This window comes from Harmonia axyridis, chromosome 6 (assembly GCF_914767665.1).
Source record: "Harmonia axyridis chromosome 6, icHarAxyr1.1, whole genome shotgun sequence".
In the NCBI taxonomy this organism is placed as follows: Eukaryota; Metazoa; Arthropoda; class Insecta; order Coleoptera; family Coccinellidae; genus Harmonia; species Harmonia axyridis.
In genome coordinates, this window is record NC_059506.1 from 13,918,560 (window position 1) to 13,990,648 (window position 72,089).

A 72,089-nucleotide genomic window follows, 5' to 3' on the forward strand; every position below is an offset into this window, starting at 1 on the left:
GTCATCCGAGTCCAAGAAAATCAACAATGTGGAATGGCTTACTTGGATAATTGTTAATTAAACAAAAAGAAGGGAATAAGAACAGTTCCTTTTACCAATGTGATTTCCTTAGACACGTGAGTCAAGCTTTCGTCCCTGTGCAATACGATGAGAAGTGTTAGAATGAGAAACATTGAAGGAAATAACAAACAAATGAAATCAACAACAGAAGTCAGTCGTGCATTTGTGGTTACAGCAGCAATTGACCTTACCCCAGGGAAATTATAGCTACCTGCGTGACAGCCGAGTCTAAGAAAATCAACAATGTGGAATGGCTTACTTGGATAATTGTTCATTAAACAAAAAGAAGGGAATGAGAACAGTCCCTCATACCAAAGTGGTTTCCTTAGACACGTGTGTCAAGCTTTCGTCCCTGTGCAATACGATGAAAAGTGTTAGAATGAGAAACATAGAAGGAAATACAAACAAATGAAATCAACAACAGAAGTCAGTCGTGCATTTGTGGTTACAGCAGCAATTGACCTTACCACGTGGTAGATTATAGCTACCTGCGTGACATCCGATTCCAAGAAAATCAACAATGTGGAATGGCTTACTTGGATAATTGTTCATAAAACAAAAAGAAGGGAATAAGATCAGTCCCTTATACCAAAGTGGTTTCCTTAGACACGTGTGTCAAGCTTTCGTCCTTGTGCAATACGATGAAAAGTGTTAAAATGAGAAACATTGAAGGAAATAACAAACGAATGGAATCAACAACAGAAGTCAGTCGTGCATTTGTGGTTACAGCAGCAATTGACCTCACCACGTGGGAGATTATAGCTACCTGCGTGACATCCGAGTCCAAGAAAATCAACAATGTGAAGTGGCCTACTTGGATAATTGTTGATTGAAAAAAAAAAGGGAATAAGAACAGTCCCTTATACCAAAGTTGTTTCCTTAGACACGTGTGTCAAGATTTCGTCCCTGTGTAATACGATGAAAAGAGTTAGAATGAGAAACATTGAAGGAAATAACAAACAAATGAAATCAACAACAGAAGTCAGTCGTGCATTTGTGGTTACAGCAGCAATTGACCTCACCACGTGGGAGATTATGGCTGTAACCACAAATGCACGACTGACTTCTGTTGTTGATTTCATTTGTTTGTTATTTCCTTCAATGTTTCTCATTCTAACTCTTTTCATCGTATTACGCAGGGACGAAAGCTTGACACACGTGTCTAAGGAAACCACTTTGGTATAAGGGACTGTTCTTATTCCCTTCTTTTTGTTTAATGAACAATGAACATGACCTCACCACGTGGGAGATTATAGCTACCTGCGTGTCATCCGAGTCCAAGAAAATCAACAATGTGGAATGGCTTACTTGGATAATTGATCATTAAACAAAAAAAAGGGAAGAAAGAAGGGAATAAGAACAGTCCCTTATACCAATGTGGTTTCCATAGACACGTGTGTCAAGCTTTCGTCCCTGTGCAATACGATGAGAAGTGTAAGAATGAGAAACATTGAAGGAAATAACAAACAAATGAAATCAACAACAGAAGTCAGCCGTCCAATTGTGGTTACAGCAGCGATTGACCTTACCACGTGGGAGATCATAGCTACCCGCGTGTCATCCGAGTCCAAGAAAATCAACAATGTGGAATGGCTTACTTGGATAATTGTTAATTAAACAAAAAGAAGGGAATAAGAACAGTCCCTTATACCAAAGTGGTTTCCTTAGACACGTGTGTCAAGCTTTCGTCCCTGTGTAATACGATGAAAAGTGTAAGAATGAGAAACATTGAAGGAAATAACAAACAAATGAAATCAACAACAGAAGTCAGCCGTCCAATTGTGGTTACAGCAGCAATTGACCTTACTACGTGGGAGATTATAGCTACCCGCGTGTCATCCGAGTCCAAGAAAATCAACAATGTGGAATGGCTTACTTGGATAATTGTTCATTAAACAAAAAGAAGGGAATAAGAACAGTCCCTTATACCAAAGTGGTTTCCTCAGACACGTGTGTCAAGCTTTCGTCCCTGTTTAATACGATGAAAAGAGTTAGAATGAGAAACATTGAAGGAAATAACAAACAAATGAAATCAACAAAAGAAGTCAGTCGTGCATTTGTGGTTACAGCAGAAATTGACCTCACCACGTGGGAGATTATACCTGCGTGTCATCCGAGTCCAAGAAAATCAACAATGCGGAATGGCTTACTTGGCTAATTGATCATTATACAGTAAGGAGGGAATAAGAACAGTCCCTTATACCAATGTGGTTTCCATAGACACGTGTGTCAAGCTTTCGTCCCTGTGCAATACGATGAGAAGTGTTAGAATGGGAAACATTGAAGGAAATAACAAACAAATAAAATCAACAACAGAAGTCAGTCGTGCATTTGTGGTTACAGCAGAAATTGACCCCACCACGTGGGAGATTATACCTGCGTGTCATCCGAGTCCAAGAAAATCAACAATGTGGAATGGCTTACTTGGATAATTGTTCATTAAACAAAAAGAAGGGAATAAGAACAGTCCCTTATACCAAAGTGGTTTCCTTAGACAAGTGTGTCAAGCTTTCGTCCCTGTTTAATACGATGAAAAGAGTTAGAATGAGAAACATTGAAGGAAATAACAAACAAATGAAATCAACAACAGAAGTCAGCCGTCCAATTGTGGTTACAGCAGAAATTGACCTCACCACGTGGGAGATTATACCTGCGTGTCATCCGAGTCCAAGAAAATCAACAATGTGGAATGGCTTACTTGGATAATTGTTCATTAAACAAAAAGAAGGGAATAAGAACAGTCCCTTATACCAAAGTGGTTTCCTTAGACACGTGTGTCAAGCTTTCGTCCCTGTTTAATACGATGAAAAGAGTTAGAATGAGAAACATTGAAGGAAATAACAAACAAATGAAATCAACAACAGAAGTCAGCCGTCCAATTGTGGTAACAGCAGCAATTGACCTTACCACGTGGAAGATTATAGCAACCCGCGTGTCATCCGAGTCCAAGAAAATCAACAATGTGGAATGGCTTACTTGGATAATTGTTAATTAAACAAAAAGAAGGGAATAAGAACAGTCCCTTTTACCAATGTGATTTCCTTAGACACGTGAGTCAAGCTTTCGTCCCTGTGCAATACGATGAGAAGTGTTAGAATGAGAAACATTGAAGGAAATAACAAACAAATGAAATCAACAACAGAAGTCAGTCGTGCATTTGTGGTTACAGCAGCAATTGACCTTACCCCAGGGAAATTATAGCTACCTGCGTGACAGCCGAGTCTAAGAAAATCAACAATGTGGAATGGCTTACTTGGATAATTGTTCATTAAACAAAAAGAAGGGAATGAGAACAGTCCCTCATACCAAAGTGGTTTCCTTAGACACGTGTGTCAAGCTTTCGTCCCTGTGCAATACGATGAAAAGTGTTAGAATGAGAAACATAGAAGGAAATAACAAACAAATGAAATCAACAACAGAAGTCAGTCGTGCATTTGTGGTTACAGCAGCAATTGACCTTACCACGTGGTAGATTATAGCTACCTGCGTGACATCCGATTCCAAGAAAATCAATAATGTGGAATGGCTTACTTGGATAATTGTTCATTAAACAAAAAGAAGGGAATAAGATCAGTCCCTTATACCAAAGTGGTTTCCTTAGACACGTGTGTCAAGCTTTCGTCCCTGTGCAATACGATGAAAAGTGTTAAAATGAGAAACATTGAAGGAAATAACAAACGAATGAAATCAACAACAGAAGTCAGTCGTGCATTTGTGGTTACAGCAGCAATTGACCTCACCACGTGGGAGATTATAGCTACCTGCGTGACATCCGAGTCCAAGAAAATCAACAATGTGAAGTGGCCTACTTGGATAATTGTTGATTGAACAAAAAAAGGGAATAAGAACAGTCCCTTATACCAAAGTTGTTTCCTTAGACACGTGTGTCAAGCTTTCGTCCCTGTGCAATACGATGAATAGTGTTAGAATGAGAAACATAGAAGGAAATAACAAACAAATGAAATCAACAACAGAAGTCAGTCGTGCATTTGTGGTTACAGCAGCAATTGACCTTACCACGTGGGAGATTATAGCTACCTGCGTGACATCCGAGTCCAAGAAAATCAACAATGTGGAATGGCTTACTTGGATAATTGTTAATTAAACAAAAAGAAGGGAATAAGAACAGTCCCTTATACCAAAGTGATTTCCTTAGACACGTGAGTCAAGCTTTCGTCCCTGTGCAATACGATGAAAAGTGTTAGAATGAGAAACATAGAAGGAAATAACAAACAAATGAAATCAACAACAGAAGTCAGTCGTGCATTTGTGGTTACAGCAGCAATTGACTTTACCACGTGGGAGATTATAGCTACCTGCGTGACAGCCGAGTCTAAGAAAATCAACAATGTGGAATGGCTTACTTGGATAATTGTTCATTAAACAAAAAGAAGGGAATAAGAACAGTCCCTTATACCAAAGTGGTTTCCTTAGACACGTGTGTCAAGCTTTCGTCCCTGTGTAATACGATGAAAAGTGTAAGAATGAGAAACATTGAAGGAAATAACAAACAAATGAAATCAACAACAGAAGTCAGCCGTCCAATTGTGGTTACAGCAGCGATTGACCTTACAACAGAAGTCAGTCGTGCATTTGTGGTTACAGCAGCAATTGTTCATTGTTGAATTGCTGCTGTAACCACAAATGCACGACTGACTTCTGTTGTTGATTTCATTTGTTTGTTATTTCCTTCAATGTTTCTCATTCTAACTCTTTTCATCGTATTACACAGGGACGAAAGCTTGACACACGTGTCTAAGGGAACCACTTTGGAATAAGGGACTGTTCTTATTCCCTTCTTTTTGTTTAATGAACAATGAACATGACCTCACCACGTGGGAGATTATAGCTACCTGCGTGTCATCCGAGTCCAAGAAAATCAACAATGTGGAATGGCTTACTTGGATAATTGATCATTATACAGAAAGAAGGGAATAAGAACAGTCCCTTATACCAATGTGGTTTCCATAGACACGTGTGTCAAGCTTTCGTCCCTGTGCAATACGATGAGAAGTGTAAGAATGAAAAACATTGAAGGAAATAACAAACAAATGAAATCAACAACAGAAGTCAGCCGTCCAATTGTGGTTACAGCAGCGATTGACCTTACCACGTGGGAGATTATAGCTACCCGTGTGTAATCCGAGTCCAAGAAAATCAACAATGTGGAATGGCTTATTTGGATAATTGTTAATCAAACAAAAAGAAGGGAATAAGAACAGTCCCTTACACCAAAGTGATTTCCTTAGACACGTGAGTCAAGCTTTCGTCCCTGTGCAATACGATGAGAAGTGTTAGAATGAAAAACATTGAAGGAAATAACAAACAAATGAAATCAACAACAGAAGTCAGCCGTCCAATTGTGGTTACAGCAGCGATTGACCTTACCACGTGGGAGATTATAGCTACCCGCGTGTCATCCGAGTCCAAGAAAATCAACAATGTGGAATGACTTACTTGGATAATTGTTGATTAAACAAAAAAAGGGAATAAGAACAGCCCCTTATACCAATGTGGTTTCCATAGACACGTGTGTCAAACTTTCGTCCCTGTGCAATACGATGAGAAGTGTTAGAATGAGAAACATTGAAGGAAATAACAAACAAATGAAATCAACAACAGAAGTCAGCCGTCCAATTGTGGTTACAGCAGCAATTGACCTTACCACGTGGGAGATTATAGCTACCCGTGTGTAATCCGAGTCCAAGAAAATCAACAATGTGGAATGGCTTATTTGGATAATTGTTCATTAAACAAAAAGAAGGGAATAAGAACAGTCCCTTACACCAAAGTGATTTCCTTAGACACGTGAGTCAAGCTTTCGTCCCTGTGCAATACGATGAGAAGTGTTAGAATGAAAAACATTGAAGGAAATAACAAACAAATGAAATCAACAACAGAAGTCAGTCGTGCATTTGTGGTTACAGCAGCAATTGACCTTACCACGTGGGAGATTATAGCTACCTGCGTGACAGCCGAGTCTGAGAAAATCAACAATGTGGAATGGCTTACTTGGATAATTGTTCATTAAACAAAAAGAAGGGAATAAGAACAGTTCCTTTTACCAATGTGATTTCCTTAGACACGTGAGTCAAGCTTTCGTCCCTGTTTAATACGATGAAAAGAGTTAGAATGAGAAACATTGAAGGAAATAACAAACAAATGAAATCAACAACAGAAGTCAGCCGTCCAATTGTGGTAACAGCAGCAATTGACCTTACCACGTGGAAGATTATAGCAACCCGCGTGTCATCCGAGTCCAAGAAAATCAACAATGTGGAATGGCTTACTTGGATAATTGTTAATTAAACAAAAAGAAGGGAATAAGAACAGTTCCTTTTACCAATGTGATTTCCTTAGACACGTGAGTCAAGCTTTCGTCCCTGTGCAATACGATGAGAAGTGTTAGAATGAGAAACATTGAAGGAAATAACAAACAAATGAAATCAACAACAGAAGTCAGTCGTGCATTTGTGGTTACAGCAGCAATTGACCTTACCCCAGGGAAATTATAGCTACCTGCGTGACAGCCGAGTCTAAGAAAATCAACAATGTGGAATGGCTTACTTGGATAATTGTTCATTAAACAAAAAGAAGGGAATGAGAACAGTCCCTCATACCAAAGTGGTTTCCTTAGACACGTGTGTCAAGCTTTCGTCCCTGTGCAATACGATGAAAAGTGTTAGAATGAGAAACATAGAAGGAAATAACAAACAAATGAAATCAACAACAGAAGTCAGTCGTGCATTTGTGGTTACAGCAGCAATTGACCTTACCACGTGGTAGATTATAGCTACCTGCGTGACATCCGATTCCAAGAAAATCAACAATGTGGAATGGCTTACTTGGATAATTGTTCATAAAACAAAAAGAAGGGAATAAGATCAGTCCCTTATACCAAAGTGGTTTCCTTAGACACGTGTGTCAAGCTTTCGTCCTTGTGCAATACGATGAAAAGTGTTAAAATGAGAAACATTGAAGGAAATAACAAACGAATGGAATCAACAACAGAAGTCAGTCGTGCATTTGTGGTTACAGCAGCAATTGACCTCACCACGTGGGAGATTATAGCTACCTGCGTGACATCCGAGTCCAAGAAAATCAACAATGTGAAGTGGCCTACTTGGATAATTGTTGATTGAACAAAAAAAGGGAATAAGAACAGTCCCTTATACCAAAGTTGTTTCCTTAGACACGTGTGTCAAGCTTTCGTCCCTGTGCAATACGATGAATAGTGTTAGAATGAGAAACATAGAAGGAAATAACAAACAAATGAAATCAACAACAGAAGTCAGTCGTGCATTTGTGGTTACAGCAGCAATTGACCTTACCACGTGGGAGATTATAGCTACCTGCGTGACATCCGAGTCCAAGAAAATCAACAATATGGAATGGCTAACTTGGATAATTGTTCATTAAACAAAAAGAAGGGAATAAGAACAGTCCCTTATACCAAAGTGGTTTCCTTAGACACGTGTGTCAAGCTTTCGTCCCTGTGTAATACGATGAAAAGAGTTAGAATGAGAAACATTGAAGGAAATAACAAACAAATGAAATCAACAACAGAAGTCAGTCGTGCATTTGTGGTTACAGCAGCAATTGTTCATTGTTGAATTGCTGCTGTAACCACAAATGCACGACTGACTTCTGTTGTTGATTTCATTTGTTTGTTATTTCCTTCAATGTTTCTCATTCTAACTCTTTTCATCGTATTACGCAGGGACGAAAGCTTGACACACGTGTCTAAGGAACCACTTTGGTATAAGGGACTGTTCTTATTCCCTTCTTTTTGTTTAATGAACAATGAACATGACCTCACCACGTGGGAGATTATAGCTACCTGCGTGTCATCCGAGTCCAAGAAAATCAACAATGTGGAATGGCTTTCTTGGATAATTGATCATTAAACAAAAAAAAGGGAAGAAAGAAGGGAATAAGAACAGTCCCTTATACCAATGTGGTTTCCATAGACACGTGTGTCAAGCTTTCGTCCCTGTGCAATACGATGAGAAGTGTAAGAATGAGAAACATTGAAGGAAATAACAAACAAATGAAATCAACAACAGAAGTCAGCCGTCCAATTGTGGTTACAGCAGCAATTGACCTTACCACGTGGGAGATTATAGTTACCCGTGTGTAATCCGAGTCCAAGAAAATCAACAATGTGGAATGGCTTATTTGGATAATTGTTAATCAAACAAAAAGAAGGGAATAAGAACAGTCCCTTACTCCAAAGTGATTTCCTTAGACACGTGAGTCAAGCTTTCGTCCCTGTGCAATACGATGAGAAGTGTTAGAATGAAAAACATTGAAGGAAATAACAAACAAATGAAATCAACAACAGAAGTCAGTCGTGCATTTGTGGTTACAGCAGCAATTGACCTTACCACGTGGGAGATTATAGCTACCCGCGTGTCATCCGAGTCCAAGAAAATCAACAATGTGGAATGGCTTACTTGGATAATTGTTAATCAAACAAAAAGAAGGGAATAAGAACAGTCCCTTACACCAAAGTGATTTCCTTAGACACGTGAGTCAAGCTATCGTCCCTGTGCAATACGATGAGAAGTGTTAGAATGAGAAACATTGAAGGAAATAACAAACAAATGAAATCAACAACAGAAGTCAGCCGTCCAATTGTGGTTACAGCAGCAATTGACCTTACCACGTGGGAGATTATAGCTACCCGCGTGTCATCCGAGTCCAAGAAAATCAACAATGTGGAATGGCTTACTTGGATAATTGTTCATCAAAAAGAAAAAAGGGAATAAGAACAGCCCCTTATACCAATGTGGTTTCCATAGACACGTGTGTCAAACTTTCGTCCCTGTGCAATACGATGAGAAGTGTTAGAATGAGAAACATTGAAGGAAATAACAAACAAATGAAATCAACAACAGAAGTCAGCCGTCCAATTGTGGTTACAGCAGCAATTGACCTTACCACGTGGGAGATTATAGCTACCCGTGTGTAATCCGAGTCCAAGAAAATCAACAATGTGGAATGGCTTATTTGGATAATTGTTAATCAAACAAAAAGAAGGGAATAAGAACAGTCCCTTATACCAAAGTGTTTCCTTAGACACGTGTGTCAAGCTTTCGTCCCTGTGCAATACGATGAGAAGTGTTAGAATGAAAAACATTGAAGGAAATAACAAACAAATGAAATCAACAACAGAAGTCAGTCGTGCATTTGTGGTTACAGCAGCAATTGACCTTACCACGTGGGAGATTATAGCTACCCGCGTGTCATCCGAGTCCAAGAAAATCAACAATGTGGAATGACTTACTTGGATAATTGTTGATTAAACAAAAAAAGGGAATAAGAACAGCCCCTTATACCAATGTGGTTTCCATAGACACGTGTGTCAAACTTTCGTCCCTGTGCAATACGATGAGAAGTGTTAGAATGAGAAACATTGAAGGAAATAACAAACAAATGAAATCAACAACAGAAGTCAGCCGTCCAATTGTGGTTACAGCAGCAATTGACCTTACCACGTGGGAGATTATAGCTACCCGCGTGTCATCCGAGTCCAAGAAAATCAACAATGTGGAATGGCTTACTTGGATAATTGTTCATCAAAAAGAAAAAAGGGAATAAGAACAGCCCCTTATACCAATGTGGTTTCCATAGACACGTGTGTCAAACTTTCGTCCCTGTGCAATACGATGAGAAGTGTTAGAATGAGAAACATTGAAGGAAATAACAAACAAATGAAATCAACAACAGAAGTCAGCCGTCCAATTGTGGTTACAGCAGCAATTGACCTTACCACGTGGGAGATTATAGCTACCCGTGTGTAATCCGAGTCCAAGAAAATCAACAATGTGGAATGGCTTATTTGGATAATTGTTAATCAAACAAAAAGAAGGGAATAAGAACAGTCCCTTACACCAAAGTGATTTCCTTAGACACGTGAGTCAAGCTATCGTCCCTGTGCAATACGATGAGAAGTGTTAGAATGAAAAACATTGAAGGAAATAACAAACAAATGAAATCAACAACAGAAGTCAGTCGTGCATTTGTGGTTACAGCAGCAATTGACCTTACCACGTGGGAGATTATAGCTACCTGCGTGACAGCCGAGTCTGAGAAAATCAACAATGTAGAATGGCTAACTTGGATTATGTTCATTAAACAAAAAGAAGGGAATAAGAACAGTCCCTTATACCAAAGTGGTTTCCTTAGACACGTGTGTCAAGCTTTCGTCCCTGTGCAATACGATGAAAAGTGTTAGAATGAGAAACATAGAAGGAAATAACAAACAAATGAAATCAACAACAGAAGTCAGTCGTGCATTTGTGGTTACAGCAGCAATTGACCTTACCACGTGGTAGATTATAGCTACCTGCGTGACATCCGAGTCCAAGAAAATCAACAATATGGAATGGCTAACTTGGATTATGTTCATTAAACAAAAAGAAGGGAATAAGAACAGTCCCTTATACCAAAGTGGTATCCTGAGACACGTGTGTCAAGCTTTCGTCCCTGTGCAATACGATGAAAAGTGTTAGAATGAGAAACATAGAAGGAAATAACAAACAAATGAAATCAACAACAGAAGTCAGTCGTGCATTTGTGGTTACAGCAGCAATTGACCTTACCACGTGGTAGATTATAGCTACCTGCGTGACATCCGAGTCCAAGAAAATCAACAATATGGAATGGCTAACTTGGATAATTGTTCATTAAACAAAAAGAAGGGAATAAGAACAGTCCCTTATACCAAAGTGGTTTCCTTAGACACGTGTGTCAAGCTTTCGTCCCTGTGTAATACGATGAAAAGTGTTAGAATGAGAAACATTGAAGGAAATAACAAACAAATGAAATCAACAACAGAAGTCAGCCGTCCAATTGTGGTTACAGCAGCAATTGACCTTACCACGTGGGAGATTATAGCTACCTGCGTGACATCCGAGTCCAAGATAATCAACAATGTGGAATGGCTTATTTGGATAATTGTTCATCAAAAAGGAAAAAACGAATAAGAACAGTCCCTTATACCAATGTGGTTTCCTTAGACACGTGTGTCAAGCTTTCGTCCCTGTGCAATACGATGAAAAGTGTTAGAATGAGAAACATAGAAGGAAATAACAAACAAATGAAATCAACAACAGAAGTCAGTCGTGCAATTGTGGTTACAGCAGCAATTGACCTTACCACGTGGGAGATTATAGCTACCTGCGTGACATCCAAGTCCAAGAAAATCAACAATGTGGAATGGCTTACTTGGATAATTGTTCATTAAACAAAAAAAAGGAAATGAAAACAGTCCCTCATACCAAAGTGGTTTCCTTAGACACGTGTGTCAAGCTTTCGTCCCTGTGCAATACGATGAAAAGTGTTAGAATGAGAAACATTGAAGGAAATAACAAACAAATGAAATCAACAACAGAAGTCAGCCGTCCAATTGTGGTTACAGCAGGAATTGACCATACCACGTGGGAGATTATAGCTACCCGCGTGTCATCCGAGTCCAAGAAAATCAACAATGTGGAATGGCCTACTTGGATAATTAATGATTAAACAAAAAAAAGGGAATAAGAACAGTCCCTTATACCAAAGTGGTTTCTTTAGACACGTGTGTCAAGCTTTCGTCCCTGTGGAATACGATGAAAAGTGTTAGAATGAGAAACATAGAAGGAAATTACAAACGAATGAAATCAACAACAGAAGTCAGTCGTGCATTTGTGGTTACAGCAGCAATTGACCTTACCACGTGGGAGATTATACCTGCGTGTCATCCGAGTCCAAGAAAATCAACAATGTGGAATGGCTTACTTGGATAATTGATCATTATACCGTAAGAAGGGAATAAGAACAGTCCCTTATACCAATGTGGTTTCCATAGACACGTGTGTCAAGCTTTCGTCCCTGTGCAATACGATGAGAAGTGTAAGAATGAGAAACATTGAAGGAAATAACAAACAAATGAAATCAACAACAGAAGTCAGCCGTCCAATTGTGGTTACAGCAGCGATTGACCTTACCACGTGGGAGATTATAGCTACCCGCGTGTCATCCGAGTCCAAGAAAATCAACAATGTGGAATGGCTTACTTGGATAATTGTTGATTAAACAAAAAAAGGGAATAAGAACAGCCCCTTATACCAATGTGGTTTCCATAGACACGTGTGTCAAACTTTCGTCCCTGTGCAATACGATGAGAAGTGTTAGAATGAAAAACATTGAAGGAAATAACAAACAAATGAAATCAACAACAGAAGTCAGCCGTCCAATTGTGGTTACAGCAGCAATTGACCTTACCACGTGAGAGATTATAGCTACCCGTGTGTAATCCGAGTCCAAGAAAAACAACAATGTGGAATGGCTTACTTGGATAATTGTTAATTAAACAAAAAGAAGGGAATAAGAACAGTCCCTCATACCAAAGTGATTTCCTTAGACACGTGAGTCAAGCTTTCGTCCCTGTGCAATACGATGAGAAGTGTTAGAATGAGAAACATTGAAGGAAATAACAAACAAATGAAATCAACAACAGAAGTCAGTCGTGCATTTGTGGTTACAGCAGCAATTGACCTTACCCCGTGGGAGATTATAGCTACCTGCGTGACAGCCGAGTCTAAGAAAATCAACAATGTGGAATGGCTTACTTGGATAATTGTTCATTAAACAAAAAGAAAGGAAATAAGAACAGTCCCTTATACCAAAGTGGTTTCCTTAGACACTTGTGTCAAGCTTTCGTCCCTGTGCAATACGATGAAAAGTGTTAGAATGAGAAACATAGAAGGAAATAACAAACAAAAGAAATCAACAACAGAAGTCAGTCGTGCATTTGTGGTTACAGCAGCAATTGACCTTACCACGTGGTAGATTATAGCTACCTGCGTGACATCCGAGTCCAAGAAAATCAACAATATGGAATGGCTAACTTGGATAATTGTTCATTAAACAAAAAGAAGGGAATAAGAACAGTCCCTTATACCAAAGTGGTTTCCTTAGACACGTGTGTCAAGCTTTCGTCCCTGTGTAATACGATGAAAAGAGTTAGAATGAGAAACATTGAAGGAAATAACAAACAAATGAAATCAACAACAGAAGTCAGCCGTCCAATTGTGGTTACAGCAGGAATTGACCATACCACGTGGGAGATTATAGCTAACCGCGTGTCATCCGAGTCCAAGAAAATCAACAATGTGGAATGGCCTACTTGGATAATTAATGATTAAACAAAAAAAAGGGAATAAGAACAGTCCCTTATACCAAAGTGGTTTCTTTAGACACGTGTGTCAAGCTTTCGTCCCTGTGCAATTCGATGAATAGTGTTAGAATGAGAAACATAGAAGGAAATAACAAACAAATGAAATCAACAACAGAAGTCAGTCGTGCATTTGTGGTTACAGCAGCAATTGACCTCACCACGTGGGAGATTATAGCTACCTGCGTGACATCCGAGTCCAAGAAAATCAACAATATGGAATGGCTAACATGGATAATTGTTCATTAAACAAAAAGAAGGGAATAAGAACAGTCCCTTATACCAAAGTGGTTTCCTTAGACACGTGTGTCAAGCTTTCGTCCCTGTGCAATACGATGAGAAGTGTTAGAATGAGAAACATTGAAGGAAATAACAAACAAATGAAATCAACAACAGAAGTCAGCCGTCCAATTGTGGTTACAGCAGCGATTGACCTTACCACGTGGGAGATTATAGCTACCCGCGTGTCATCCGAGTCCAAGAAAATCAACAATGTGGAATGGCTTACTTGGATAATTGTTGATTAAACAAAAAAAGGGAATAAGAACAGCCCATTATACCAATGTGGTTTCCATAGACACGTGTGTCAAACTTTCGTCCCTGTGCAATACGATGAGAAGTGTTAGAATGAGAAACATTGAAGGAAATAACAAACAAATGAAATCAACAACAGAAGTCAGCCGTCCAATTGTGGTTACAGCAGCAATTGACCTTACCCCGTGGGAGATTATAGCTACCCGTGTGTAATCCGAGTCCAAGAAAATCAACAATGTGGAATGGCTTACTTGGATAATTGTTAATTAAACAAAAAGAAGGGAATAAGAACAGTCCCTCATACCAAAGTGATTTCCTTAGACACGTGAGTCAAGCTTTCGTCCCTGTGCAATACGATGAGAAGTGTTAGAATGAGAAACATTGAAGGAAATAACAAACAAATGAAATCAACAACAGAAGTCAGTCGTGCATTTGTGGTTACAGCAGCAATTGACCTTACCCCGTGGGAGATTATAGCTACCTGCGTGACAGCCGAGTCTAAGAAAATCAACAATGTGGAATGGCTTACTTGGATAATTGTTCATTAAACAAAAAGAAAGGAAATAAGAACAGTCCCTTATACCAAAGTGGTTTCCTTAGACACTTGTGTCAAGCTTTCGTCCCTGTGCAATACGATGAAAAGTGTTAGAATGAGAAACATAGAAGGAAATAACAAACAAAAGAAATCAACAACAGAAGTCAGTCGTGCATTTGTGGTTACAGCAGCAATTGACCTTACCACGTGGTAGATTATAGCTACCTGCGTGACATCCGAGTCCAAGAAAATCAACAATATGGAATGGCTAACTTGGATAATTGTTCATTAAACAAAAAGAAGGGAATAAGAACAGTCCCTTATACCAAAGTGGTTTCCTTAGACACGTGTGTCAAGCTTTCGTCCCTGTGTAATACGATGAAAAGAGTTAGAATGAGAAACATTGAAGGAAATAACAAACAAATGAAATCAACAACAGAAGTCAGTCGTACATTTGTGGTTACAGCAGCAATTGACCTCACCACGTGGGAGATTATAGCTACCTGCGTGTCATCCGAGTCCAAGAAAATCAACAATGTGGAATGGCTTACTTTGATAATTGATCATTATACAGAAAGAAGGGAATAAGAACAGTCCCTTATACCAAAGTTGTTTCCTTAGACACGTGTGTCAAGCTTTCGTCCCTGTGCAATTCGATGAATAGTGTTAGAATGAGAAACATAGAAGGAAATAACAAACGAATGAAATCAACAACAGAAGTCAGTCGTGCATTTGTGGTTACAGCAGCAATTGACCTTACCACGTGGGAGATTATAGCTGCGTGACATCCGAGTCCAAGAAAATCAACAATATGGAATGGCTAACATGGATAATTGTTCATTAAACAAAAAGAAGGGAATAAGAACAGTCCCTTATACCAAAGTGGTTTCCTTAGACACGTGTGTCAAGTTTTCGTCCCTGTGCAATACGATGAGAAGTGTTAGAATGAGAAACATTGAAGGAAATAACAAACAAATGAAATCAACAACAGAAGTCAGTCGTGCATTTGTGGTTACAGCAGCAATTGACCTTACCACGTGGGAGATTATAGCTTCCTGCGTGACAGCCGAGTCTAAGAAAATCAACAATGTGGAATGGCTTACTTGGATAATTGTTCATTAAACAAAAAGAAGGGAATAAGAACAGTCCCTTATACCAAAGTGGTTTCCTTAGACACGTGTGTCAAGCTTTCGTCCCTGTGCAATACGATGAAAAGTGTAAGAATGAGAAACATTGAAGGAAATAACAAACAAATGAAATCAACAACAGAAGTCAGCCGTCCAATTGTGGTTACAGCAGCAATTGACCTTACCACGTGGGAGATTATAGCTACCCGTGTGTAATCCGAGTCTAAGAAAATCAACAATGTGGAATGGCTTACTTAGATAATTGTTCATTAAACAAAAAGAAGGGAATACGAACAGTCCCTTATACCAAAGTGGTTTCCTTAGACACGTGTGTCAAGCTTTCGTCCCTGTGCAATACGATGAAAAGTGTAAGAATGAGAAACATAGAAGGAAATAACAAACAAATGAAATCAACAACAGAAGTCAGTCCTGCATTTGTGGTTACAGCAGCAATTGACCTTACCACGTGGGAGATTATAGCTACCTGCGTGACATCCGAGTCTAAGAAAATCAACAATGTGGAATGGCTTACTTGGATAATTGTTCATTAAACAAAAAGAAGGGAATAAGAACAGTCCCTTATACCAAAGTGGTTTCCTTAGACACGTGTGTCAAGCTTTCGTCCCTGTGCAATACGATGAAAAGTGTAAGAATGAGAAACATAGAAGGAAATAACAAACAAATGAAATCAACAACAGAAGTCAGTCCTGCATTTGTGGTTACAGCAGCAATTGACCTTACCACGTGGGAGATTATAGCTACCTGCGTGACATCCGAGTCTAAGAAAATCAACAATGTGGAATGGCTTACTTGGATAATTGTTCATCAAAAAGAAAAAAGGGAATAAGAACAGTCCCTTGTGGTTTCCTTAGACTCGTGTGTCAAGTTTTCGTCCCTGTGCAATACGATGAGAAGTGTTAGAATGAGAAACATTGAAGAAAATAACAAACAAATGAAATCATCAACAGTCAGTCGTGCATTTGTGGTTACAGCAGCAATTGACCTTACCACGTGGGAGATTATAACTACCCGCGTGTCATCCGTGTCAAAGAAAATCAACAATGTGGAATGGCTCACTTGGATAATCGTTAATTAAACACAAAGAAGGAAATAAGAACAGTCCCTTTTACCAATGTGATTTCCTTAGACACGTGTGTCAAGCTTTCGTCCCTGTGCAATACGATGAGAAGTGTTAGAATGAGAAACATTGAAGGAAATAACAAACAAATGAAATCAACAACAGAAGTCAGTCGTGCATTTGTGGTTACAGCAGCAATTGACCTTACCACGTGGGAGATTATAGCTACCTGCGTGACATCCGAGTCCAAGAAAATCAACAATGTGGAATGGCTAACATGGATAATTGTTCATTAAACAAAAAGAAGGGAATAAGTACAGTCCCTTATACCAAAGTGGTTTCCTTAGACACGTGTGTCAAGCTTTCGTCCCTGTGCAATACGATGAGAAGTGTTAGAATGAGAAACATTGAAGGAAATAACAAACAAATGAAATCAACAACAGAAGTCAGCCGTCCAATTGTGGTTACAGCAGCGATTGACCTTACCACGTGGGAGATTATAGCTACCCGTGTGTAATCCGAGTCCAAGAAAATCAACAATGTGGAATGGCTTATTTGGATAATTGTTAATCAAACAAAAAGAAGGGAATAAGAACAGTCCCTTACACCAAAGTGATTTCCTTAGACACGTGAGTCAAGCTTTCGTCCCTGTGCAATACGATGAGAAGTGTTAGAATGAAAAACATTGAAGGAAATAACAAACAAATGAAATCAACAACAGAAGTCAGCCGTCCAATTGTGGTTACAGCAGCGATTGACCTTACCACGTGGGAGATTATAGCTACCTGCGTGACATCCGAGTCCAAGATAATCAACAATGTGGAATGGCTTATTTGGATAATTGTTCATCAAAAAGGAAAAAACGAATAAGAACAGTCCCTTATACCAATGTGGTTTCCTTAGACACGTGTGTCAAGCTTTCGTCCCTGTGCAATACGATGAAAAGTGTTAGAATGAGTAACATAGAAGGAAATTACAAACGAATGAAATCAACAACAGAAGTCAGTCGTGCATTTGTGGTTACAGCAGCAATTGACCTTACCACGTGGTAGATTATAGCTACCTGCGTGACATCCGAGTCCAAGAAAATCAACAATATGGAATGGCTAACTTGGATTATGTTCATTAAACAAAAAGAAGGGAATAAGAACAGTCCCTTATACCAAAGTGGTTTCCTTAGACACGTGTGTCAAGCTTTCGTCCCTGTGCAATACGATGAAAAGTGTTAGAATGAGAAACATAGAAGGAAATAACAAACAAATGAAATCAACAACAGAAGTCAGTCGTGCATTTGTGGTTACAGCAGCAATTGACCTTACCACGTGGTAGATTATAGCTACCTGCGTGACATCCGAGTCCAAGAAAATCAACAATATGGAATGGCTAACTTGGATTATGTTCATTAAACAAAAAGAAGGGAAAAAGAACAGTCCCTTATACCAAAGTGGTTTCCTTAGACACGTGTGTCAAGCTTTCGTCCCTGTGCAATACGATGAAAAGTGTTAGAATGAGAAACATAGAAGGAAATAACAAACAAATGAAATCAACAACAGAAGTCAGTCGTGCATTTGTGGTTACAGCAGCAATTGACCTTACCACGTGGTAGATTATAGCTACCTGCGTGACATCCGAGTCCAAGAAAATCAACAATATGGAATGGCTAACATGGATAATTGTTCATTAAACAAAAAGAAGGGAATAAGAACAGTCCCTTATACCAAAGTGGTTTCCTTAGACACGTGTGTCAAGCTTTCGTCCCTGTGCAATACGATGAAAAGTGTTAGAATGAGAAACATTGAAGGAAATAACAAACAAATGAAATCAACAACAGAAGTCAGCCGTCCAATTGTGGTTACAGCAGCGATTGACCTTACCACGTGGGAGATTATAGCTACCTGCGTGACATCCGAGTCCAAGATAATCAACAATGTGGAATGGCTTATTTGGATAATTGTTCATCAAAAAGGAAAAAACGAATAAGAACAGTCCCTTATACCAATGTGGTTTCCTTAGACACGTGTGTCAAGCTTTCGTCCCTGTGCAATACGATGAAAAGTGTTAGAATGAGAAACATAGAAGGAAATAACAAACAAATGAAATCAACAACAGAAGTCAGTCGTGCAATTGTGGTTACAGCAGCAATTGACCTTACCACGTGGGAGATTATAGCTACCTGCGTGACATCCAAGTCCAAGAAAATCAACAATGTGGAATGGCTTACTTGGATAATTGTTCATTAAACAAAAAAAAGGAAATGAAAACAGTCCCTCATACCAAAGTGGTTTCCTTAGACACGTGTGTCAAGCTTTCGTCCCTGTGCAATACGATGAAAAGTGTTAGAATGAGAAACATTGAAGGAAATAACAAACAAATGAAATCAACAACAGAAGTCAGCCGTCCAATTGTGGTTACAGCAGCAATTGACCATACCACGTGGGAGATTATAGCTACCCGCGTGTCATCCGAGTCCAAGAAAATCAACAATGTGGAATGGCCTACTTGGATAATTGTTGATTAAACAAAAAAAAGGGAATAAGAACAGTCCCTTATACCAAAGTGGTTTCTTTAGACACGTGTGTCAAGCTTTCGTCCCTGTGGAATACGATGAAAAGTGTTAGAATGAGAAACATAGAAGGAAATTACAAACGAATGAAATCAACAACAGAAGTCAGTCGTGCATTTGTGGTTACAGCAGCAATTGACCTTACCACGTGGGAGATTATACCTGCGTGTCATCCGAGTCCAAGAAAATCAACAATGTGGAATGGCTTACTTGGATAATTGATCATTATACAGAAAGAAGGGAATAAGAATAGTCCCTTATACCAAAGTTGTTTCCTTAGACACGTGTGTCAAGCTTTCGTCCCTGTGCAATTCGATGAATAGTGTTAGAATGAGAAACATAGAAGGAAATAACAAACAAATGAAATCAACAACAGAAGTCAGCCGTCCAATTGTGGTTACAGCAGCGATTGACCTTACCACGTGGGAGATTATAGCTACCCGCGTGTCATCCGAGTCCAAGAAAATCAACAATGTGGAATGGCTTACTTGGATAATTGTTGATTAAACAAAAAAAGGGAATAAGAACAGCCCCTTATACCAATGTGGTTTCCATAGACACGTGTGTCAAACTTTCGTCCCTGTGCAATACGATGAGAAGTGTTAGAATGAGAAACATTGAAGGAAATAACAAACAAATGAAATCAACAACAGAAGTCAGCCGTCCAATTGTGGTTACAGCAGCAATTGACCTTACCCCGTGGGAGATTATAGCTACCCGTGTGTAATCCGAGTCCAAGAAAATCAACAATGTGGAATGGCTTACTTGGATAATTGTTAATTAAACAAAAAGAAGGGAATAAGAACAGTCCCTTATACCAAAGTGGTTTCCTTAGACACGTGTGTCAAGCTTTCGTCCCTGTGTAATACGATGAAAAGAGTTAGAATGAGAAACATTGAAGGAAATAACAAACAAATGAAATCAACAACAGAAGTCAGCCGTCCAATTGTGGTTACAGCAGCAATTGACCTTACCCCGTGGGAGATTATAGCTACCCGTGTGTAATCCGAGTCCAAGAAAATCAACAATGTGGAATGGCTTACTTGGATAATTGTTGATTAAACAAAAAAAGGGAATAAGAACAGCCCCTTATACCAATGTGGTTTCCATAGACACGTGTGTCAAACATTCGTCCCTGTGCAATACGATGAGAAGTGTTAGAATGAAAAACATTGAAGGAAATAACAAACAAATGAAATCAACAACAGAAGTCAGCCGTCCAATTGTGGTTACAGCAGCAATTGACCTTACCACGTGGGAGATTATAGCTACCCGTGTGTAATCCGAGTCCAAGAAAATCAACAATGTGGAATGGCTTACTTGGATAATTGTTAATTAAACAAAAAGAAGGGAATAAGAACAGTCCCTCATACCAAAGTGGTTTCCTTAAACACGTGAGTCAAGCTTTCGTCCCTGTGCAATACGATGAGAAGTGTTAGAATGAGAAACATTGAAGGAAATAACAAACAAATGAAATCAACAACAGAAGTCAGTCGTGCATTTGTGGTTACAGCAGCAATTGACCTTACCCCGTGGGAGATTATAGCTACCTGCGTGACAGCCGAGTCTAAGAAAATCAACAATGTGGAATGGCTTACTTGGATAATTGTTCATTAAACAAAAAGAAAGGAAATAAGAACAGTCCCTTATACCAAAGTGGTTTCCTTAGACACGTGTGTCAAGCTTTCGTCCCTGTGCAATACGATGAAAAGTGTTAGAATGAGAAACATAGAAGGAAATAACAAACAAATGAAATCAACAACAGAAGTCAGTCGTGCATTTGTGGTTACAGCAGCAATTGACCTTACCACGTGGTAGATTATAGCTACCTGCGTGACATCCGAGTCCAAGAAAATCAACAATGTGGAATGGCTTACTTGGATAATTGATCATTATACAGAAAGAAGGGAATAAGAACAGTCCCTTATACCAAAGTTGTTTCCTTAGACACGTGTGTCAAGCTTTCGTCCCTGTGCAATTCGATGAATAGTGTTAGAATGAGAAACATAGAAGGAAATAACAAACAAATGAAAACAACAACAGAAGTCAGTCGTGCATTTGTGGTTACAGCAGCATTTGACCTCACCACGTGGGAGATTATAGCTACCTGCGTGACATCCGAGTCCAAGAAAATCAACAATATGGAATGGCTAACATGGATAATTGTTCATTAAACAAAAAGAAGGGAATAAGAACAGTCCCTTATACCAAAGTGGTTTCCTTAGACACGTGTGTCAAGCTTTCGTCCCTGTGTAATACGATGAAAAGAGTTAGAATGAGAAACATTGAAGGAAATAACAAACAAATGAAATCAACAACAGAAGTCAGTCGTGCATTTGTGGTTACAGCAGCAATTGACCTCACCACGTGGGAGATTATAGCTACCTGCGTGTCATCCGAGTCCAAGAAAATCAACAATGTGGAATGGCTTACTTGGATAATTGATCATTATACAGAAAGAAGGGAATAAGAATAGTCCCTTATACCAAAGTTGTTTCCTTAGACACGTGTGTCAAGCTTTCGTCCCTGTGCAATTCGATGAATAGTGTTAGAATGAGAAACATAGAAGGAAATAACAAACAAATGAAATCAACAACAGAAGTCAGTCGTGCATTTGTGGTTACAGCAGCAATTGACCTCACCACGTGGGAGATTATAGCTACCTGCGTGACATCCGAGTCCAAGAAAATCAACAATATGGAATGGCTAACATGGATAATTGTTCATTAAACAAAAAGAAGGGAATAAGAACAGTCCCTTATACCAAAGTGCTTTCCTTAGACACGTGTGTCAAGCTTTCGTCCCTGTGCAATACGATGAGAAGTGTTAGAATGAGAAACATTGAAGGAAATAACAAACAAATGAAATCAACAACAGAAGTCAGCCGTCCAATTGTGGTTACAGCAGCGATTGACCTTACCACGTGGGAGATTATAGCTACCCGCGTGTCATCCGAGTCCAAGAAAATCAACAATGTGGAATGGCTTACTTGGATAATTGTTGATTAAACAAAAAAAGGGAATAAGAACAGCCCCTTATACCAATGTGGTTTCCATAGACACGTGTGTCAAACTTTCGTCCCTGTGCAATACGATGAGAAGTGTTAGAATGAGAAACATTGAAGGAAATAACAAACAAATGAAATCAACAACAGAAGTCAGCCGTCCAATTGTGGTTACAGCAGCAATTGACCTTACCCCGTGGGAGATTATAGCTACCCGTGTGTAATCCGAGTACAAGAAAATCAACAATGTGGAATGGCTTACTTGGATAATTGTTAATTAAACAAAAAGAAGGGAATAAGAACAGTCCCTTATACCAAAGTGGTTTCCTTAGACACGTGTGTCAAGCTTTCGTCCCTGTGTAATACGATGAAAAGAGTTAGAATGAGAAACATTGAAGGAAATAACAAACAAATGAAATCAACAACAGAAGTCAGCCGTCCAATTGTGGTTACAGCAGCAATTGACCTTACCCCGTGGGAGATTATAGCTACCCGTGTGTAATCCGAGTCCAAGAAAATCAACAATGTGGAATGGCTTACTTGGATAATTCATTCATTCATTGTTCATTAAACAAAAAGAAAGGAAATAAGAACAGTCCCTTATACCAAAGTGGTTTCCTTAGACACGTGTGTCAAGCTTTCGTCCCTGTGCAATACGATGAAAAGTGTTAGAATGAGAAACATAGAAGGAAATAACAAACAAATGAAATCAACAACAGAAGTCAGTCGTGCATTTGTGGTTACAGCACCACGTGGGAGATTATAGCTACCTGCGTGTCATCCGAGTCCAAGAAAATCAACAATGTATAATGGCTTACTTGGATAATTGATCATTATACAGAAAGAAGGGAATAAGAACAGTCCCTTATACCAAAGTTGTTTCCTTAGACACGTGTGTCAAGCTTTCGTCCCTGTGCAATTCGATGAATAGTGTTAGAATGAGAAACATAGAAGGAAATAACAAACGAATGAAATCAACAACAGAAGTCAGTCGTGCATTTGTGGTTACAGCAGCAATTGACCTTACCACGTGGGAGATTATAGCTGCGTGACATCCGAGTCCAAGAAAATCAACAATATGGAATGGCTAACATGGATAATTGTTCATTAAACAAAAAGAAGGGAATAAGAACAGTCCCTTATACCAAAGTGATTTCCTTAGACACGTGTGTCAAGCTTTCGTCCCTGTGCAATACGATGAGAAGTGTTAGAATGAGAAACATTGAAGGAAATAACAAACAAATGAAATCAACAACAGAAGTCAGTCGTGCATTTGTGGTTACAGCAGCAATTGACCTTACCACGTGGGAGATTATAGCTACCTGCGTGACATAAGAGTCTAAGAAAATCAACAATGTGGAATGGCTTACTTGGATAATTGTTCATTAAACAAAAAAAAGGAAATAAGAACAGTCCCTTTTACCAATGTGATTTCCTTAGACACGTGTGTCAAGCTTTCGTCCCTGTGCAATACGATGAGAAGTGTTAGAATGAGAAACATTGAAGGAAATAACAAACAAATGAAATCAACAACAGAAGTCAGCCGTCCAATTGTGGTTACAGCAGCGATTGACCTTACCACGTGGGAGATTATAGCTACCCGCGTGTCATCCGAGTCCAAGAAAATCAACAATGTGGAATGGCTTACTTGGATAATTGTTGATTAAACAAAAAAAGGGAATAACAACAGCCCCTTATACCAATGTGGTTTCCATAGACACGTGTGTCAAACTTTCGTCCCTGTGCAATACGATGAGAAGTGTTAGAATGAAAAACATTGAAGGAAATAACAAACAAATGAAATCAACAACAGAAGTCAGCCGTCCAATTGTGGTTACAGCAGCAATTGACCTTACCACGTGGGAGATTATAGCTACCCGTGTGTAATCCGAGTCCAAGAAAATCAACAATGTGGAATGGCTTACTTGGATAATTGTTAATTAAACAAAAAGAAGGGAATAAGAACAGTCCCTCATACCAAAGTGATTTCCTTAGACACGTGAGTCAAGCTTTCGTCCCTGTGCAATACGATGAGAAGTGTTAGAATGAGAAACATTGAAGGAAATAACAAACAAATGAAATCAACAACAGAAGTCAGTCGTGCATTTGTGGTTACAGCAGCAATTGACCTTACCACGTGGGAGATTATAGCTACCTGCGTGACATAAGAGTCTAAGAAAATCAACAATGTGGAATGGCCTACTTGGATAATTGTTGATTAAACAAAAAAAAAAAGAATTAGAACAGTCCCTTATACCAAAGTGGTTTCTTTAGACACGTGTGTCAAGCTTTCGTCAATGTGGAATACGATGAAAAGTGTTAGAATGAGAAACATTGAAGGAAATAACAAACAAATGAAATCAACAACAGAAGTCAGTCGTGCATTTGTGGTTACAGCAGCAATTGACCTTACCACGTGGGAGATTATAACTACCCGCGTGTCATCCGAGTCCAAGAAAATCAACAATGTGGAATGGCTCACTTGGATAATTGTTAATTGAACAAAAAAAAGGAAATAAGAACAGTCCCTTTTACCAATGTGATTTCCTTAGACACGTGTGTCAAGCTTTCGTCCCTGTGCAATACGATGAGAAGTGTTAGAATGAGAAACATTGAAGGAGATAACAAACAAATGAAATCAACAACAGATGTCAGCCGTCCAATTGTGGTTACAGCAGCAATTGACCTTACCACGTAGGAGATTATAACTACCCGCGTGTCATCCGAGTCCAAGAAAATCAACAATGTGGAATGGCTCACTTGGATAATTGTTAATTGAACAAAAAAAAGGAAATAAGAACAGTCCTTTTTACCAATGTGATTTCCTTAGACACGTGTGTCAAGCTTTCGTCCCTGTGCAATACGATGAGAAGTGTTAGAATGAGAAACATTGAAGGAAATAACAAACAAATGAAATCAACAACAGAAGTCAGTCGTGCATTTGTGGTTACAGCAGCAATTGACCTTACCACGTGGGAGATTATAGCTACCTGCGTGACATAAGAGTCTAAGAAAATCAACAATGTGGAATGGCTTACTTGGATAATTGTTCATTAAACAAAAAAAAGGAAATAAGAACAGTCCCTTTTACCAATGTGATTTCCTTAGACACGTGTGTCAAGCTTTCGTCCCTGTGCAATACGATGAGAAGTGTTAGAATGAGAAACATTGAAGGAAATAACAAACAAATGAAATCAACAACAGAAGTCAGCCGTCCAATTGTGGTTACAGCAGCGATTGACCTTACCACGTGGGAGATTATAGCTACCCGCGTGTCATCCGAGTCCAAGAAAATCAACAATGTGGAATGGCTTACTTGGATAATTGTTGATTAAACAAAAAAAGGGAATAAGAACAGCCCCTTATACCAATGTGGTTTCCATAGACACGTGTGTCAAACTTTCGTCCCTGTGCAATACGATGAGAAGTGTTAGAATGAAAAACATTGAAGGAAATAACAAACAAATGAAATCAACAACAGAAGTCAGCCGTCCAATTGTGGTTACAGCAGCAATTGACCTTACCACGTGGGAGATTATAGCTACCCGTGTGTCATCCGAGTCCAAGAAAATCAACAATGTGGAATGGCTTACTTGGATAATTGTTAATTAAACAAAAAGAAGGGAATAAGAACAGTCCCTCATACCAATGTGATTTCCTTAGACATGTGAGTCAAGCTTTCGTCCCTGTGCAATACGATGAGAAGTGTTAGAATGAGAAACATTGAAGGAAATAACAAACAAATGAAATCAACAACAGAAGTCAGTCGTGCATTTGTGGTTACAGCAGCAATTGACCTTACCCCGTGGGAGATTATAGCTACCTGCGTGACAGCCGAGTCTAAGAAAATCAACAATGTGGAATGGCTTACTTGGATAATTGTTCATTGAACAAAAAGAAAGGAAATAAGAACAGTCCCTTATACCAAAGTGGTTTCCTTAGACACGTGTGTCAAGCTTTCGTCCCTGTGCAATACGATGAAAAGTGTTAGAATGAGAAACATAGAAGGAAATAACAAACAAATGAAATCAACAACAGAAGTCAGTCGTGCATTTGTGGTTACAGCAGCAATTGACCTTACCACGTGGTAGATTATAGCTACCTGCGTGCCATCCGAGTCCAAGAAAATCGACAATATGGAATGGCTAACTTGGATAATTTTTCATTAAACAAAAAGAAGGGAATAAGAACAGTCCCTTATACCAAAGTGGTTTCCTTAGACACGTGTGTCAAGCTTTCGTCCCTGTGTAATACGATGAAAAGAGTTAGAATGAGAAACATTGAAGGAAATAACAAACAAATGAAATCAACAACAGAAGTCAGTCGTGCATTTGTGGTTACAGCAGCAATTGACCTCACCACGTGGGAGATTATAGCTACCTGCGTGTCATCCGAGTCCAAGAAAATCAACAATGTGGAATGGCTTACTTGGATAATTGATCATTATACAGAAAGAAGGGAATAAGAACAGTCCCTTATACCAAAGTTGTTTCCTTAGACACGTGTGTCAAGCTTTCGTCCCTGTGCAATTCGATGAATAGTGTTAGAATGAGAAACATAGAAGGAAATAACAAACAAATGAAATCAACAACAGAAGTCAGTCGTGCATTTGTGGTTACAGCAGCAATTGACCTCACCACGTGGGAGATTATAGCTACCTGCGTGACATCCGAGTCCAAGAAAATCAACAATATGGAATGGCTAACATGGATAATTGTTCATTAAACAAAAAGAAGGGAATAAGAACAGTCCCTTATACCAAAGTGGTTTCCTTAGACACGTGTGTCAAGCTTTCGTCCCTGTGCAATACGATGAGAAGTGTTAGAATGAAAAACATTGAAGGAAATAACAAACAAATGAAATCAACAACAGAAGTCAGCCGTCCAATTGTGGTTACAGCAGCGATTGACCTTACCACGTGGGAGATTATAGCTACCTGCGTGACATCCGAGTCCAAGATAATCAACAATGTGGAATGGCTTATTTGGATAATTGTTCATCAAAAAGGAAAAAACGAATAAGAACAGTCCCTTATACCAATGTGGTTTCCTTAGACACGTGTGTCAAGCTTTCGTCCCTGTGCAATACGATGAAAAGTGTTAGAATGAGTAACATAGAAGGAAATTACAAACGAATGAAATCAACAACAGAAGTCAGTCGTGCATTTGTGGTTACAGCAGCAATTGACCTTACCACGTGGTAGATTATAGCTACCTGCGTGACATCCGAGTCCAAGAAAATCAACAATATGGAATGGCTAACTTGGATTATGTTCATTAAACAAAAAGAAGGGAATAAGAACAGTCCCTTATACCAAAGTGGTTTCCTTAGACACGTGTGTCAAGCTTTCGTCCCTGTGCAATACGATGAAAAGTGTTAGAATGAGAAACATAGAAGGAAATAACAAACAAATGAAATCAACAACAGAAGTCAGTCGTGCATTTGTGGTTACAGCAGCAATTGACCTTACCACGTGGTAGATTATAGCTACCTGCGTGACATCCGAGTCCAAGAAAATCAACAATATGGAATGGCTAACTTGGATTATGTTCATTAAACAAAAAGAAGGGAAAAAGAACAGTCCCTTATACCAAAGTGGTTTCCTTAGACACGTGTGTCAAGCTTTCGTCCCTGTGCAATACGATGAAAAGTGTTAGAATGAGAAACATAGAAGGAAATAACAAACAAATGAAATCAACAACAGAAGTCAGTCGTGCATTTGTGGTTACAGCAGCAATTGACCTTACCACGTGGTAGATTATAGCTACCTGCGTGACATCCGAGTCCAAGAAAATCAACAATATGGAATGGCTAACTTGGATAATTGTTCATTAAACAAAAAGAAGGGAATAAGAACAGTCCCTTATACCAAAGTGGTTTCCTTAGACACGTGTGTCAAGCTTTCGTCCCTGTGTAATACGATGAAAAGTGTTAGAATGAGAAACATTGAAGGAAATAACAAACAAATGAAATCAACAACAGAAGTCAGCCGTCCAATTGTGGTTACAGCAGCGATTGACCTTACCACGTGGGAGATTATAGCTACCTGCGTGACATCCGAGTCCAAGATAATCAACAATGTGGAATGGCTTATTTGGATAATTGTTCATCAAAAAGGAAAAAACGAATAAGAACAGTCCCTTATACCAATGTGGTTTCCTTAGACACGTGTGTCAAGCTTTCGTCCCTGTGCAATACGATGAAAAGTGTTAGAATGAGAAACATAGAAGGAAATAACAAACAAATGAAATCAACAACAGAAGTCAGTCGTGCAATTGTGGTTACAGCAGCAATTGACCTTACCACGTGGGAGATTATAGCTACCTGCGTGACATCCAAGTCCAAGAAAATCAACAATGTGGAATGGCTTACTTGGATAATTGTTCATTAAACAAAAAAAAGGAAATGAAAACAGTCCCTCATACCAAAGTGGTTTCCTTAGACACGTGTGTCAAGCTTTCGTCCCTGTGCAATACGATGAAAAGTGTTAGAATGAGAAACATTGAAGGAAATAACAAACAAATGAAATCAACAACAGAAGTCAGCCGTCCAATTGTGGTTACAGCAGCAATTGACCATACCACGTGGGAGATTATAGCTACCCGCGTGTCATCCGAGTCCAAGAAAATCAACAATGTGGAATGGCCTACTTGGATAATTGTTGATTAAACAAAAAAAAGGGAATAAGAACAGTCCCTTATACCAAAGTGGTTTCTTTAGACACGTGTGTCAAGCTTTCGTCCCTGTGGAATACGATGAAAAGTGTTAGAATGAGAAACATAGAAGGAAATTACAAACGAATGAAATCAACAACAGAAGTCAGTCGTGCATTTGTGGTTACAGCAGCAATTGACCTTACCACGTGGGAGATTATACCTGCGTGTCATCCGAGTCCAAGAAAATCAACAATGTGGAATGGCTTACTTGGATAATTGATCATTATACAGAAAGAAGGGAATAAGAATAGTCCCTTATACCAAAGTTGTTTCCTTAGACACGTGTGTCAAGCTTTCGTCCCTGTGCAATTCGATGAATAGTGTTAGAATGAGAAACATAGAAGGAAATAACAAACAAATGAAATCAACAACAGAAGTCAGCCGTCCAATTGTGGTTACAGCAGCGATTGACCTTACCACGTGGGAGATTATAGCTACCCGCGTGTCATCCGAGTCCAAGAAAATCAACAATGTGGAATGGCTTACTTGGATAATTGTTGATTAAACAAAAAAAGGGAATAAGAACAGCCCCTTATACCAATGTGGTTTCCATAGACACGTGTGTCAAACTTTCGTCCCTGTGCAATACGATGAGAAGTGTTAGAATGAGAAACATTGAAGGAAATAACAAACAAATGAAATCAACAACAGAAGTCAGCCGTCCAATTGTGGTTACAGCAGCAATTGACCTTACCCCGTGGGAGATTATAGCTACCCGTGTGTAATCCGAGTCCAAGAAAATCAACAATGTGGAATGGCTTACTTGGATAATTGTTAATTAAACAAAAAGAAGGGAATAAGAACAGTCCCTTATACCAAAGTGGTTTCCTTAGACACGTGTGTCAAGCTTTCGTCCCTGTGTAATACGATGAAAAGAGTTAGAATGAGAAACATTGAAGGAAATAACAAACAAATGAAATCAACAACAGAAGTCAGCCGTCCAATTGTGGTTACAGCAGCAATTGACCTTACCCCGTGGGAGATTATAGCTACCCGTGTGTAATCCGAGTCCAAGAAAATCAACAATGTGGAATGGCTTACTTGGATAATTGTTGATTAAACAAAAAAAGGGAATAAGAACAGCCCCTTATACCAATGTGGTTTCCATAGACACGTGTGTCAAACATTCGTCCCTGTGCAATACGATGAGAAGTGTTAGAATGAAAAACATTGAAGGAAATAACAAACAAATGAAATCAACAACAGAAGTCAGCCGTCCAATTGTGGTTACAGCAGCAATTGACCTTACCACGTGGGAGATTATAGCTACCCGTGTGTAATCCGAGTCCAAGAAAATCAACAATGTGGAATGGCTTACTTGGATAATTGTTAATTAAACAAAAAGAAGGGAATAAGAACAGTCCCTCATACCAAAGTGGTTTCCTTAAACACGTGAGTCAAGCTTTCGTCCCTGTGCAATACGATGAGAAGTGTTAGAATGAGAAACATTGAAGGAAATAACAAACAAATGAAATCAACAACAGAAGTCAGTCGTGCATTTGTGGTTACAGCAGCAATTGACCTTACCCCGTGGGAGATTATAGCTACCTGCGTGACAGCCGAGTCTAAGAAAATCAACAATGTGGAATGGCTTACTTGGATAATTGTTCATTAAACAAAAAGAAAGGAAATAAGAACAGTCCCTTATACCAAAGTGGTTTCCTTAGACACGTGTGTCAAGCTTTCGTCCCTGTGCAATACGATGAAAAGTGTTAGAATGAGAAACATAGAAGGAAATAACAAACAAATGAAATCAACAACAGAAGTCAGTCGTGCATTTGTGGTTACAGCAGCAATTGACCTTACCACGTGGTAGATTATAGCTACCTGCGTGACATCCGAGTCCAAGAAAATCAACAATGTGGAATGGCTTACTTGGATAATTGATCATTATACAGAAAGAAGGGAATAAGAACAGTCCCTTATACCAAAGTGGTTTCCTTAGACACGTGTGTCAAGCTTTCGTCCCTGTGCAATTCGATGAATAGTGTTAGAATGAGAAACATAGAAGGAAATAACAAACAAATGAAATCAACAACAGAAGTCAGTCGTGCATTTGTGGTTACAGCAGCAATTGACCTCACCACGTGGGAGATTATAGCTACCTGCGTGACATCCGAGTCCAAGAAAATCAACAATATGGAATGGCTAACATGGATAATTGTTCATTAAACAAAAAGAAGGGAATAAGAACAGTCCCTTATACCAAAGTGGTTTCCTTAGACACGTGTGTCAAGCTTTCGTCCCTGTGTAATACGATGAAAAGAGTTAGAATGAGAAACATTGAAGGAAATAACAAACAAATGAAATCAACAACAGAAGTCAGTCGTGCATTTGTGGTTACAGCAGCAATTGACCTCACCACGTGGGAGATTATAGCTACCTGCGTGTCATCCGAGTCCAAGAAAATCAACAATGTGGAATGGCTTACTTGGATAATTGATCATTATACAGAAAGAAGGGAATAAGAATAGTCCCTTATACCAAAGTTGTTTCCTTAGACACGTGTGTCAAGCTTTCGTCCCTGTGCAATTCGATGAATAGTGTTAGAATGAGAAACATAGAAGGAAATAACAAACAAATGAAATCAACAACAGAAGTCAGTCGTGCATTTGTGGTTACAGCAGCAATTGACCTCACCACGTGGGAGATTATAGCTACCTGCGTGACATCCGAGTCCAAGAAAATCAACAATATGGAATGGCTAACATGGATAATTGTTCATTAAACAAAAAGAAGGGAATAAGAACAGTCCCTTATACCAGAGTGCTTTCCTTAGACACGTGTGTCAAGCTTTCGTCCCTGTGCAATACGATGAGAAGTGTTAGAATGAGAAACATTGAAGGAAATAACAAACAAATGAAATCAACAACAGAAGTCAGCCGTCCAATTGTGGTTACAGCAGCGATTGACCTTACCACGTGGGAGATTATAGCTACCCGCGTGTCATCCGAGTCCAAGAAAATCAACAATGTGGAATGGCTTACTTGGATAATTGTTGATTAAACAAAAAAAGGGAATAAGAACAGCCCCTTATACCAATGTGGTTTCCATAGACACGTGTGTCAAACTTTCGTCCCTGTGCAATACGATGAGAAGTGTTAGAATGAGAAACATTGAAGGAAATAACAAACAAATGAAATCAACAACAGAAGTCAGCCGTCCAATTGTGGTTACAGCAGCAATTGACCTTACCCCGTGGGAGATTATAGCTACCCGTGTGTAATCCGAGTACAAGAAAATCAACAATGTGGAATGGCTTACTTGGATAATTGTTAATTAAACAAAAAGAAGGGAATAAGAACAGTCCCTTATACCAAAGTGGTTTCCTTAGACACGTGTGTCAAGCTTTCGTCCCTGTGTAATACGATGAAAAGAGTTAGAATGAGAAACATTGAAGGAAATAACAAACAAATGAAATCAACAACAGAAGTCAGCCGTCCAATTGTGGTTACAGCAGCAATTGACCTTACCCCGTGGGAGATTATAGCTACCCGTGTGTAATCCGAGTCCAAGAAAATCAACAATGTGGAATGGCTTACTTGGATAATTCATTCATTCATTGTTCATTAAACAAAAAGAAAGGAAATAAGAACAGTCCCTTATACCAAAGTGGTTTCCTTAGACACGTGTGTCAAGCTTTCGTCCCTGTGCAATACGATGAAAAGTGTTAGAATGAGAAACATAGAAGGAAATAACAAACAAATGAAATCAACAACAGAAGTCAGTCGTGCATTTGTGGTTACAGCACCACGTGGGAGATTATAGCTACCTGCGTGTCATCCGAGTCCAAGAAAATCAACAATGTATAATGGCTTACTTGGATAATTGATCATTATACAGAAAGAAGGGAATAAGAACAGTCCCTTATACCAAAGTTGTTTCCTTAGACACGTGTGTCAAGCTTTCGTCCCTGTGCAATTCGATGAATAGTGTTAGAATGAGAAACATAGAAGGAAATAACAAACGAATGAAATCAACAACAGAAGTCAGTCGTGCATTTGTGGTTACAGCAGCAATTGACCTTACCACGTGGGAGATTATAGCTGCGTGACATCCGAGTCCAAGAAAATCAACAATATGGAATGGCTAACATGGATAATTGTTCATTAAACAAAAAGAAGGGAATAAGAACAGTCCCTTATACCAAAGTGATTTCCTTAGACACGTGTGTCAAGCTTTCGTCCCTGTGCAATACGATGAGAAGTGTTAGAATGAGAAACATTGAAGGAAATAACAAACAAATGAAATCAACAACAGAAGTCAGTCGTGCATTTGTGGTTACAGCAGCAATTGACCTTACCACGTGGGAGATTATAGCTACCTGCGTGACATAAGAGTCTAAGAAAATCAACAATGTGGAATGGCTTACTTGGATAATTGTTCATTAAACAAAAAAAAGGAAATAAGAACAGTCCCTTTTACCAATGTGATTTCCTTAGACACGTGTGTCAAGCTTTCGTCCCTGTGCAATACGATGAGAAGTGTTAGAATGAGAAACATTGAAGGAAATAACAAACAAATGAAATCAACAACAGAAGTCAGCCGTCCAATTGTGGTTACAGCAGCGATTGACCTTACCACGTGGGAGATTATAGCTACCCGCGTGTCATCCGAGTCCAAGAAAATCAACAATGTGGAATGGCTTACTTGGATAATTGTTGATTAAACAAAAAAAGGGAATAACAACAGCCCCTTATACCAATGTGGTTTCCATAGACACGTGTGTCAAACTTTCGTCCCTGTGCAATACGATGAGAAGTGTTAGAATGAAAAACATTGAAGGAAATAACAAACAAATGAAATCAACAACAGAAGTCAGCCGTCCAATTGTGGTTACAGCAGCAATTGACCTTACCACGTGGGAGATTATTGCTACCCGTGTGTCATCCGAGTCCAAGAAAATCAACAATGTGGAATGGCTTACTTGGATAATTGTTAATTAAACAAAAAGAAGGGAATAAGAACAGTCCCTCATACCAAAGTGATTTCCTTAGACACGTGAGTCAAGCTTTCGTCCCTGTGCAATACGATGAGAAGTGTTAGAATGAGAAACATTGAAGGAAATAACAAACAAATGAAATCAACAACAGAAGTCAGTCGTGCATTTGTGGTTACAGCAGCAATTGACCTTACCACGTGGGAGATTATAGCTACCTGCGTGACATAAGAGTCTAAGAAAATCAACAATGTGGAATGGCCTACTTGGATAATTGTTGATTAAACAAAAAAAAAAAGAATTAGAACAGTCCCTTATACCAAAGTGGTTTCTTTAGACACGTGTGTCAAGCTTTCGTCAATGTGGAATACGATGAAAAGTGTTAGAATGAGAAACATAGAAGGAAATAACAAACAAATGAAATCAACAACAGAAGTCAGTCGTGCATTTGTGGTTACAGCAGCAATTGACCTTACCACGTGGGAGATTATAACTACCCGCGTGTCATCCGAGTCCAAGAAAATCAACAATGTGGAATGGCTCACTTGGATAATTGTTAATTGAACAAAAAAAAGGAAATAAGAACAGTCCCTTTTACCAATGTGATTTCCTTAGACACGTGTGTCAAGCTTTCGTCCCTGTGCAATACGATGAGAAGTGTTAGAATGAGAAACATTGAAGGAAATAACAAACAAATGAAATCAACAACAGAAGTCAGCCGTCCAATTGTGGTTACAGCAGCAATTGACCTTACCACGTAGGAGATTATAACTACCCGCGTGTCATCCGAGTCCAAGAAAATCAACAATGTGGAATGGCTCACTTGGATAATTGTTAATTGAACAAAAAAAAGGAAATAAGAACAGTCCTTTTTACCAATGTGATTTCCTTAGACACGTGTGTCAAGCTTTCGTCCCTGTGCAATACGATGAGAAGTGTTAGAATGAGAAACATTGAAGGAAATAACAAACAAATGAAATCAACAACAGAAGTCAGTCGTGCATTTGTGGTTACAGCAGCAATTGACCTTACCACGTGGGAGATTATAGCTACCTGCGTGACATAAGAGTCTAAGAAAATCAACAATGTGGAATGGCTTACTTGGATAATTGTTCATTAAACAAAAAAAAGGAAATAAGAACAGTCCCTTTTACCAATGTGATTTCCTTAGACACGTGTGTCAAGCTTTCGTCCCTGTGCAATACGATGAGAAGTGTTAGAATGAGAAACATTGAAGGAAATAACAAACAAATGAAATCAACAACAGAAGTCAGCCGTCCAATTGTGGTTACAGCAGCGATTGACCTTACCACGTGGGAGATTATAGCTACCCGCGTGTCATCCGAGTCCAAGAAAATCAACAATGTGGAATGGCTTACTTGGATAATTGTTGATTAAACAAAAAAAGGGAATAAGAACAGCCCCTTATACCAATGTGGTTTCCATAGACACGTGTGTCAAACTTTCGTCCCTGTGCAATACGATGAGAAGTGTTAGAATGAAAAACATTGAAGGAAATAACAAACAAATGAAATCAACAACAGAAGTCAGCCGTCCAATTGTGGTTACAGCAGCAATTGACCTTACCACGTGGGAGATTATAGCTACCCGTGTGTAATCCGAGTCCAAGAAAATCAACAATGTGGAATGGCTTACTTGGATAATTGTTAATTAAACAAAAAGAAGGGAATAAGAACAGTCCCTCATACCAAAGTGATTTCCTTAGACACGTGAGTCAAGCTTTCGTCCCTGTGCAATACGATGAGAAGTGTTAGAATGAGAAACATTGAAGGAAATAACAAACAAATGAAATCAACAACAGAAGTCAGTCGTGCATTTGTGGTTACAGCAGCAATTGACCTTACCCCGTGGGAGATTATAGCTACCTGCGTGACAGCCGAGTCTAAGAAAATCAACAATGTGGAATGGCTTACTTGGATAATTGTTCATTGAACAAAAAGAAAGGAAATAAGAACAGTCCCTTATACCAAAGTGGTTTCCTTAGACACGTGTGTCAAGCTTTCGTCCCTGTGCAATACGATGAAAAGTGTTAGAATGAGAAACATAGAAGGAAATAACAAACAAATGAAATCAACAACAGAAGTCAGTCGTGCATTTGTGGTTACAGCAGCAATTGACCTTACCACGTGGTAGATTATAGCTACCTGCGTGCCATCCGAGTCCAAGAAAATCGACAATATGGAATGGCTAACTTGGATAATTTTTCATTAAACAAAAAGAAGGGAATAAGAACAGTCCCTTATACCAAAGTGGTTTCCTTAGACACGTGTGTCAAGCTTTCGTCCCTGTGTAATACGATGAAAAGAGTTAGAATGAGAAACATTGAAGGAAATAACAAACAAATGAAATCAACAACAGAAGTCAGTCGTGCATTTGTGGTTACAGCAGCAATTGACCTCACCACGTGGGAGATTATAGCTACCTGCGTGTCATCCGAGTCCAAGAAAATCAACAATGTGGAATGGCTTACTTGGATAATTGATCATTATACAGAAAGAAGGGAATAAGAACAGTCCCTTATACCAAAGTTGTTTCCTTAGACACGTGTGTCAAGCTTTCGTCCCTGTGCAATTCGATGAATAGTGTTAGAATGAGAAACATAGAAGGAAATAACAAACAAATGAAATCAACAACAGAAGTCAGTCGTGCATTTGTGGTTACAGCAGCAATTGACCTCACCACGTGGGAGATTATAGCTACCTGCGTGACATCCGAGTCCAAGAAAATCAACAATATGGAATGGCTAACATGGATAATTGTTCATTAAACAAAAAGAAGGGAATAAGAACAGTCCCTTATACCAAAGTGGTTTCCTTAGACACGTGTGTCAAGCTTTCGTCCCTGTGCAATACGATGAGAAGTGTTAGAATGAGAAACATTGAAGGAAATAACAAACAAATGAAATCAACAACAGAAGTCAGCCGTCCAATTGTGGTTACAGCAGCGATTGACCTTACCACGTGGGAGATTATAGCTACTTGCGTGACATTCGAGTCCAAGAAAATCAACAATGTGGAATGGACTACTTGGATAATTGTTGATTAAACAAAAAAAAAAAAATAAGAACAGTCCCTTATACCAAAGTGGTTTCTTTAGACACGTGTGTCAAGCTTTCGTCAATGTGGAATACGATGAAAAGTGTTAGAATGAGTAACATAGAAGGAAATTACAAACGAATGAAATCAACAACAGAAGTCAGTCGTGCATTTGTGGTTACAGCAGCAATTGACCTTACCAAGTGGGAGATTATAGCTACCTGCGTGACATCCGAGTCCAAGAAAATCAACAATGTGGAATGGCCTACTTGGATAATTGTTGATTAAACAAAAAAAAAAGAATAAGAACAGTCCCATATACCAAAGTGGTTTCCTTAGACACGTGTGTCAAGCTTTCGTCCCTGTGCAATACGATGAAAAGTGTTAGAATGAGAAACATAGAAGGAAATAACAAACAAATGAAATCAACAACAGAAGTCAGTCGTGCATTTGTGGTTACACCAGCAATTGACCTTACCACGTGGGAGATTATAGCTACCTGCGTGACATCCGAGTCCAAGAAAATCAACAATGTGGAATGGCTTACTTGGATAATTGTTCATTAAAAAGCAAAAAGGGAATAAGAACAGTCCCTTATACCAATGTGGTTTCCTTAGACACGTGTGTCAAGCTTTCGTCCCTGTGCAATACGATGAGAAGTGTTAGAATGAGAAACATTGAAGGAAATAACAAACAAATGAAATCAACAACAGAAGTCAGCCGTCCAATTGTGGTTACAGCAGCAATTGACCTTACCACGTGGGAGATTATAACTACCCGCGTGTCATCCGTGTCCAAGAAAATCAACAATGTGGAATGGCTCACTTGGATAATTGTTAATTAAACAAAAAGAAGGAAATGAGAACAGTCCCTTTTACCAATGTGATTTCCTTAGACACGTGTGTCAAGCTTTCGTCCCTGTGCAATACGATGAGAAGTGTTAGAATGAGAAACATTGAAGGAAATAACAAACAAATGAAATCAACAACAGAAGTCAGTCGTGCATTTGTGGTTACAGCAGCACGTGGGAGATTATAGCTACCTGCGTGACATCCGAGTCCAAGAAAATCAACAATGTGGAATGGACTACTTGGATAATTGTTGATTAAACAAAAAAAAAAGAATAAGAACAGTCCCTTATACCAAAGTGGTTTCTTTAGACACGTGTGTCAAGCTTTCGTCAATGTGGAATACGATGAAAAGTGTTAGAATGAGAAACATAGAAGGAAATAACAAACAAATGAAATCAACAACAGAAGTCAGTCGTGCATTTGTGGTTACAGCAGCAATTGACCTTACCACGTGGGAGATTATAGCTACCTGCGTGACATCCGAGTCCAAGAAAATCAACAATGTGGAATGGCTTACTTGGATAATTGATCATTATACAGTAAGAAGGGAATAAGAACAGTCCCTTATACCAATGTGGTTTCCATAGACACGTGTGTCAAGCTTTCGTCCCTGTGCAATACGATGAGAAGTGTTAGAATGAGAAACATTGAAGGAAATAACAAACAAATGAAATCAACAACAGAAGTCAGGCGTCCAATTGTGGTTACAGCAGCAATTGACCTTACCACGTAGGAGATTATAACTACCCGCGTGTCATCCGAGTCCAAGAAAATCAACAATGTGGAATGGCTCACTTGGATAATTGTTGATTGAACAAAAAAAAGGAAATAAGAACAGTCCCTTTTTCCAATGTGATTTCCTTAGACACGTGTGTCAAGCTTTCGTCCCTGTGCAATACGATGAGAAGTGTTAGAATGAGAAACATTGAAGGAAATAACAAACAAATGAAATCAACAACAGAAGTCAGTCGTGCATTTGTGGTTACAGCAGCAATTGACCTTACCACGTGGGAGATTATAGCTACCTGCGTGACATAAGAGTCTAAGAAAATCAACAATGTGGAATGGCCTACTTGGATAATTGTTGATTAAACAAAAAAAAAAAGAATTAGAACAGTCCCTTATACCAAAGTGGTTTCTTTAGACACGTGTGTCAAGCTTTCGTCAATGTGGAATACGATGAAAAGTGTTAGAATGAGAAACATAGAAGGAAATAACAAACAAATGAAATCAACAACAGAAGTCAGTCGTGCATTTGTGGTTACAGCAGCAATTGACCTTACCACGTGGGAGATTATAACTACCCGCGTGTCATCCGAGTCCAAGAAAATCAACAATGTGGAATGGCTCACTTGGATAATTGTTAATTGAACAAAAAAAAGGAAATAAGAACAGTCCTTTTTACCAATGTGATTTCCTTAGACACGTGTGTCAAGCTTTCGTCCCTGTGCAATACGATGAGAAGTGTTAGCATGAGAAACATTGAAGGAAATAACAAACAAATGAAATCAACAACAGAAGTCAGTCGTGCATTTGTGGTTACAGCAGCAATTGACCTTACCACGTGGGAGATTATAGCTACCTGCGTGACATAAGAGTCTAAGAAAATCAACAATGTGGAATGGCTTACTTGGATAATTGTTCATTAAACAAAAAAAAGGAAATAAGAACAGTCCCTTTTACCAATGTGATTTCCTTAGACACGTGTGTCAAGCTTTCGTCCCTGTGCAATACGATGAGAAGTGTTAGAATGAGAAACATTGAAGGAAATAACAAACAAATGAAATCAACAACAGAAGTCAGCCGTCCAATTGTGGTTACAGCAGCGATTGACCTTACCACGTGGGAGATTATAGCTACCCGCGTGTCATCCGAGTCCAAGAAAATCAACAATGTGGAATGGCTTACTTGGATAATTGTTGATTAAACAAAAAAAGGGAATAAGAACAGCCCCTTATACCAATGTGGTTTCCATAGACACGTGTGTCAAACTTTCGTCCCTGTGCAATACGATGAGAAGTGTTAGAATGAAAAACATTGAAGGAAATAACAAACAAATGAAATCAACAACAGAAGTCAGCCGTCCAATTGTGGTTACAGCAGCAATTGACCTTACCACGTGGGAGATTATAGCTTCCCGTGTGTAATCCGAGTCCAAGAAAATCAACAATGTGGAATGGCTTACTTGGATAATTGTTAATTAAACAAAAAGAAGGGAATAAGAACAGTCCCTCATACCAAAGTGATTTCCTTAGACACGTGAGTCAAGCTTTCGTCCCTGTGCAAAACGATGAGAAGTGTTAGAATGAGAAACATTGAAGGAAATAACAAACAAATGAAATCAACAACAGAAGTCAGTCGTGCATTTGTGGTTACAGCAGCAATTGACCTTACCCCGTGGGAGATTATAGCTACCTGCGTGACAGCCGAGTCTAAGAAAATCAACAATGTGGAATGGCTTACTTGGATAATTGTTCATTGAACAAAAAGAAAGGAAATAAGAACAGTCCCTTATACCAAAGTGGTTTCCTTAGACACGTGTGTCAAGCTTTCGTCCCTGTGCAATACGATGAAAAGTGTTAGAATGAGAAACATAGAAGGAAATAACAAACAAATGAAATCAACAACAGAAGTCAGTCGTGCATTTGTGGTTACAGCAGCAATTGACCTTACCACGTGGTAGATTATAGCTACCTGCGTGACATCCGAGTCCAAGAAAATCGACAATATGGAATGGCTAACTTGGATAATTGTTCATTAAACAAAAAGAAGGGAATAAGAACAGTCCCTTATACCAAAGTGGTTTCCTTAGACACGTGTGTCAAGCTTTCGTCCCTGTGTAATACGATGAAAAGAGTTAGAATGAGAAACATTGAAGGAAATAACAAACAAATGAAATCAACAACAGAAGTCAGTCGTGCATTTGTGGTTACAGCAGCAATTGACCTCACCACGTGGGAGATTATAGCTACCTGCGTGTCATCCGAGTCCAAGAAAATCAACAATGTGGAATGGCTTACTTGGATAATTGATCATTATACAGAAAGAAGGGAATAAGAACAGTCCCTTATACCAAAGTTGTTTCCTTAGACACGTGTGTCAAGCTTTCGTCCCTGTGCAATTCGATGAATAGTGTTAGAATGAGAAACATAGAAGGAAATAACAAACAAATGAAATCAACAACAGAAGTCAGTCGTGCATTTGTGGTTACAGCAGCAATTGACCTCACCACGTGGGAGATTATAGCTACCTGCGTGACATCCGAGTCCAAGAAAATCAACAATATGGAATGGCTAACATGGATAATTGTTCATTAAACAAAAAGAAGGGAATAAGAACAGTCCCTTATACCAAAGTGGTTTCCTTAGACACGTGTGTCAAGCTTTCGTCCCTGTGCAATACGATGAGAAGTGTTAGAATGAGAAACATTGAAGGAAATAACAAACAAATGAAATCAACAACAGAAGTCAGCCGTCCAATTGTGGTTACAGCAGCGATTAACCTTACCACGTGGGAGATTATAGCTACCCGCGTGTCATCCGAGTCCAAGAAAATCAACAATGTGGAATGGCTTACTTGGATAATTGTTGATTAAACAAAAAAAGGGAATAAGAACAGCCCCTTATACCAATGTGGTTTCCATAGACACGTGTGTCAAACTTTCGTCCCTGTGCAATACGATGAGAAGTGTTAGAATGAGAAACATTGAAGGAAATAACAAACAAATGAAATCAACAACAGAAGTCAGCCGTCCAATTGTGGTTACAGCAGCAATTGACCTTACCCCGTGGGAGATTATAGCTACCCGTGTGTAATCCGAGTCCAAGAAAATCAACAATGTGGAATGGCTTACTTGGATAATTGTTAATTAAACAAAAAGAAGGGAATAAGAACAGTCCCTCATACCAAAGTGATTTCCTTAGACACGTGAGTCAAGCTTTCGTCCCTGTGCAATACGATGAGAAGTGTTAGAATGAGAAACATTGAAGGAAATAACAAACAAATGAAATCAACAACAGAAGTCAGTCGTGCATTTGTGGTTACAGCAGCAATTGACCTTACTTCGTGGGAGATTATAGCTACCTGCGTGACAGCCGAGTCTAAGAAAATCAACAATGTGGAATGGCTTACTTGGATAATTGTTCATTAAACAAAAAGAAAGGAAATAAGAACAGTCCCTTATACCAAAGTGGTTTCCTTAGACACGTGTGTCAAGCTTTCGTCCCTGTGCAATACGATGAAAAGTGTAAGAATGAGAAACATAGAAGGAAATAACAAACAAAAGAAATCAACAACAGAAGTCAGTCGTGCATTTGTGGTTACAGCAGCAATTGACCTTACCACGTGGTAGATTATAGCTACCTGCGTGACATCCGAGTCCAAGAAAATCAACAATATGGAATGGCTAACTTGGATAATTGTTCATTAAACAAAAAGAAGGGAATAAGAACAGTCCCTTATACCAAAGTGGTTTCCTTAGACACGTGTGTCAAGCTTTCGTCCCTGTGTAATACGATGAAAAGAGTTAGAATGAGAAACATTGAAGGAAATAACAAACAAATGAAATCAACAACAGAAGTCAGTCGTACATTTGTGGTTACAGCAGCAATTGACCTCACCACGTGGGAGATTATAGCTACCTGCGTGTCATCCGAGTCCAAGAAAATCAACAATGTGGAATGGCTTACTTGGATAATTGATCATTATACAGAAAGAAGGGAATAAGAACAGTCCCTTATACCAAAGTTGTTTCCTTAGACACGTGTGTCAAGCTTTCGTCCCTGTGCAATTCGATGAATAGTGTTAGAATGAGAAACATAGAAGGAAATAACAAACGAATGAAATCAACAACAGAAGTCAGTCGTGCATTTGTGGTTACAGCAGCAATTGACCTTACCACGTGGGAGATTATAGCTGCGTGACATCCGAGTCCAAGAAAATCAACAATATGGAATGGCTAACATGGATAATTGTTCATTAAACAAAAAGAAGGGAATAAGAACAGTCCCTTATACCAAAGTGGTTTCCTTAGACACGTGTGTCAAGTTTTCGTCCCTGTGCAATACGATGAGAAGTGTTAGAATGAGAAACATTGAAGGAAATAACAAACAAATGAAATCAACAACAGAAGTCAGTCGTGCATTTGTGGTTACAGCAGCAATTGACCTTACCACGTGGGAGATTATAGCTTCCTGCGTGACAGCCGAGTCTAAGAAAATCAACAATGTGGAATGGCTTACTTGGATAATTGTTCATTAAACAAAAAGAAGGGAATAAGAACAGTCCCTTATACCAAAGTGGTTTCCTTAGACACGTGTGTCAAGCTTTCGTCCCTGTGCAATACGATGAAAAGTGTAAGAATGAGAAACATTGAAGGAAATAACAAACAAATGAAATCAACAACAGAAGTCAGCCGTCCAATTGTGGTTACAGCAGCAATTGACCTTACCACGTGGGAGATTATAGCTACCCGTGTGTAATCCGAGTCTAAGAAAATCAACAATGTGGAATGGCTTACTTGGATAATTGTTCATTAAACAAAAAGAAGGGAATAAGAACAGTCCCTTATACCAAAGTGGTTTCCTTAGACAAGTGTGTCAAGCTTTCGTCCTTGTGCAATACGATGAAAAGAGTTAGAATGAGAAACATTGAAGAAAATAACGAACGAATGAAATCAACAACAGAAGTCAGTCGTGCATTTGTGGTTACAGCAGCAATTGATTATAGCTACCTGCGTGATATCCGAGTCCAAGAAAATCAACAATGTGGAATGGCTTACTTGGATAATTGTTCATCAAAAAGAAAAAAGGGAATAAGAACAGTCCCTTGTGGTTTCCATAGACTCGTGTGTCAAGTTTTCGTCCCTGAGCAATACGATGAAAAGTGTTAGAATGAGAAACATTGAAGAAAATAACAAACAAATGAAATCATCAACAGTCAGTCGTGCATTTGTGGTTACAGCAGCAATTGACCTTACCACGTGGGAGATTATAGCTACCTGCGTGACATCCGAGTCCAAGAAAATCAACAATCTGGAATGGCTTATTTGGATAATTGTTCATCAAAAAGGAAAAAGGGAATAAGAACAGTCCCTTATACCAATGTGGTTTCCTTAGACACGTGTGTCAAGCTTTCGTCACTGTGCAATACGATGAAAAGTGTTAGAATGAGAAACATAGAAGGAAATAACAAACAAATGAAATCAACAACAGAAGTCAGTCGTGCAATTGTGGTTACAGCAGCAATTGACCTTACCACGTGGGAGATTATAGCTACCTGCGTGACATCCAAGTCCAAGAAAATCAACAATGTGGAATGGCTTACTTGGATAATTGTTCATTAAACAAAAAAAAGGAAATAAAAACAGTCCCTCATACCAAAGTGGTTTCCTTAGTGTCAAGCTGTGTGTCAAGCTTTCGTCCCTGTGCAATACGATGAAAAGTGTTAGAATGAGAAACATTGAAGGAAATAACAAACAAATGAAATCAACAACAGAAGTCAGCCGTCCAATTGTGGTTACAGCAGCAATTGACCTTACTACGTGGGAGATTATAGCTACCCGCGTGTCATCCGAGTCCAAGAAAATCAACAATGTGGAATGGCCTACTTGGATAATTGTTGATTAAACAAAAAAAAGGGAATAAGAACAGTCCCTTATACCAAAGTGGTTTCTTTAGACACGTGTGTCAAGCTTTCGTCCCTGTGGAATACGATGAAAAGTGTTAGAATGAGAAACATAGAAAGAAATTACAAACGAATGAAATCAACAACAGAAGTCAGTCGTGCATTTGTGGTTACAGCAGCAATTGACCTTACCACGTGGGAGATTATAGCTACCTGCGTGACATCCGAGTCCAAGAAAATCAACAATGTGGAATGGCTAACTTGGATAATTGTTCATTAAACAAAAAGAAGGGAATAAGAACAGTCCCTTATACCAAAGTGGTTTCCTTAGACACGTGTGTCAAGCTTTCGTCCCTGTGTAATACGATGAAAAGAGTTAGAATGAGAAACATTGAAGGAAATAACAAACAAATGAAATCAACAACAGAAGTCAGTCGTACATTTGTGGTTACAGCAGCAATTGACCTCACCACGTGGGAGATTATAGCTACCTGCGTGTCATCCGAGTCCAAGAAAATCAACAATGTGGAATGGCTTACTTGGATAATTGATCATTATACAGAAAGAAGGGAATAAGAACAGTCCCTTATACCAAAGTTGTTTCCTTAGACACGTGTGTCAAGCTTTCGTCCCTGTGCAATTCGATGAATAGTGTTAGAATGAGAAACATAGAAGGAAATAACAAACGAATGAAATCAACAACAGAAGTCAGTCGTGCATTTGTGGTTACAGCAGCAATTGACCTTACCACGTGGGAGATTATAGCTGCGTGACATCCGAGTCCAAGAAAATCAACAATATGGAATGGCTAACATGGATAATTGTTCATTAAACAAAAAGAAGGGAATAAGAACAGTCCCTTATACCAAAGTGGTTTCCTTAGACACGTGTGTCAAGTTTTCGTCCCTGTGCAATACGATGAGAAGTGTTAGAATGAGAAACATTGAAGGAAATAACAAACAAATGAAATCAACAACAGAAGTCAGTCGTGCATTTGTGGTTACAGCAGCAATTGACCTTACCACGTGGGAGATTATAGCTTCCTGCGTGACAGCCGAGTCTAAGAAAATCAACAATGTGGAATGGCTTACTTGGATAATTGTTCATTAAACAAAAAGAAGGGAATAAGAACAGTCCCTTATACCAAAGTGGTTTCCTTAGACACGTGTGTCAAGCTTTCGTCCCTGTGCAATACGATGAAAAGTGTAAGAATGAGAAACATTGAAGGAAATAACAAACAAATGAAATCAACAACAGAAGTCAGCCGTCCAATTGTGGTTACAGCAGCAATTGACCTTACCACGTGGGAGATTATAGCTACCCGTGTGTAATCCGAGTCTAAGAAAATCAACAATGTGGAATGGCTTACTTGGATAATTGTTCATTAAACAAAAAGAAGGGAATAAGAACAGTCCCTTATACCAAAGTGGTTTCCTTAGACAAGTGTGTCAAGCTTTCGTCCTTGTGCAATACGATGAAAAGAGTTAGAATGAGAAACATTGAAGAAAATAACGAACGAATGAAATCAACAACAGAAGTCAGTCGTGCATTTGTGGTTACAGCAGCAATTGATTATAGCTACCTGCGTGATATCCGAGTCCAAGAAAATCAACAATGTGGAATGGCTTACTTGGATAATTGTTCATCAAAAAGAAAAAAGGGAATAAGAACAGTCCCTTGTGGTTTCCATAGACTCGTGTGTCAAGTTTTCGTCCCTGAGCAATACGATGAAAAGTGTTAGAATGAGAAACATTGAAGAAAATAACAAACAAATGAAATCATCAACAGTCAGTCGTGCATTTGTGGTTACAGCAGCAATTGACCTTACCACGTGGGAGATTATAGCTACCTGCGTGACATCCGAGTCCAAGAAAATCAACAATCTGGAATGGCTTATTTGGATAATTGTTCATCAAAAAGGAAAAAGGGAATAAGAACAGTCCCTTATACCAATGTGGTTTCCTTAGACACGTGTGTCAAGCTTTCGTCACTGTGCAATACGATGAAAAGTGTTAGAATGAGAAACATAGAAGGAAATAACAAACAAATGAAATCAACAACAGAAGTCAGTCGTGCAATTGTGGTTACAGCAGCAATTGACCTTACCACGTGGGAGATTATAGCTACCTGCGTGACATCCAAGTCCAAGAAAATCAACAATGTGGAATGGCTTACTTGGATAATTGTTCATTAAACAAAAAAAAGGAAATAAAAACAGTCCCTCATACCAAAGTGGTTTCCTTAGTGTCAAGCTGTGTGTCAAGCTTTCGTCCCTGTGCAATACGATGAAAAGTGTTAGAATGAGAAACATTGAAGGAAATAACAAACAAATGAAATCAACAACAGAAGTCAGCCGTCCAATTGTGGTTACAGCAGCAATTGACCTTACTACGTGGGAGATTATAGCTACCCGCGTGTCATCCGAGTCCAAGAAAATCAACAATGTGGAATGGCCTACTTGGATAATTGTTGATTAAACAAAAAAAAGGGAATAAGAACAGTCCCTTATACCAAAGTGGTTTCTTTAGACACGTGTGTCAAGCTTTCGTCCCTGTGGAATACGATGAAAAGTGTTAGAATGAGAAACATAGAAAGAAATTACAAACGAATGAAATCAACAACAGAAGTCAGTCGTGCATTTGTGGTTACAGCAGCAATTGACCTTACCACGTGGGAGATTATAGCTACCTGCGTGACATCCGAGTCCAAGAAAATCAACAATGTGGAATGGCTTACTTGGATAATTGTTCATTAAAAAGCAAAAAGGGAATAAGAACAGTCCCTTATACCAAAGTGGTTTCCTTAGACACGTGTGTCAAGCTTTCGTCCCTGTGCAATACGATGAAAAGTGTTAGAATGAGAAACATAGAAGGAAATAACAAACAAATGAAAGCAACAACAGAAGTGAGTCGTGCATTTGTGGTTACACCAGCAATTGACCTTACCACGTGGGAGATTATAGCTACCTGCGTGACATCCGAGTCCAAGAAAATCAACAATGTGGAATGGCTTACTTGGATAATTGTTCATTAAAAAGCAAAAAGGGAATAAGAACAGTCCCTTATACCAATGTGGTTTCCTTAGACACGTGTGTCAAGCTTTCGTCCCTGTGCAATACGATGAGAAGTGTTAGAATGAGAAACATTGAAGGAAATAACAAACAAATGAAATCAACAACAGAAGTCAGCCGTCCATTTGTGGTTACAGCAGCAATTGACCTTACCACGTGGGAGATTATAACTACCCGCGTGTCATCCGTGTCAAAGAAAATCAACAATGTGGAATGGTTCACTTGGATAATCGTTAATTAAACACAAAGAAGGAAATAAGAACAGTCCCTTTTACCAATGTGATTTCCTTAGACACGTGTGTCAAGCTTTCGTCCCTGTGCAATACGATGAGAAGTGTTAGAATGAGAAACATTGAAGGAAATAACAAACAAATGAAATCAACAACAGAAGTCAGTCGTGCATTTGTGGTTACAGCAGCAATTGACCTTACCACGTGGGAGATTATAGCTACCTGCGTGACATTCGAGTCCAAGAAAATCAACAATGTGGAATGGACTACTTGGATAATTGTTGATTAAACAAAAAAAAAACAATAAGAACAGTCCCTTATACCAAAGTGGTTTCTTTAGACACGTGTGTCAAGCTTTCGTCAATGTGGAATACGATGAAAAGTGTTAGAATGAGTAACATAGAAGGAAATTACAAACGAATGAAATCAACAACAGAAGTCAGTCGTGCATTTGTGGTTACAGCAGCAATTGACCTTACCACGTGGGAGATTATAGCTACCTGCGTGACATCCGAGTCCAAGAAAATCAACAATGTGGAATGGCCTACTTGGATAATTGTTGATTAAACAAAAAAAAAAGAATAAGAACAGTCCCTTATACCAAAGTGGTTTCCTTAGACACGTGTGTCAAGCTTTCGTCCCTGTGCAATACGATGAAAAGTGTTAGAATGAGAAACATAGAAGGAAATAACAAACAAATGAAATCAACAACAGAAGTCAGTCGTGCATTTGTGGTTACACCAGCAATTGACCTTACCACGTGGGAGATTATAGCTACCTGCGTGACATCCGAGTCCAAGAAAATCAACAATGTGGAATGGCTTACTTGGATAATTGTTCATTAAAAAGCAAAAAGGGAATAAGAACAGTCCCTTATACCAATGTGGTTTCCTAAGACACGTGTGTCAAGCTTTCGTCCCTGTGCAATACGATGAGAAGTGTTAGAATGAGAAACATTGAAGGAAATAACAAACAAATGAAATCAACAACAGAAGTCAGCCGTCCAATTGTGGTTACAGCAGCAATTGACCTTACCACGTAGGAGATTATAACTACCCGCGTGTCATCCGAGTCCAAGAAAATCAACAATGTGGAATGGCTCACTTGGATAATTGTTAATTGAACAAAAAAAAGGAAATAAGAACAGTCCCTTTTACCAATGTGATTTCCTTAGACACGTGTGTCAAGCTTTCGTCCCTGTGCAATACGATGAGAAGTGTTAGAATGAGAAACATTGAAGGAAATAACAAACAAATGAAATCAACAACAGAAGTCAGTCGTGCATTTGTGGTTAAAGCAGCAATCGACCTTACCACGTGGGAGATTATAGCTACCTGCGTGACATAAGAGTCGAAGAAAATCAACAATGTGGAATGGCTTACTTGGATAATTGTTCATTAAACAAAGAGAAGGGAATAAGAACAGTCCCTTATACCGAAGTGGTTTCTTTAGACACGTGTGTCAAGCTTTCGTCCCTATGCAATACGATGAAAAGTGTAAGAATGAGAAACATTGAAGGAAATAACAAACGAATGAAATCAACAACAGAAGTCAGTCGTGCATTCGTGGTTACAGCAGCAATTGACCTTACCACGTGGGAGATTAGAGCTACCTGCGTGACATCCGAGTCCAAGAAAATCAACAATGTGGAATGGCTCACTTGGATAATTGTTAATTAAACAAAAAGAAGGAAATGAGAACAGTCCCTTTTACCAATGTGATTTCCTTAGACACGTGTGTCAAGCTTTCGTCCCTGTGCAATACGATGAGAAGTGTTAGAATGAGAAACATTGAAGGAAATAACAAACAAATGAAATCAACAACAGAAGTCAGTCGTGCATTTGTGGTTACAGCAGCACGTGGGAGATTATAGCTACCTGCGTGACATCCGAGTCCAAGAAAATCAACAATGTGGAATGTACTACTTGGATAATTGTTGATTAAACAAAAAAAAAAGAATAAGAACAGTCCCTTATACCAAAGTGGTTTCTTTAGACACGTGTGTCAAGCTTTCGTCAATGTGGAATACGATGAAAAGTGTTAGAATGAGAAACATAGAAGGAAATAACAAACAAATGAAATCAACAACAGAAGTCAGTCGTGCATTTGTGGTTACAGCAGCAATTGACCTTACCACGTGGGAGATTATAGCTACCTGCGTGACATCCGAGTCCAAGAAAATCAACAATGTGGAATGGCTTACTTGGATAATTGATCATTATACAGTAAGAAGGGAATAAGAACAGTCCCTTATACCAATGTGGTTTCCATAGACACGTGTGTCAAGCTTTCGTCCCTGTGCAATACGATGAGAAGTGTTAGAATGAGAAACATTGAAGGAAATAACAAACAAATGAAATCAACAACAGAAGTCAGGCGTCCAATTGTGGTTACAGCAGCAATTGACCTTACCACGTAGGAGATTATAACTACCCGCGTGTCATCCGAGTCCAAGAAAATCAACAATGTGGAATGGCTCACTTGGATAATTGTTAATTGAACAAAAAAAAGGAAATAAGAACAGTCCCTTTTACCAATTTGATTTCCTTAGACACGTGTGTCAAGCTTTCGTCCCTGTGCAATACGATGAGAAGTGTTAGAATGAGAAACATTGAAGGAAATAACAAACAAATGAAATCAACAACAGAAGTCAGTCGTGCATTTGTGGTTACAGCAGCAATTGACCTTACCACGTGGGAGATTATAGCTACCTGCGTGACATAAGAGTCTAAGAAAATCAACAATGTGGAATGGCCTACTTGGATAATTGTTGATTAAACAAAAAAAAAAGAATTAGAACAGTCCCTTATACCAAAGTGGTTTCTTTAGACACGTGTGTCAAGCTTTCGTCAATGTGGAATACGATGAAAAGTGTTAGAATGAGAAACATAGAAGGAAATAACAAACAAATGAAATCAACAACAGAAGTCAGTCGTGCATTTGTGGTTACAGCAGCAATTGACCTTACCACGTGGGAGATTATAACTACCCGCGTGTCATCCGAGTCCAAGAAAATCAACAATGTGGAATGGCTCACTTGGATAATTGTTAATTGAACAAAAAAAAGGAAATAAGAACAGTCCCTTTTACCAATGTGATTTCCTTAGACACGTGTGTCAAGCTTTCGTCCCTGTGCAATACGATGAGAAGTGTTAGAATGAGAAACATTGAAGGAAATAACAAACAAATGAAATCAACAACAGAAGTCAGCCGTCCAATTGTGGTTACAGCAGCAATTGACCTTACCACGTAGGAGATTATAGCTACCCGCTTGTCATCCGAGTCCAAGAAAATCAACAATGTGGAACGGCTTACTCGGATAATTGTTCATTAAACAAAAAAAAGGGAATAAGAACAGTCCCTCATACCAAAGTGGTTTCCTTAGACACGTGTGTCAAGCTTTCGTCCCTGTGCAATACGATGAAAAGTGTTAGAATGAGAAACATTGAAGGAAATAACAAACAAATGAAATCAACAACAGAAGTCAGTCGTGCATTTGTGGTTACAGCAGCAATTGACCTTACCACGTGGGAGATTATAGCTACCTGCGTGACATAAGAGTCTAAGAAAATCAACAATGTGGAATGGCTTACTTGGATAATTGTTCATTAAACAAAAAAAAGGAAATAAGAACAGTCCCTTTTACCAATGTGATTTCCTTAGACACGTGTGTCAAGCTTTCGTCCCTGTGCAATACGATGAGAAGTGTTAGAATGAGAAACATTGAAGGAAATAACAAACAAATGAAATCAACAACAGAAGTCAGTCGTGCATTTGTGGTTACAGCAGCAATTGACCTTACCACGTGGGAGATGTTCCTCATGTTCCTTTCATGTTTGAAGGGAAATTTTATGTACAGACATTTGGCTGTGCTATGGGTTCCAAACTTAGCCCGGTACTGTCCCTTTATCTTATGGATTATGTTTTGGACATTTTCATTCCAAAGTTGTCCTTCAAGGTGTTTTTCATAAAAAAATTTGTAGATGATTTGATACTCGCAATACCGAAAACAGGCTTGGAGGAGATAATTCAGGTATTTAACAGTTTTGACTTGAACATCCAATTTACAAGTGAAAGAGAAGATGAATATAATTCTGTTCCATTCCTGGATACAAAGGTTTGCAGAATAAATAACATAATTAAACTGGACTGGTATCAAAAAGAAACAAATTCAAACAAATTCATACATTTCAAATCAGAACATCTGATAAACATGAAAATAAATTGTATCAAAGAAATGAAAAACAGGATACAAAGAATCTGCCATCCAGATATGGTAGATGCGAACATAAAGAAATTACATGAGATCTTTTGGCAAAATTCCTATCCAAAACAAATGCTCGACAAACTAATGTATGAAACTGACAGAGTCTCCATAACAGAATCTCGACGAAAACCTGAACAAATTGAAAATATAGTTCAAGATGATCCTGTAATAAAATACGGCAGCCTTCCCAACATAGGAAATCTAACCAGCAAAATTAAGAATTGTTTTAAAGATGAAAAAGTAAAAATAAGTACATACAACACGAAAACTATCAAGATGTTATACAGTAAATTGAAAGATACAACACCAAACCCACTGAAATCTAATGTAGTGTATAAAATTAAATGTTCCGAATGTGATGGCACCTATGTGGGACAGACATCTCAATGGTTAAAGAGTCGATTAACGTTACATAAGAGTGATATCCGGACAGTGAACCCACGATGTGCTGTAGCTGTACACTCAATGAAAAAGGATCATAAAATTGATTTTGAAAATACAGAAGTATTATGTACGGAAGGTAAATATAATAAAAGACTGATACAAGAAATGATCAACATAAGAAATCAAGAAAATCCAATAAATAAAAAAACTGACGTACAAAGATTAAGCAATGTTTACACGTTCCTGTTAACATATCCAAACCGGGAACGATTCTATGATGGACCACTAGACGAATAAAAATAAGAAGAAAAAGTAAACCAAAGTTGACGCGATGCGATTCTGTGATATGTACCAAAGAAAATAATTAAGTTAGGTTAGACACACTGTTTATACTTCACATCCAATTGACAAAGAAAGATTAATCCAACTTATAGAGTATTTGAGACTAATTTACTTAAAAATTTGCGTTAATTGATGAATTTTAACTTATTAAGGAGACAACCTCAAATTCTGTAAGTGACTGTTTTTAAAGATTTGGGATAGTTCTATATGTAATTTTAATTTTATTTTAATTGTTAAAATTGTAGTAACCCTGAGGAAGGAACCAACCAGTTCCGAAAGCTTGGTATGAATAAAGAGTAAAACTGAAATCCTTCTTATCAGTCGAATTCCCTTAATAGATTCACGATATATATATATATATATATATATATATATATATATATATATATATATATATATATATATATATATGTATGTATTTATCTCAAGGAGCTGAATCTGCCTAAGAACACGATCACATGGATGCAGAAGGCTGTGATTTTGGGAACCGTGAATATCTTACGGAAGGTCGTATACCCCCATTGATCAAAAAGAGGGTTATCCTTGATGCCTTGGCGTCCGGATAACTCTACCAAACCCACTAATGAGTGTTCAGATGTTCATTTCTGTTCTATATTGTTAACAAGTGTCGGGGACGTGGCACATCTTTGTATTAATGCTTTTTGAACAATATTCCTTATTCTTCATATAGGGATCTTGTTTTCGCTGTATATTTCATTACTCCGATCAACAATAACATTGCATAAACCTGCAAATATTCTTCATTGCTCACCTCTTTCTTTCTTCTTTTCTTCAATAACAGATTTATGGAAAATTACATTACGGCACTATTATGACCGTTAATAACAATAAAAATTAAATCTGCCAGTATGTACTCATCATCATAAACATTTCAGGCTCTCTTCATCGTTCAGCTTAATGACGAGTTGATGGAAATTTATACTTTCGATTCTATGACCATTCAATCTGCCAGTGAGTTATCAGACTCATCATCAAGACATTCCATATCCATTATAATATAATTATAATACAATATTATTATAATATAATAATAATAATGAGTGGCGTGTGAAGCAACTTTACCTAGACATTCTTCCAGTGCCCATTGGACTGTCAATATTATACTTGAGATTTATACTCTCCCGTGTTACTTAAGTTTCACATGTTTGAAGTGCAGAATTAACAATTTACTATTTCACTTGAATTATTAAAAGTAGTTTACTTACTGAATTATTTGATATCTTAATTAAATGAGGTAATATAGTTTTGTTTGCACGATATCGCTGGTTCCCATTTATATCATTCGCTGATTCCTGCTTCCAGTATGGGATTACAAATTGTTTTTTTTTATGGAGATTTTATATTATCCTTTTTTTTTTTCAAACTATTAATTTGTATGATTACCTCCTGGTTCGTTCTTCAGGTAATTCATCCGTTAGTGCGTGTCTAACATTAATCGAGTTTTCATATTAGATTGACTACTTTTTCCGAACGCGCTTTTGTATTACGGCATTATTTAGCGGAAAAGCTTTTCTATGAATTTATGAACAATCAGCTACATTTCCAGCCTGCTCCAAAATACGATTATTATCCTTTCCTGTCTGTTATTTCTCACGAGTTGATTTAAAATTGTCTTCATTGAACAGTTAGAAGATTCATCCACACTAGATCACCCTACCGACTCGCCACTTTCAGAACTATAATAACCCTAATTGTAGGAAAGTTATCGATTATATCAAGTATGCTTTGAATTAACGAAAATTCGAACAATTTACGTTCCCTGAAATACAATTGATTATATTTCCTATTAATCAAATTACATGGAGAAAACTGAGGCCAATACTCCGGCTCGAAGGACCACCTTTGTTAACGATAGCGTTTTATACCGGAATTCACATTCCTTCTTTCGAATGTCGTGTATTATCGATTATGGGAAATTTTCCGGGAATATTTCTAGACGAGATGGTGCAGAAATTTTCTATTTTTGATTTTTCCATTCGGAAATTTCAAGGATTGATCAATTGAGCATTTTGCTCGAAATAATCCTCATATTCATACATTTCTAGCCAAAGTTCCGTCGACTTCAGTTTTAATGCATTAATTTTCAGTATTTTTCCCTCAGAAAGTGTATCTAGCGTTTTTGAAATATATACAGTGCAACGATTTCATCAATTATCACGATAATGTCTTCTGCCGATACAGAGGTGCAACAAAGCGGTGCGTCCGTTCCAATCGGTGCGAAAACTGCGAAGAAATCCGAGAAAAAGACTGCGACCGCGAAACAGGCCAAACCCAACCATCCTCCGACTTCAGAGATGGTTAATAACGCCATCAAAGATTTGAAAGAAAGAAGTGGATCGTCATTGCAGGCCATCAAGAAATTTATAGCTTCCAACTATAAAGTAGATTCGGAAAAATTGGCTCCTTTCATTAAGAAATACCTCAAATCAGCTGTGCAATCTGGATCTTTAGTTCAGACAAAAGGAAAAGGCGCATCTGGTTCGTTCAAATTGGCAGCTGGTGGTTCGACATCGGGATCCCAGAAGAAAGTGATTAAAAAAGCCACCTCCAAGTCCAAAGATGATCTTAAAAAATCCACTTCGGCATCAGCTGTGGTGACCGACAAGAAGAAAAAGAAGTCTACTGTTGCCAAAAAACAAGCCGCTGTAACGAAAACGAAGAAAGCAGTTGCAACAACCGAGAAGAAGAGCCCCAAAGCCGCCAAGTCCCCTTCTAAAGCTAAGAAGATTGCGAAATCGCCAACTAAGAAACCGAAAGCTCCAAAACCCAAATCAGTCAAGTCTGTGGCAACTCCGAAAAAAGCAGCACCTTTGAAGAAGAAGAAGTGAATAAATATATAAAAATTACTGTTGTGATGAGAATGGTTCGTCTAACTAATCGGTCCTTCTCAGGACCTTCAAAAATTATCGATCAAATTTGAAATATTCATCTTGTTCTCCAATTTTTCTGATTCCCCATTTCTCTGTCCACCTTGAAACCGAAAGTCCTTACCGTATTGATTGTTGTCCTTCAATTTATTTTAGAATGAGACTACAGAAATTTTTTTTACAAATTTTGCCTTGAAAATGTTCTTCATTTCATTTCAGGGATCTTAGGGCTTGATGTGCTCTGAGGTAGATGAAAGACTCTGGCATTCTTGTATCGTCAGGTTCTGCGTGCCGACCAGATCTGTCCCCTATTAATTGTACTTGACTTCTCTCTTCGCCTGAACCACGGCACATTCATCTTTCCCCGGCTTCATTCCGATAGCCTCAAAGAACGCTACCACATTTCCCAATTGCTCGTCGTTAGCGGAGTAGAGCTTGAGGTCGTCGATGTATCTAACTGGCTTCTCAGTAGGTTTAGCGCCAAACAAAACCAGAAGAGACTCTGCGTGTCCCCCTGAAAAATATCTATCCTGATTTTGATTTCGACAGTTTTAACATAGATCTTGTTCTTATCCAAAAACATGTGGACAAGAGGTGGCGGGTCAGGTTTTTTTACCTTTAAAACAAAGTCAGTACTTGCAATCAATCATTACCGAATACATATAGGTACTTCAAATAAATATATAATTCAAGCGGAATATCGAAAAAATGCCAATATTCACGTAACAATAAATCGGACAAATGCAGGTACCGAATGAATAATATAAGGCTGCTAATTTCACACATACTTTCTGAAGGACTAATTGATACGTAAGTATCTATCACTTTGCAATCACAAATAAACGTTTCAGAAACTATAATTGATCATTTCAAAGAGCGATTAATATTTGTTATTCATATTTAATACCTATATATGTGTGCTCGTTAAATCGCTCTTTGAAATGATCAATTATAGTTTCTGAAACGTTTATTTGTGATTGCAAAATGAAAGGTACCTACGTGTTCATTAGTCCTTTAGGATGTCTGTGTTAAATTAGAAGGTTTTTTCTTATTCCTGCATTTCAAACAGCTGAAAATAGAAAACATGAAATTCGAGCGATTCTTGGGTGTTATTGGTGGTAATAACCTATTGATGGCGGAGCTTATCAGAGAGAAGCACTCTAGCTCAACGATAGAGTCAAGGAGGCTCTCAGAAAGGTCCGGAATGATAGTTGGGAAGAGAAACTACTTTCTCTTTCCACAGAAGACAACAGTGTTTGGCGGATGGCCAAAGCATTGCACTCAGATAGGAAACCAACCCCGCCGATTCACGGTTTACGAGGAATGGTGTACAGTCCAGAAGAAAAGTCTGAAGCTTTCGCAGATAACCTCCAACGCCAATGCAGCTGTAGTTACAACTATGCGGAATTGGACCACATTGAGGACGTCAACCGCAAAGTGAAAAATGAATCAACGGAAGCTATTGGTTTCGAACCGTTCAGGAAATCCAGAACACTATTATGTCGAGTAAAGTGAGAACGGCACCAGGACCGGACGGCATTACTAACTTGACGTTGCGGAACCTCCCTCGAAAAGCTTTAGTAGCACTGACGAATATAGTCAATGCTAAAGATTCAACACAATAACGAAAGAAAAGAATATCATACAGTAGGAACAGTTCGGTTTTTAAAGCCAACATTCCACTGTGCAACAAGTGCTCCGAGTAGTGGAACCAATCACGGATGGATATAACCGGAAACAAGTCACAGGAGCTGTGTTTTTGGATGTAGCCAAATCGTTTGATAAAGTACGGCCCAAAGGACTGCTATACAAACTGCTTACGGCAGGTTTCCCACTCTCCATGGTCCAACTTTTAGCTTCTTACCTGTATTCTCGCAAGTTTAGAGCCAGATTTGACGGAGTATTGTCTTCAGAGAGGTCTCTTTCAGCCGGAGTTCCGCAAGGATCTCTGCTGTCTCCAATATTTTTCACAATATATGTATCCGAAATGCCAAAAACGGTGAAAAACTCCATGGCACTTTACGCTGACGATACCGCCTTTCTTGCCAGTTCTTGGTGTCCCAAAATGGCAACGAAGTACCTACAAGAAACCCTGAGAAGATCGAAGCAGTTTTTTTTAGCCGAAAGAAAATAGATCCCATCGGACTCGTCGTAATGTTCGGTAGGAGGATTGTAATGGAAAAACGAGGCCAAGTATCTGGGAGTGATACTTGACAAAAAGCTCACTTGGAACCAACACGAAGGGGAAAGACAACAGCGGCAGCGTTGCAACCGCTACTTTGCAAAAGCACAAAAATGTTTCTTTCCAACAAGCTTCTTCTTTATAAGTCCACCATCCGGCCGGTCATGTGTTACGCATGTTCGGCTTGGGGATACGCCGCAAAGACGCACCTGCAGAGACTTCAAGTCGTGCAGAATACGATCCTAAGACCAGCCGTAAATGCAGCTTGGTTTGTCAGCAAGGTACGGATAGGTACATGAAGACCTGAAAATACCATTCCTGGGCGACCATCTAAAAGATCTGAGCGTGAAGACCTTCATTGAAATGGAAAATCATGCAAACCCTTTTATAAGGAAGGCTTGCGACTACGATGAAAAAGCTCCTAGGAAACACAAACGACCGAAGATGGCACTTCTCTAGGAAGTGTGTATTAGAGCCAAACCCTTACTGGCACAGAGATTGTGTAATGATTACACAAACTTTGCCACCTGCTAGAGCAGATCAAAATAGCTCACCAGAGGTGAATTATATTGAGATGGAGCAGTAAAAGGCTAATTTATAGCCTGACTGCAAAAGAGAAAGAAGTTGTTAGCTCTTCACTGTATTTAATAAGTAGAGCGAGTATGGACTGTATTTTTATTATAGATGTTGCGATGGCAAAAACAATTCACAGATTTTCCGCTAATGAGAAACTGAATATAAAAGCTCCTTTTCTTTCGTAGGCCTGGAGGGATCCCTCAATGATGGCACACCAGTGGTCATGCACTTGATATTCTTGAACCTTATAACTAATTACTGTCTCTATCAGTTACTAACACTTGAATTAATTTGCCACACACAGCGAAGTTAATAAACTTATCGAAATTAGCGATAATGCGAATACTATTGTTTATAGCGACGAAATATGCGGAGAACAAGAAAGTATATCACTCTCATTAACAGTTCCAATTAATAATAATGTTTTTGCTGTTATAAAAAACCGCTCGTTCCATATTGGCTCATATTGCCAATATTTTCAAATCATTTTATGAGTCAGCAACCCACAATACAGAAAAGTGCAATTGTGTGCTGCCGACACAACAGAAGTTGTAAGTTAAAAAAATTCATACTACCTTTTTTTCTCAAAAATAAAGGTGGAATTCATTTGTTTCAAATTTGATTCACAATGCATTGGGGAGAAGACACAGTAATAACACTAAGAAGTTTTAACACATGATTTATTACAATTTCGATAAGTATGACAGCTTCATGATTTTTCTTTTTGGGTTGAAGGAATCAATAAGGTCAATTGGCTTGAAAAACATTTATGTATGATAATCAAAAAAACAGTTCCTCTGTCCGAAATGATCAATGAGCCTCTCCTCCAACGGAATCGTTCTTCTAATTCTTTCTTTCTACTGATTACTGGTTTTGGAGTTATCTACTGAAAATCTACCATCATCGTTCAGAAATCTATCAAAAATCTACTGACATACTTTTTAGAAAAAATTCCACAGTTGGCACTGCATTACAATTTCACATTATTCAGATTACACTTCATTCTAGTGTCTCTTATGGTTAAATTTTACTTCATGAATAGGATAGATATTAGAGATGCGTATAGATTCGAACATAAAACAAGAAAATTTTTAGGAAATCGTTAAAGAATGGATCGAATTTTTTAGACGAGATATATTCTACGCCTATGGACTCAAAACGCGAACTTACCTATGATAGGTTAGGTTTTCATTTCCGGATGTTTTACACACTATACATGTTTTTCGAGGTTTTACCATGATTAAAATTAACAATATGTAACTTTAAATTCACAAACTTGTATAAAATAACGACGATTACAAACGTGAAATTAAAATGAACAGTTAACCCTTAACGTCCCTCTAGTTGTCACGTGCAATAACAACAACAGAACCGTGTTGCCAAATCCCCACAATATTCGCAAAACATCTATGCCACAGAACGGAGAAAAGTTTACTTCTTCCTCAGAATGGCAACGCAGTACATTATAAGTGTTTGTAAACAAAAATGTTATAGCGATGTCAACAAATGCTATAAGGCACCTCTTTATTTTCTTTCCTCTGACGTATTCACCATAAAATCGTACTCAACTTATTATATTTTTCTGTTTATCAATAAGAATTTTCCTTTTATTTACTGTTTTGAACTTGTGACCAATAAATTTTATGTAATGTTGTCTTTGATTTATTGAAATTCAGATGCTTTTTGGTCAAATTTTATCCAGACTGATATATTGGTTGCTTTTGGTAACGATCAAATCATTCAATGATTCTTTGAAGGTGAAATCGTATTGCACAGATTTTCTTCCTCTAATAATCCAGGCTGTAATGACTTGCCTTCTTTTTTCAAACAGTACTGTGAGAAATACTCAAATAAACTAATCAATGTGTGTTTGAAATTGATACAACTTTTTAGTTTCAAAATTTCTTGGATCAAAACCAATAATACAAACAAACTGAATAATCTAACCTCCTGTCAATGACATTTCCAATGCCAACCCGAAATCTGCAATATAAATTGTTACTGATCGAATGAGCCATTACCAACTTAATTTCGATTTTCCACCAGCCACCCGGGATGTCAATAATTCCTGAACGGACTATATTCTAAAACAAGTTGCAGAATGGGCTTCTATTCTAACACGAATGCGAAATTCGAACGCATGAGTGTTGGAATTGCCTTCTGCAACGAGTATTAGACGATATTTTCTCTATTTCAGTCAAGTTTTGTGAATTATTGTCGAAATTAAATGAAAATTTTAGATTGAATATCCTAGTGACATTTGTATTGTATCATTGCAGTTGGTGTGACTGTTACGAACATTGACAGATTACGGAATTTGAATATGAATCGTACATTTAGAATTTTGAAATAATTTACAATTACTCATTAAATTCGTTAGTTATGTCTGACGAAATCGATTTAACACCACCAGAATTAAGAGAAATTGCGATTAATGTTGCAAATCATTTCACTATATCCGAATTACTGTCTCCAATGAGTAACGTCATAAAATTCGTACACTCGCTCATAGATGTCCCTAGCAGTATTAAAAATACGATATATCAAATATGATAATTAATGCAGTTAAGAGTTAACTCGTATAACTCGAAACACCACGGGAGCAAGATTTTTCGTCGAGTTACGTATAGTTCGACATAGGCGTAGTTCGAGTTATACAATTCGTTCTTGATTAAATTCGACTTACGGGAGAGTTGGATAATACCGAGCCCCTAAGGACTTGGACCTATAATTAGGAAACTATTTGATATTGAAAGAAACAATATTGAGTTATTAGTAGGACATTTATTCAGGTACAATAACCGCATAACAAAAACTTCTGAAATTTAATCAAAAAGTATTTATTGTCAATTTATAAAAAAAAATGGAGGCGCGGTATTATCGAACTGATTCGATATTATCGTGCCCAGGTTTGACAAAATCGTGCCCACATTATTTGCTCGCGAATGGGTAAGTAACAAAAGTATCTAATAATAAAAAAATTGATATCTTTCTGAGTAATTTTCCTGCGTGAAGATAGGGAGAGCCGAATCTTCTTCTCAAAATTAAATCAGTATATAAAATATCACGCAATAAGTATTGATGGAAACTTAAAGTCTATATGACAACAAAACGTAAATATTTTTTTATAACATGAAGTCTAAGTAAATTTTCGTCTGAAGTTTCTAGCAGATGTCTTTATTTTATTTCCGTTTCGAATAGCCTCAAGTACAGACTTCATATTTTACGGATTGATAATATCGCGCCCCGGCGCGGAATAATCAAACTTGATAATTTTATTTTTTAAGCTCAAAATTTTATGGGAAATATTATAGTACGTAAAAAAGTATTCGGTCAATAATTCTACAGTGTTCAAGCATTAGAAATTTATAGTATCAAAGTATTACAATATAAATACAGTATTACTTACCTCTTACTGAAAGTACGCGAAAAATTATAAGGAGTGACGAAAAAAACTTCTACAGGGCGTGCTATTTTCGTCGTTTCAGGGACCGTGATGGCATTGCGCGGAGAAGGATGTAGGCATGTCCAGCTTTGATGTATACACACTACATCAAAGAAAAAGTGGATAGTTTTTGAATAATACTGAAGCGCGGAATTATCAACCGCGCGGTATTATCCAACTCTCCCCTACAAGATAATATAGACCTAAACCGCTTTATAGAGGTAAAGAATAGTGATATTTATTCCCTATAATAGGAGTAGATCGTACATATTTGATGAATTTACTGAAAAATGAATTGACAGTGAAAAATTTTATAATGAGATAGACCAATATGTCTCTCTGTGTTGACAAATTCTGAACATTTTAAGAGTTTGTCTAATGGAGGAGTCTGATTTAGACTCTAAAACAAAGGTTAATTAATTCAAAGTGTAAGTATTCCATTTTTTCGTCAACATTTTTTTCAATCCAAGAGCGTAGAAATGGGGAGGTACTGGGTGTGATTACCCCACCCCAAGATTTTCAAAATATAAAATTCTAGAAATATCGCGAATACGAATAACGAAAATTTCTCCATCAAATGAACCAATAATAATAATCATTTTTCTTTCCTTTGAAATCGACACGTCAGTAAAAAATCGGACCCCTTTACCGTTTATGAGTTTATTATCGCTTTCAAAATGAGTACATTAATTGCATTTCAGCTCGTCTTTGTCCGAGGTTTATTATTTTCCTTCATCTATCCGTTTTCTCGGCATCGCCCCTTTTTTGTTACCTGTGATTTTTGCATTCGTCATCGGTATACACTTACCTACCCGTTGTTTTCGGTTTTTTGTATAATTTTCGTCACAATACTGTAGTTGTCGAAGAACTGAACTGAGTAATTCCCATCTGAAAATTGTCTGGGCTGTGTTATATAATTTATTGTGGATCATTCAAATTGCAATTTTTTTTGTGAATATATCAGTTTTGAATTGATTATATCTGAACGGTGTTCCTAAATTGGAGGTACAAATGAAAATGACAGATTTCTCGGATCCTATTAGGAAAAAAAGTCCTAACACGATTACGCAAACGCTTTGTTTTTGAGATGCCGGTGTTAAAGTTCAAGTTTTTTTCTCATATCACCTATCCTTCACAAGATATTCAATTTGAATTGGCATAGATCTTCCGATTTAAAGTTTTCAGCTTGTGATATGCTTGCAAATCTGCAGTGTGATATTTTTTGTGGAAGGGTACCTGCTTCTTTCCACCAGAACTATTTTTTGGTGAAGCACTGGTTCTATAGAAAAATGTGGAAAGAAACTCTTGTCTAGTACAACACTTTTTGGTTTGTTATAGTTTTGTCGTATCTGCTATCGATTTCGAAAAAAAAATTCAAACAGCTCTCTGGTAATCCTCAGGAAAATCCAAATTATTATAAAAATCCAGTTAGTAAGCTGTGATGAATAAATTGATTATAACTTCTGGTACTTATCAACAAATTCTGTAGCGAAGATTAATAAAGATTCGATAAACTAATAAATATAAGCATCACTAAAAAGTATGACTATACAAGAAACACCCTGTATCTCGAAAACAAAGCGTTTGCGGTCTCATGTTTATAGGCCTTTTTTTTCTTAAAATTATCCAAGGAATATTTTCCTTCGTAACTCCTTTTTAGGAAAACCCAGTATAAGGTGAGAACAATCGAATTGGTAATAAAAAAAAATATTGAGTAATTAAGATTCAACTTCGTTATCAAACTTTTTTCCCACATTACAGATATGAGTAAACGTTGTTGTAAAAAAAAATTTTGTTCACAAAAAAGCCTAATTTACATTTTCTTGATATCTCTTTTTGTTAAAAAGTTATTACCATCGGAACACCTTACCCCGGGAACTTCCAGCCCCACTCTCCCCTAATCTCATACCGCCAGTACGTGAAAAATGCAAATCGAATATGAATTCTAACATATGAGTTTAGCAATAAAGAGTTCTAATAATAATAACATAAGATTCTACGGATAGAAAATACATTCGGAAAGATGAGTATGATATGGGTTCTTTGGTTTTTTCAATGAAATAAATTCTACGAAAGTAAGAAAGATAATGGAAAATAAAAAAAATATACCTGTATAGCTATAATGGGTTCATATACCTGTATACCTGTAATGGGTCTATGTAGATTGTAGTGTCCCAGCGCAGGTTTTACTGCGTCTACTTAAAGATTTATTGTATTTTGTACGTTGTCATGGAATAGAACTAATTGCTGGATTTTCCAAACGACAATTTGATTATAAAAATATAAGTAACCATTTTTTCGGTAAAACCAGGGTACTCTCGACTTTCCAAGAATAACGAACATTTTTACATTTATCCATCAGATAACAGTAAACTGTGTTCAGTATTACCTGTTCATTCAATAAATCTGTTGAATAATTATGCATATTTTTCTGCTATGGAAATTGATGGCATGGTGGCTATGTTGGAATATCGTGAGATGATGGAGATTCTGTGCCAGTTTTAAAGGCATTCAAACATGGATTGGAGGAAGAAAGTCTAGATGACTTTAATAGCAAAATATTATTTATGACAATTCCATCTTTTTTCAATTGTGAAATGCTCATTATTTTTTAAACCACCGGAAATATATTTATTTATTTAAAGATATCAACAGAGTTCCAGTCATAGGTGGCTAGGTTTTTTGAGTGGAATACTGGAATATTCGAATAAGTATTAACAAAATAATCATTGAATATTCACTTAATATTCATTGAATGATCAGTTATTATGTCATAAGAGCATATATAATATTCGATTAAACACTGAGACACGAGAGTGCAATTCGTGTGGTGTTTCCCGATATACGACGAGATGAAAAGGTCCGCATAATCGAAATATATAGTCTACACTCTGGTATTCGTTATGATTATATCACGAAAAATAATTTCAATTTCTTATTTATTAATGGACCTATAACCAAAGCGCTGCCTTTTAAAAAATTCAATGACATTTCAGTGAGCTTGACTTTTTTTTTTTTCCAAGTACGTTACTATGGAAATAATCACAATCTGACAGGAGGCGAAACACCAAAACGATTATACCAAGTCGTCAAAGGTGTATTTACTTATCAAAACGCCGGAATAGGGTGATAAATTAGTTTGAATAGAGCCTAAAATTATTATGTTATTTAAATTATTCTGAGGAGTATAGTTACGATTGGGTTCCGCTAGCTCAACCGTAAAGCTCGCAGAACCCGCGATTTCTCCGACAATTCAAAAAAAAAAAATTTTTGAATAAGGTAATAATAAATAAGCCTACAAAATCAAAATAAAAATCAAAAATTCGAAAGTCTTTCTGCTAGCTTAACGAGGGTGCACCTTCTCCCCACAAGATATTTAACTGAATTTGGCATAGATATTCCAATTTAAAGTTTTTGTGATATTTTTTCTGGAAGAGTGCCCGCTTCTTTTCACCAGACCTTTTTGATGAACCACTGGTTGTTTAGAAAAATGTGAAAAGAATCTCTGGTCCAGTACTACACTTTACGGTTTCTTGTCAAACAAATTTTCAGAAATCCCAAGGAAAATTCAAATTATTATAGGATCCAGTGATAAATAATTAATTATAATTTTTGGTATTTATTTATTCAATCTGTAGAGAGGATCAATAAGAGATTCGATAAAATGTTATATGCATCACAAAAAAGTAGGACTACAAGAAACGTAGGTACCCTCTATCCAGAAAACATAGCATTTGCGGGCCCATGTATAGGACATTTGCTCCTTAAAATTATTCAGGGAATTTATCATTTTTCTTCGCACCTCCAATTTAGGAACAATCGAATGGTATGAACAATCGAATTAGAAAAATTCTATTTTAATTTTTGCTTCAAACTTCATTATCGAACTTTTTCTCACATTACAGATATGAGTAAACGTCGTCAACAATTTTTTTTTGATACGCACATTTATCTGGTTATCTAGAACTTCAAATATATCCTTTTCAGAATTTCTAGATGCTTCAACTGTTCCAAAACTTAGAAAGTTTGCGACATACTTCCAAAATATCTTCTCCCTCATCGGAGTTGAATGTGGATATTTTTAATTGAATGTTCGACAAGATCCAAAATTTAATTAATTGAATAGCGGAGATTCAGTTCGTGAAATTATATTGCACTACTTTTAATAATGAATACACCTGTCACTTGTGAAAAAATTACATAGTTTAATTTCTATGCTATAGAATATTTATTTGAAACGCACCCTAAAAACACATTAGATGGAATTAACCCTACGTATAAATAAATAGATAACATTGATTGATAAAATCTCGAATGACTTTTAAATTATTGAATTTGGGAGCATAATAATGCTGGAACAGTACCCGCTTCATTCAATATATACTTGCGCAGAATTACCCCATCCCATGCGCGGTATTATCCCAGCACATGGGGAATTTCGCGCAATGACATTATTATTTCAGATTTTTAATATATTCTCAAAGCGATTCGTCGAATAAATGCAAAATTTCGAAGTTAAATTGTGAAAGTTTGCATTTACATAGGAAACTTTTTTGAAACCTTTTCCGTTAGGTGCGCGAAATTCCCCCGTTCTCCCCTACTCAATAGAGAAATAATAATGATACTTCCGTACACCGTTCTCTGAAACGATTCGTATCAAAGTTGGTATAAATTAAAAACCGATTGTCAAACAGTATTGATATTAGGGAGAAAAGTCTTACAATTAGACATTAGTAGGAAATCGGAGAAATCAAAGTAGAGGCGTAGGGAATAAAATTCCAGTCCTTATACCTAAAATGAACATCTGAGTCATTATTAATATTCCTACCCCTGATTTTCGATTATGTGAAAAAGGACCTTTTCTCGGAAATTCTATGGGAACTATTTGTAATATTGTTAATGTCAACTTTCAAAGAAAAAGATGGTTATTTAGCTATTGTATAGGTAGCGTTTATTATTGCATTCAAAGGATTTCAGACATGTTTTATTATATACATAGGAAAGGTTGATTTCACTTTTATATGGGTATCTTCGATTCTGAGAAGCTACCAACTTTATCTATTCAAAATATCTGCTCATTAATAACGAATTTGCCTTCTGAAAGACAGGACCTACAAATCCTTTTGTTCGAGTAATAACCAGAGGGCCAAGGGCGTAGAAATGAGAGGATACTCGGGGTAATTACTTCCCCCCCCCAAGATTTACAAAATATAGAATTTCAGTTTATTATCGCTTTCAAGATGATTACTTTTATTGCACTGCGAGCACGTCTATGTCCGAAATTTATTATTTTCCTTTATCTACCCGCTTTCGTCGGCGTCCCCTCAGAGGAATATAAATGACTTATCATATTTCAAAATGAAAACAATCTTAACGCGTGACACCACATTTTGCTAAATTCACTATTTGAAGGAAACCTATAAATGTAAGCATTGAATTGAGTTTTACGATATCGCGCAAATACTACACCATATACGAGATATATTCTATATGTAGAACTACAAGGAACACCCTGTATCTTGAAAACAAAGCGATTGCGGTACCTCCAATTTAGGAACACCCTGTATAAGGGTTGATGATCGAATCGGTAATCAAAAAATTGCTATTATTTTGAGTGATGTTTGCTTCGAACTTCGTTATCGAACCTTTCTTTCTCACATTACAGGTATGAGTAAACGTTGTCGTCAAAAAATGTTTTCGATTTTTTTTCGGTCTATCATATCAGTTCATTTACATATTATATGTATTATTTCGCGTTATGAACTATTTCTTGTTATCGTTCGAGAAAAACAGACAAATCTGCAACATAAAAATTCCTTTTTTTTCATTTCGCAAGCTTATAATTATGATGATAATTTTGAGCAAATTTTTGTGAAATAAATATTAGGTCGGTAGGTAGGGATTTGAAGGAATAATTTTTCTGAAATATATAATTCATCCAATCAGCTGTTACATAACCATGAATTAGGAATACCTAATACATTCGAAATTTTTTTTTTATCAAACACGAAAAGCACGGAAGTTCGTTAGGAAAGATATACCTACAGGAGGTATATTTACCCCTAATATCCAGAGGGAAAGGTCATAAAAAAAGGTTATTTTTGAAAACATTTCTTCCCAGAAAAGGCGAGCGGCATTTTCAAAGAAGTGAATAACAACAATCGTAAAACCCACTAGAGTATTAGACCAGATGTAACCATTCACCAAATATTTTGCAGCAGAAAACGGTTCATTTCAATTATGTGCGTTGAGCTGATAAGTGAGTTTTAGGTGCGTCGTTATGTGAATATAATAATTCTTCATTCTACGCAGTGTTCGGAAAATAATACATAGGTTATTTTAATAAAACTGTATGAATCATTCGATGACGCTATTGAAGGTGAATAGGTAAGTCATGTAATCTGTATGTACCTATTTATCGATTAAATATTAATTTCATTAGATTTGTGGTCGATTCTAGATTTATAAAACTAGCAAACTAGAATTCTGTTCGAATCTGAAGGAATCGTTATAAGGATATAACGATCCCCCAAGATGACTCATCATTCGAAGCACTCATTGAAAAGTACATTGTTAGTGGATATCAGACGATTCATTAATAATGAAATTCCATAACATGAAGCAATATCTATATGACATATTTAATTATCAATTGCTCCACTGATCATATTTTTGTACAGTATCGTCACAGTTATTACATCAACCCATAGAAGTACAGTGACTGTCTCTGCAGTGTGCAAACAAATATGCTCCGATAACGTTTCTGATTATTCTTCATTCAAATTAATTCAATCGTCATATTTCAAGCGCCATAAATTTTTTCAATTTTGAATCCGTTTTCTCTTCTTCATATCGCCAAATTGTACATATAACAAACTTTTGATGATGACCTTTATTGTTATCTTCATTTACTTCTGAAGATGTATAATTATTTTCTCTACAAATCTATTTTAGGACCTCAAAGTATCAACTTAGGTACATGTGTGCTCTAGCTTTATATTCTAACAGTTATCAATCCATTTGATATCTGAAATTCATAAAAATTAACTTTCATATTGAATATTTGATATGATGCACCTCCAGCCCATAAACGTGTTGATGAACATCTAGAAGACAATACAAATTTATTTTCTTTCCATAACATACTATTCTCGTCATTTCAGGTAAAATGACGAGAAATTGAAGGCTCAATTTTAATTAATATTTCATATTGTAAACTATCAGATGAGTCATTTTTACTGAAGAAGGAGAATGTCTCCGAAACGTATAATTATATATTTTTTTATATGAACTAAACAACTTCATTAAAAACCTGACACTTCCAAATAAAGAAAATACTATTGACTATTATAAAAAGCAGGTAAATAACATGATCAAAATATATATATATATATTTTTTTTTTTTTTTTTTTATTCACCGACAAGCGGGATGGATCCAAGACAACCGGGTCACCACAGCGACCAAGGTTGTACTCAGGAGCTAGTAAGAAATCTTCTGACTGTCCGCGTGGTACCTAGGATGACCTCTTTCTGTGCTTGGCTAATCAGGTAAGTATCTAATTGTAGACGTTTCGTGTTTTCAATCATGTGTGTCTCCACCAGGCCATTTACCGATATTATGAGTGGGAGAATTGATGTTTTCCTCAGACCGTACATTTCTTTCAGCTCAAACGCGAGGTCATGATATTTGGTGAGTTTCTCAGTGTACGCTCGGGCGATATTATCATCGGCGGGTACCGTTATGTCTATTATCTGCACCAATTTTTCGGTCTTATTAAACAGAACTATGTCCGGCCGGTTATGCGATATTGCCCTGTCCGTGACCATAGTTGTGTCCCAGTACAGTTTGTAGACATCGTTGTCCAGGACGCTGCATGGCTGGTAAATATATATATATATATATATATATATATATATATATATATATATATATATATATAATTCGTAAGAAAATTATTGATCGCAATATATCTAATGGATAAGAATGTTAGGATGTTTCGATCTAGGAAATTCAGTGATACACTTTTATATCATCCAAGCTTTCGGTAAGACTTCTTACCTTTCTCAAGGATCTGCAATATATATTAAATATAAACATTACAAATAGCAAGTTCACAAAACTAATATATGAGTGTTATCAATAATATTTGTTACTTGTTTAATCTTTATTACTGTGAGAGAGTAGTTGGGTTGAACTATTTTGTTTTTTGAATATTTTGAAATAAGATCAACAGGAAGGAATAAAACCACAATATATGTACGTTAGTTTTGTGAACTTGCTATTTGTAATGTTTATATTTAATATATATTGCAGATCCTTGAGAAAGGTAAGAAGTCTTACCGAAAGCTTGGATGATATAAAAGTGTATCACTGAATTTCCTAGATCGAAACATCCTAACATTCTTATCCATTATATATATATATATATATATATATATATATATATATATGTCGGAAGGATAACGAGGGCAATTGTTCATAAAACAAATCATAAGGATAAGGACAGTCCCTCTCAGAGAAATACCAACCGTAGACACGTGTTTCGGGCTTTCGGCCCTCATCAGTACGGTGAACAAGTGTTAGGATGTGCAACACTTGAAAGAAACAACAAACAAACAGAGTCAACAACACAACAACAGAACAACTGTTTGTTTGTTGTTTCTTTCAAGTGTTGCACATCCTAACACTTGTTCACCGTACTGATGAGGGCCGAAAGCCCGAAACACGTGTCTACGGTTGGTATTTCTCTGAGAGGGACTGTCCTTATCCTTATGATTTGTTTTATGAACAATTGCCGAATTGATTCGAATTTTGTAGAAATGAGTAAGAAGCATAGAAATAATCAGATTGCCGGAAGGACACTGCTCTTGTTATAGAAAGCTCAATTTTTATGAGCTCATCAACAGTTGAAACCATAGAAATATTGAGACTCTTAGGTAAAAAAAGGTTTTTGACCATTTTCTGTTGTTTATTTTAATACAAATCATTCAATGTTATAAATTTTTGAAATCAGGAAAAATTAAGCTTTCAAAACATGGCATAGAAATTTAGTGTTCCCTTTGAAAAAACATAACTTTGGGTCATAGCTTCGTAATTAAAAACCTTTTCGAAAACACGAGCACGCTACTGGATTCTACGTAAAAAAGTGTCTGTATAATGTTTAAATTTCGGAGCTCTAGCATCAGTATAAGCGGAGATGTAAAAGCTTTCGATATCGCCATTTTTCCAATTTTCGCTTATAACTCGAAAACAAAAGGTGGCCAAAAATGAATTCTAACCTTGTTAGTTTCTCAAAACAAGAGACCGAGAATATGGGATATCAGATTTTGTCTATCACCTCAGGTTTAGAAGTTGTAGTGCAAAAACATCGAAATTTGCCCACTCTGTTTGTGAGGAGAAAATCAAATTTTGTCCCAGATATACAACATAAATTAACTATTGAACTGCTCAAAATAGTCATCATTCATTTTTCATTGCAATTAAGTTTTGAAATCATTATACAAACGTGTTTTTTCAGATGTAAATCAGAAATATTTCTATGCAAAATAACGATTTTCTTCCTTCTGAAACATAAAAAACTAAATATTAATTATTCATCAAACTTCAAAAATCATCGAAAGTTTTACTTTCACATGGCATGTTAAAATCATTAATATTTTCCATACAAGAAACATTTGGGGAAGTTCTGGAATCATAGGGATGATGATAATTAATTTGATATTTCAGTAAAGGCCGAGGAACAGAATTTAACTTAAATCCAGTTGATTTTGAAGGAATATTATAATCGCAAGTAAGAGGGCTTTCAGATATATTAGTACATTGAAATACGATATGAGGAAAAACCCAGTCTAATTATGTTCTAAATTTAGTTTCTCATGGATTACCTGAAACCTAAAACAGAACTTGTAATAAGCGACAATAAAAACTACTTGATCTGTTCATTGCTACCATACATGCATTACAAACACAATTAATTGTTGGCTGTTCAATCAAATACCTATTTATTGGAAACCTCGAACGCTGATTGGCTTGTTATGAGAATAAAATTTTTACATCGTGATACGTATACCGTGTAATGCTGAGTGACTGTGACGTCACATCCGTTGCCAGTGTTAGCACTAGCGGTTTCACCCCCCTGCTCTAAAGGCTGTCGTGTAACTTCGCCAAACCCCTCATTTGTAAGAATAACCATTTTTACAGTCGCAGTTTTTGTTGCGCGTGTCACAGTATTGTTTCGCTATTTTGATCCACTCTGCTTATGTAATTGAAAGATTTGCGCGAGAATAAGTTATTATGATCCGATTTTCTAACGTTTCCATATCACATTCATTCTCAATTTCAGAAGTTCATCGCACCTGCGCCAACTCAGGAGATGGCAATAATCAAAGCAACCTG